Raw genomic sequence first — 72,089 nt, forward strand, 5'->3', positions numbered from 1 at the left:
CGAATAATATTTATATAGCGATGGTACGAGCGAAACTAGGCTTACTTATCGCCGAAGGTTTCTGTGTCGAACAGTGTCATATTCAATCACCATGTGTAGCACAGTATAAATCGCTGAATGGGCTTAATAAATAATGATTAATGTAGTTAGTTTTTCGGTTGTCTGTAGTATTTACCCATTTGTTATGATAGGACCAAGAAGCCAACCATACAGAGTCTGAAATTTGCTGAGCACCAGTGTTCTATGTGTTATTATTTAAGTGGGTTGACGCCAACCGTAGTAACTAAGTAAGTAGACTAGAGATACATCGTAATGCTCACATCACCTGTTACGATGTATTCCTACAATTTAATACAAGTACCTGATATATTATGCAGGCGTGTTGCCTGTAGTGGAAATATAGCAATAGCAGGTCTGATTAAGAACACATGATGCGTGGGTTTATGGTCGTGCAACTACGTTCGGGGTTTCTTGGATGCCCGTTATGCATTTCATTCCGCCACAGGCCGAGAGAGAGCTATGATGAAACAGCGTCCAAATATATAAGAACGCCAAGTCTTTGAAATGCTGAAGTTTCATGCATTTCAAATCATACGATCATAAAAAAGTCTCATTTAGCAGCCTGAATGGTTAATGTCATTAATGTCTACCTATGGAGTCTTCCGATTCGCATACGCGGACCTTTTTTGCACCCACCCAGCCTTTTGGTAAAAACAATCGTTTCCAAGCCTGATGTTTACGAAGCTATCGTACGCGATACAATAGGCATGGGGCATTTTTTTCGACGTTCCTGCATGACAGGATCAACACCTTCTACCTAACGCCTTGGCCACTCACGGAAGAAGTTATTAATGCAATAGCTAGCGATATTATGGAATTCGAACGTCATCGACTTTTCGTTCGATACTACTTGATGTGAGCTGCACCGAGACCTCGGTGTAGTAAGGTGTTCGGTTCTAGAAGATTCACTTGTTGTAACGTACTCTCGATACTGCGTATGTTGAGCGGACTTATGTCCTTTATTACAGGTTGACATTGATACATTAAGAATAGATGACCGTGTGTGGATACAAATTATCATTTTGTCCTGCGGTTTGAAGGGGACAAACTCCAGAAGGCCTTGATCAGGCTGGACAAATCACTTGACACAGAAATGTCATCCGCATCTCTGCAATTAGCTACATTTAGTAAGTGTGAATGCATTGTCACTGATGTCCGCCTTGTGGACACATATATAGATATCTGTATACACGGGGCGAGAATGTTTTGACAGTTCGACTGTGGTCACTTGATATTCTTTCTACAAGGGGAAATGGGAGTAAACGAACAGAACGAGTTTTTTTGCGCTTCGCTTAGTCCTTAAGGAGCAAAGGCACGGTGGATTCATATTTCATTGACGCAACATATCCAGTAGCTAAAAATCAATCAATGGGAAGAAGCACGGTATATAGTATTTTACATCGAAGATCTGAACGATCATGCCGATGGGCTTGATCCTTGGATTACCCCATAGTAAATTCTCACGGTTCAGATCCGAGCTTCTTCAAAATAGAAAGAGTAAAACTAATGATTTTGTCGCATCGTTTTGCCATACACTTGGTACCGTATCGTCTGGTACGTTATTGGATCAATCTTCGTCAAAAATCGCTGGGCAGCTTTACGCCGATTATAATAACTGTTCCACTTCCGAGTACTGCTGTTGCACAAGAACATAAATTGAAGGTTTGATGGTGTTACGCTGTAGTCGTCCTGTTCCGCGCTGGTCAACGTTAACTTCTGTGTCGTCTTATCATGTGCTATACTACCTGGGTGGTTAGACGGTAAGCATGTGTCGCTTCTTCGAACCAGAACGAACTACTGTAATTAACACTTTCGGTTTAATTCTGGTTTCCCTAGCACGCTACTGCAGCGTTGTATAATAGGCTATATAGCTTGTTTGCTAATAGCGAGATATTTCAGCCGCTGCCATTTACCCTTGACGGCCTCGCGGTTTAATTTCTGTGTTCCTATCTGTGTGTCTATTCAGCTGTACGCGCGTCAGATGTACTAAATGAATGACGACTGGTCCTCTAAATTCTAGTCAGCCCAATTGGAATTCAGGAGCCGAGTGACGCGCACAACCATGAGGAAATGAGAGTTTGAAGCTTGGCACACGTATGGCTAACTAGCTATCTAGTTGGGGAAAGCCCGGAACACAGAAAACAGTGTCCTTTCGCCCCTCTCTTAACGCTGGCATTTAATTCCACGCTGAAGCCGCCGTTAGATTCGTATATTTACCATGTAGCTCGATGGACGGAGATGTGAAGCTACGCGTAGCTCGAAGCAAGAGAGGACCGACGGGCCACGCGTCGGTCATTACCCTGTGTGCATGAAACGGCGCTTTGTAACGCGCTGTTTAAATGTTTCGAGTCGTACGTCCGGAACCGCCGCTGAGCGTTCCATTAGACGCTTCGTTTCCAATACAAAATGATGTGTTTACGCTCGGATTCGAATACCGCGTATCTCTTACATTTTCCTGCTAAACTCGCTACCATTTACGCCGTCACCTGAACGCGGCGTTAACTACTGGAACCGACAGTATTACCATTCAGAGCCGCTTCTTGTGATCTGTTTATTGGAAAATACTGCCAATTGGAAAAACGATTTTATAACTAAATTTACGACTATACGTCATGGTAGGGAACAATAAGACTCAGAATGATCTTTTCTTTTAGGAGTCATGGATACTGCGGCTAACAGTGAACCGGCCACTTTATTGCGAAAAACGGCCAGCATGTGGCAGTGAATCGTGGCACACGCTTACGATAGGTCAAATTGTGACCGCGAAGTTCAATTGGTTACTGACCTCCTGAAGTATTTGTGTGTCCCGATGCGTCACTTATCAACATATCTTTTGTGACTCGTAGTTTTCTATTTTAGTGACGTTTTAATAAATATTACTGCAGTTTTGATTGCATGTGCCCCGGAGGGACCTGCCACCCTACACTAAGCACGGTAAAGCGGCATCGTCCAATATATTTTTCTTGCGAGAGCATCTTCGCTATCTAGTGTCTAGAAATAGACAAGGCATCATAACCCGTTACTACGTTGGATATGTTACATCGCGTTAGAAACAACAATTGAATGATTCTACCCAATTTATGGCTATTAAAACGCACGCTAATAGTACTATGATACTCGAAACTAGCAGGTATACCCAAATTGGCCTACAAGCGTGCAATTTAAGTTTCCAGCTATAGTTTTTTAATAGATGTTGCAACAAGTATCTAGTAGCTTATTGATACATAAGACACGGCTTGATGTATTGTACGGAAGCTATGTTCTGACACGTAGTCTGTGGGGACGTATCACCGCTATCTATCGAGCTGAACATGGGTGCCTAATTTAAAATTAAAAAAAAACTAATCCTGGCGCTTGACAAGTATCGATGAGACGTTTTAAGGTGACTTGAATATTCAGGAGTAGAATGTTATCGATGCATCATACATCCTCATCGTTTCAGGATCCCACCTTGAACAGGAATTTGCTGATCTACCAAACACATAATTAACGTATCTTTCTGATTTTTCGTTCGCGTCGAATATGCCGGCGTTTGTTTGCCTTTTGCCACCCTGGTATTGCCCGTCTTATTTCATTCCCTTATAGAGTCTATTTCTTGTCATCTCCAATCCAAAAGTTTATTTCGGGACAGGTCTTGGAGTACGGAATAGCTAGCAGACAGACGCACACGTTCTGTTGCCGATCAACGACTAGGTCAATCACTTACTAGACGACTTTTTTAGCGCGCAAGCACAGGGTCCCCTTGAACAAAGGGCATCTTTGAAATGTAAATATCTTCCAGAAAACTTCTGGAATTATGATCTCATTATGTGAACCGACATAGCTGTGTCGATTCATGTGTAGCAGTATGCGTCGCGGTGTTTTGTGTAGTTCGAACATAAAATAGAACAAATAGTATCATTTTTGCTCCAGAGAGAGGTATGTTTTAAATCAATCACAAGAACACGGGCCTTTTTGCTCAGCAGACACCGTTATCAGGTTACAGGTAGAGATGACGTATCGAAAAGCACGAAAAAGACAATAGGCGCGTACGTGGATACGTTCTATTATTTGTTTTGTTCACCTTACCCCGGTCTTCTTAGTTTTATCAATGGAAACGAAACATATTTTGCGATCATCAATAGGTCTTCGGCAAGCTGGACTCGGAAGTAATAAACACTTGGCCTATTCATATTTACTAAATTGGCTGGGTACAGAAAAAGATTACTTGTGCCTAAATATGTGTAAATTGCTATATATTAATGCATGTTATGTATGGCTAGTACTGATTCTCATTGATGTATGTGTATCTTGGACGACCAAACTGGAGAGCCTACTGGCATGTTCCCAAGCAATTTTTTGGGTTTCAGACTACGAGCGTGAGCAAAGTCTAGGTTATTTTAGGTTACTTATACGAAATCAAGTAAAAGCGTTCCGCTATAATTACATGCAACGACTTGAACAAAACTATGTTTTCAAATTCAACCTAGGCATAGGTTGTCTGAAGCGATACTTCAACGTGAATTGCGTAGTAAGTTAAGCCTTAACAAAATGAGACCGATAAATATAAAGTAAAGGGCGACTAGTTAAGCTAGAGACCATTTTTCTGGATCATAAACTTATCTAAGTTAGACATCCGATCGCTTGATCAGAGAAACAAAATGCTGATGGCCCTTTGTAAGTTCTGAAATCGATTAAAGCACTGTGACAATTAACAAACAAAGACAGCTTATTGATTCTCTTGCAAAATCGCGCCTCTGTTGCGCGATGCGCAGTTGGTCACACTTTCGAAGAAGTAAATTATATTGCAGAGACATCTAGACCCCATTTTTCGAGTTATCAGCCATTGTTTGTGCATTTCTTTTTGTCCGATACGTCCCTATCAACAGTTCGGCGAGTGCCAAGCCGTTGGTATACTTCTATGCTTCAGATATGCGGCATTCAAAAGAACTTTAGATTAGAAGAAGAATTAGATTTGAGAAATTATCGAGATTAGTCACCGAAGAAATAACAAGGAATAAACTGTAGTCTAGTGATAATAATGACAGCTCTCACCGTTATCGATACGAGTTTCAAAACTAGGGTCGTACATTGTCAAGCGGTTGTATTATGAAAACGGAATTGGCCGTCTGTTGGGTGGTGTCGAAGCAATGGTAAGACATGTTAGAAACACGCTTTAGTTATGCAGAACGTTTATTTATTATTGATACGATTGGCTACTGTTTGTTTGTGCGAAGAAAAAAGCTCGTTTTCTCTTATAAGTTAAAAGGTACTGAGATATCTAACGACACTTTATTGTATTTAGCCGAACATTATATACCTGGAACGATATTTAGAAATAGCATACTCAATGGGGATATTGTGACCACACAAAACTATTTAGGGGTAATGCGAGCAGTTCTTACTTCCTCTGTAGCCGAGGTCATATCCTCGTGTCGCTTAAAATTAGCAGAGACTGTGCGGCTTTATAATTTATTGTACTTTGTTGTGCACAGCAGATCGATCCGTCTAATGGGAGACTGCTAACACCGTTGTTGTTGACAAATTAGAAAAATATACAACACGAGCCACCTAACAAAAGCTTGTTGCTACGCGTATGATGCGAATACCGATGAACGTAGTAAACAATTCAGGTGTTACTGCCCCAAACAAACCTGATCAATACTGTTAACACAAATTGATTTACATAACTTCGAATTAACCTCGTTCAGTGTCCGTAGGAGAGTTTAACCTAGGTTAGTAATAAAATCAATCATTCATTCCTTCATTCACTTTTGAATGAAACGGCACCCATTAATTGAATAGGCTGCCAATCAGCTTAACAACCGGCCTGACAACGAGCAAATTGAATATTGTCCTACTTCCGTGCCCTTGTATTGGCGTACTATCGATATTGTCGTTGGGATTCCTTTATGCCATTTTTCGCTCCGTCTCGTTGAACTCTCTAGCCAACTAAGATCGTAGTGTATCCCTTTGTTATTCCATTCCATCAGGACATCACACGTTTGAATGTCAGTTTCTACTTATTGTTGTTATTGCGTATCGACTAGTTGTTGGGTGGAAACGTGTCAACACTGCACGCAGTTCCGATCGCATATACCCACCTAATGCATATGCAGGCGCACGTATACGGGTCCATGGAAGGTGGCTGAAACAGCCGAGATAGGTTTGGGACAAATGTACGTATTCGCCTACACCTTCTATATATATGTTGGCTGTAGCAGTGTCATACCTGAATAACGCAATGTCCCTTAACGGCGGACCCGAACATACAGCTTAAAGGATTTTTTGGTGATAGCCTACCATAAAGGAACATATTTGACAACAGAAAAGATGCTCAAGGATGCTATTTCATAGTGCGCCCAGGCCTATTGTCATTCTAAGTATTTTTACCATAATTATGCTCTACTATCCCAAGCAGCGTCCTTCTTGCTGAAGGCATCATAAAATACGACGTAGCCCACCTCTCCGAGCAGCAGAGCGCAGAATAACGCACTCCCAAGGGAAACGGCTCTCACAGTTGTTCCATCTCTTTAAAGCTTTTTTTTTGTAACCGCAGAATCCAAGGTTGCAGAAGTTGTAGCTCGAAGGAAACTGGGTGTGCGAAAAAGTTTTCTCCTCTGTCGTATCACTGCCAAAAACATGACACTCTTCTGTGAGTCTCTTTGTTCGCATGTGGCTAGGCATTGAACCGGTCTTTCAGCGGACCGGTTCTGAAGTGGACTTTCAGCGAGGTCGTTCAGAGGGCAAAGGCGCTCCGCGGCAGTCGGCTAGCTAGACATGGTAAGACAGCACCTCGATAGCGCGGCAAGAGGCTACAAAACGTATGATTTATATGCATACAAGAAGAGCCAGTGAAGGAACCACCGAGCTATCGGTACGGCGATTTGAACCATTCCTCCGTCAACTCGTCTAGGTTAGCCTGTTGATGGTTTCCGCTGCCGGTCGGCAGATATGCAAAGATAGCAGGAAGCGGCGATGGGCACAGGGGTAACAGGAGAAGCAAACAGTATGCTTGATATGCACTCTTTGCCGTAGCGGCTTTGTATCGTACGCTGCTAGTATTCGATGCTGTTGATGTCTGGTAACGGTGGAAAAAGGGACGTACCGCTACGTAAAACGTCACGTGACTATTGCATGGACTCTTCTAGACGTGCCGCATCGTGGCCGTGTCATATGGAGGACTTAATGCAACGTGCAGATCTTATACACTAATCCGGGCAAGAGATATAGAATATGTGATGTCACAGTGGAGTGAAAGAAGTTGGGCAGCGAAAAATGGGCCAATTACCTGATCAACCATGCTAGTGGTATAGTGTTCAATAGTTAGCATATTTCATAACTAGTAGCCTGTAAACACTGACATTATAGAAATGAATATCCTACGGAAATGACTACAGATTTTTAATGTATAGCCATGTTCAAGAGCCTGTGGTAAGACGGTTAGGGGGACCATCTTTCTAACTTAGTTGCTGAATTAGTTACTTAATAATTAACCGATAACTCGGTAATTCTTGAAATCAAACACTGAACTACATGTGAGCATTCGTTATTTCATGTTTTGCTTTTTGAAACAATTGATCGAAGAAAACATCACTCAATTTTTCCTTAAGAAGTTGACGCTCCTTGAGGCCAACTGATTGGCAACAACATAGGACCCTGTTTTTGGCACCCGTTCCCGATTTCAGTGCCCAATTAACTTTCGTCAAGTATCTGTGTACTGGGCGCGCCGTAGCTACTGCGCTACAATAAAAACAATATTCATTCAAAACATTTAGTGGCTGTGCAATAGAAATCTGTTTTGCTTGCTTTGTAAGCAATAGGTAAAATCTATCGGATAGTGTCCCTATACGCAAAAGCCAGCTATCCCATGATCGACTTTTACTGATCTTTGCTCGTGCACTCGGTTATCGGGCTTCTTCGACATTGCGTTCAATTCCAATACGTTTATTCCCTACCGTTTGCTTCGAGCGAGTTCACCATTGATGTGTTTATACAGAATAATTAAAGAGTTATCAAGAAGAATTCTAAGCTAATGTAAATTGTAAACTACCAGTAGAAAGTTATTCTCATGTTTTATAAAGATCGTTTTAAACTTTTTACCATGGTCGTGTAATTTGCATAGACATACAAAATCTAAGGGTAACCTCAAAATCTTTGCATTGGCTTGCCGTAGGTGATTCCAACAATCCCATTGGCAATGCCTCTTTGCATTTTTACGGCTCGAAGCGGTAATAAAGCTTGTGTGCGCGGACTAGCGGTACTTATTAGTTACATTTGGCCAAGCTTGTGTTATTTTTTCATATGTCATAGCTGGTCATGGAATAACTGCTCAGCATTTGGCAGGTGCGTTGTGGGGTGTAAGCAAGAAGATAATAGAAAGGATCGACAGCTCTGAGAGTTAAACAAAGAAAAATTGCTGGAAAAGCGTTGTTCGGGAGAGATGAGCTCGGTTTTTTCTCAAGGTGTCTTGCAACTGTATGTTGTGATAATATGATGTGGTAATGTGTCTCCTGCTATATCAACAGTCAGTCAGTCAGTACTTGTATGTATATTATATGTTTAATATATTCGTATCGGACGCCGTAATATAGCTGGTATCTCGTTGTGCTAAAAATAAAGTCGTCGCCGAATAAAAAACGGCACTCCATTTGATTGGAAACTTGAAAATATTTACCTTGGAATAGGTTTATGTCCTGCAATGGCAAGACAAAGGCAGTGTGCCAAATTCAATAGCTGACCATGGATTTTTGAGAATAGAGACCCAAGGAATCAAGGTATTGTTTTATTCGAACAAACGTGCCTTTCAGGTTTTTGTTAGTTTAGTGGTTCTGGCGTTCCGTCATTTAGGATCCAGTGCAGTCTTCAGTATGTAACTAAATATTGGATGCGAACTCTCACGCCGTATGCAAGCCTCGATATTAAAGCCAATATCTATATATAATAGCAATTTTCTAAACAGGAGCATATTGAGTGGCTTTTACATCTGTCAGTTGCAGCTCTCTGGAGCTATCGCAGAATTAAGCATAGCAAGGGCTCCAAGCTAAAAGTATTCTAGCGAAGGATAAAAGTAAGCAGAGGAAAAGTGGCGAACTTTTCCCAGCCACTATGCGCAAACATAGTCAGCGTGGGCATGACAACATTCTGCAAAAAACAGTGTACGTTTTTGGGGGCAAAAGTCTTAACGAAGACGGGAGGCGTATCCAGAATCATTCTACTAAGTCCATTTGCAAAGAAATAGATATACACCGACTAGTTCTCAATAATGAAGTAGGTAGCTGCCTTTGCTCTAGCCAAAGATATATGGAGAGATGCTTATAAATTGAAGTCACCTGAAATATATATATATATATATATATATATATATATATAGATGGTAATTCGGTGGTAAATTCGTTACGTAGGCCTGTACGTTTGTAGCCAACAAAAATGGAAGCTTTGTCATAGGCCCAACTCTCCGGTGACGCAATAATCATGAACGTTTGCTGTTATGTGTCAATCCCTAGGATGTATGGCATTTTTTATTATATCGTGAATGCATCAAACATCTTTTTATAATTCATATAAGCTAAAAGTTTTGTTAGCTGCACAAATTTACTACACAATAATTTGTACAATAATTTATAGAAACGTGTTATCAATGCGTTCTTTTAATAAATCACAAAGAAAGTCTCTACAGACTTGTACGAACGCCACTGCATACAGGACCATACTGAACGTTTTATAAGAAGTTATCTTTTAAAATTAATGTTCCTAAGTTACGTGGTCCATTCGAACTGGTTACACCGTAACTACAACTTAGCTTATTTACTTCAAACTGGTTGGGGCTGTGTTTGGTAGGTGTAAGAGTGATAATACATCGGCAACTTGAAACACGGGAAAAGCCTTGCCATGCACTAACCTAGACTAATTCTTTATATTGAGGCAAAGTTTGTTGGTCTATAAAAACTGACAAGTGTTTGAGGTTTGAGGAATATGGCTGTTTCAAGTAAGTACTTTTTTTCCATTCAGCACCTAGTTGGACATGAGGTGACTATTCTCAAGTGTTACTTGCTCTCAGCTGGGCCTGGTCATTTTGTGGTTTCGTTTGACCCAAATGGAGGCGTTCGTTAATGAAGGAAAATTCAGCTTAATTCTACTATTCAGGTTAGTTCAGTACAATGAACTAAACAAATAGTAACTAACTAGATGTTTTGTTTGAGACACGAAAATTTGGAACTCTATTAATTTGGCGGAGTTTGTTGGCAGTGGAGACATCGGCTGGTGCCGAGTGGCCGAAACAGTGAGAAAGGCCTACTACGTGCTTAGAAATCCAAAGACTGCCGTGATTTGGAAGCTGTATAGTTAGAGGTAGCGAAGAAAAGTAAAAATAGAATTGTCGGATTTCGACGATGCTCGAGCGGAATCACGCCGTCCGAATTCACATAGAGTTCTCAGTGAAAACTGTTGACAAACAAACACAACGATGCATTGTGTATAAAGCATATGTACGGTCTGATCAACTGATAACTGCTGCGATTGTTCCTCATCTACTTATGAACAACAAATTCAATAGCTCAACTATGCAGTCTTTGTCGTTTGGAGCATTTTCCGATCCATCTGGAAGTCGAACGTAAAGAAAAGCCCATCTGCATGCCTATCTATAAGCCTTTGCTTGACGACTATGAATTTATCGCTTACTATTTATGTCCATTGACCGGCTACCCAAGCGATCGATAAATCCTATCCGAGTATAATGGTACAGATGAATACGAATAGTTGATGGCATCTGGTAAATAACGACACTATATTCTACTCACTATTAACGCAAGAACAGTCTGCTTACACAAATCATACTTAAGATACTGTGCCTTAGGAGACAGAGTTGGTAGTAAGGGAAATCAGTTCACAGTTGATCCACTGCTGTTCGAATTGATTGGTTTGTCTTCCTCTGCTACCAAATTCATCTGGTCGGCCCACAGGTGGCCTATTCTCTCAGTGTCTCATAGAAGTGTCGCATAGAGTCCTTCTTTCCGTCTGTCTGTCTGTCTGTCTTTAGTACCTTTTTTTTTTCTTTTATTGTGTACATGTGTTCATGAAATTGTTAGCCTACTACCTACCTAGTTAATTATACAGGTTGTCCGTATTATTTACGCGGCGATAACCTGTTCCGCTAGCGTGCGCCTTCCAGAGTACATCACATCCGAAGTTGTCACATTCCATTTGGATCCTTTCTTCAGCGCTCACTCCCTCTGACCGTCTTCTCTCTGCGTGTCGACCGTCTCTATTTCGCTTTCCACTCTTGCTGTACATCTAGGCGTGTCTAATGTCCTTCTTCCTACATCAATCGGGGGCTCTTCTTTGTTACCCACTTTGTCCTGACGTTGCCATCTGGGTTCCCTCGCTGCTACAACCAACAGCGGCATAGCGATTCCACGGTGGGCAGCGTTCGCCGACCCTCAGCCAACATACGACTTTCTGGACCAGTAGCTTGTTCCTCTCGAATTTTAGCCATGTTTCTTATGTTTTCTTCATTTACTGCACTTGTCTTCTGTTTTGTTCTGTTCGCCTATATATGCTTAGATACCGCAAATAATGTGCTATGCTATACGTCTTTCACTGTCTGCTTTTTTTTTGTTCCCTGAGTTATTGAAGTGCTGTCCTCATGAAGGATACGGATCCACTACTTCAGCTCGTCGTTTGATGTAACTCCTGTAGTCGCTGCCGCTCGTGCTGCAGCGGACGCTTTCCTTCCAGATCCGCGTCAGCGGTTCCGGAGACGCTGAATTGAGCTCAACATGAAGACGAGCTGACGGCCGGCAGGCAGACGCTTGAAAGCTTACTTCTTTAGTTAATCGGCTGGTTCAGCGTTGTTAGCGTTACTTGTCGCTCACCGGAAACCAACTTCCGTTTCTCTTCTAAACGAGTCGCCCGGTTAACGCAAGCGACCGCTACTGACGAACTAAGTGTAGCTAGCCCAACACCACGCCATCTCCCGTGCCGACTTTGCGCCATTTCAACCACATTGAGTTGAAGCATCTATGCGGTTAAATGTATAGGACAAATTTGACGGTTGGTTACTGCAAAATTGATGTTCGCTTCCGGGAGGTTCGGACCGAGTTTAAGCGTAATGTATATATGGTCCATATAACGAGAATAGCCCTGGCTAACATAACACTTAGTCTTTTCTGCATGTTTCTGTCGTAGCAGTCTAATGAAAACCTCTACACAATTGCTAGAGCCACGCATTGAGTAAGATTAGTAAACAAAAAGGTGGTCGAACTGATCAAAGGCGTGATCCCAGACACAGCGGCGCAATGGCCCAAAAGCACGATAATGAGTAGCTTCGTATATCTCTTCAAGGAAATGCTTGTTGCATATTTGTTAGCTGCTGTTGCTGCTGTCAGGTAACAATAAATACCGCCTTGTTTTAAAAAAGTAGTAATAGGGATTTTATAGGGTTAACTGAAAGCAGCCTATCGAAAAGTTATTTGTCGACAGCCTTGCCTTTTCAGAGGGTGGGATCCGGCACTGCCTTGTCGTAGGATTCAATGTAGCGTTAGGCTGTATGCCAATAAAATCCCAATGGATCTGAATAAGAGTGAAATTGTACGACCTGTTATAAACATCTGATAGAATGGTAGAGAATAGGATAGAGCTCGTTTATTTTCAGGACTTAAGTTTTATTTAGCAATGTATTTAGAAATTCAGGGCACTGTTTGTACTCTCTACAATGAAATTTCGTCATGAAAAGTTCTGTTATATCATCAATATAAACGTTTAAGCAGACTTACATAGACGTCTACATAGAACTTGGAAACTCCTCTTACAGCATAGCTTATACTAAATCAAGTACACTACAAAAGTTAGCATTGCAGAGATGTGCCTACTAGAAAATCACTGGCCCAAACCATGTGCCATATTATCTTCAAGCAGATTATCGAGCTCTTAGGTCGTTAAGGATTAATCAGAATAGACAGACATCAAATTACCGGCGAAATAACCTTGAGATATTGAGAAGTAATCCCAGAAGTGTCACCATTTATAAGATCAATGAAAAGCTTATTTGACCGCTCTCTCGTTGAAGTAATAAATGTTTGAAGGTCTGCGTTAGGTAATAACATAAAACATAACTTGCAAACTTTTTATGATCTTTCAAACGCGGCACTTCTCATTAAAAATTTAATGAACGATTCTTACAACCGGAGCATTCGGCCTTTTAAATGACAATAGGGCAATAAGGCTATTGAATTGCCAATGTCATCATTCACAAGATGCAGCGTCTCACGCACAGAGACTAAAGATGTTTGAATGCACAAAGAATGCTACGTGAACGTATCTCGCGAATACTGTAGGTAGCAAATACTTTACGTCTACGGGTTGTTATAGTGGTCACTTAACCCATATAATTGGGATATAATCAAGTAGATAAAGGAATCCTTGAGCTTTAGGTGTATAGTAGCTGGTATAATTCGAATCGTGTACCACCCGTTTTATTAAACCTAATACATTTCATAGCGTCAAAGTAAAGGGTCTGATCTTTGCGCAAAACAGATTTGCATGCAGATTAATAATATCTTTTGCAAGGGCTGGAATACACAGGCAACTATATTTATAAAGGCTTTGGAACTTTGGTGAACAGTTTTGTACCTAGCAGAAAATAAAGGATATATATATATATATTGTTTATGTTGTTTTTTTATTTATGGCGCACAAGGTAGTATACGGTGAGATTAAGATATATCTTTTAAGGGGCCCGGTTCAGTGCCAACATGTTTCGTGTAAATCTTTATCCTACTTAGATGTTTTATGTCAGTTCTTATATTCTGCAAATGATTCATCTCGGTCAAATAATGTAACACAGCTCTTGTATACGACAAACGTCTGCTGAATGTCTAATTGGCCGAAAATGAAAATCTCCGTTATTATGAATGTATGCACGTAAAACTTGCACAATCGGTACAACTCTAATGCATAAATATCCGCGCGCGAGATAAGCCTTTTTGTCATACCGTTGTTGCCTCATTTTTGGCGACTGTTGCCTTCTGTCACTGCTTGTGCTGCCCCTACGCATCATCCTGTATCCTATACTTCCGTTTCTCGTACGGACACATACACACAATGGAGGCTTTAAACACACGCACAGCCACATGCTCACGTCTCCTTTTTTTCCGTGGTTGTTCTTTTAGCAAGCTTCTTCGCTTGTTCTGTCCCGCAGCCTGCTTTTCCTTTCTCGTGACCGTTCTGCCTTGGCATTGGAAGTGTGTGCAGGACGTGGTGATCGCGTGACTTATGTCACTAACAAGGAAACAGCCTTCCATTGCGACCGGATATGGGAAAAGGCGCTAGAGAAAATGTGCATATACCGCGGGTGATGACGCCTTTGCTAGAGTTTGTCCTGTTGCTACTGCCGCTGCTTCAGTAAGATCTTGTGTGCTTAAAGAAGATAGCAGCAAAGCGGCACAAGCAACTTACGGAGCATTCTCCAAGGGGATTTCTTTACCGCCATTCTCCATGTAGCGGTTTGCACCGTTCAGCCAACGGACCAGACGTACACACAAAGTCCCCTTCAAGGCAAGCCGCAGAACGGCTTTCCCTAAGCCCAACAGCTCTAACAGCCGGGTCTAAGGTTCTTGAAGCAGCTACCGAAAAACCGTTCGTTTCAGAGTAAACGACGGCTCAGGAGATTTCTCTTGTTCCATATGCTTCCACCTAGAAGTTCTTCCAACAGCGAGCTGAACGCTGGACTTCTTTCGACCCTTCTTAGTCTCTTCTTTCTGTTCTTATCCTATACACGTGTAATAATTTAACACTCTTACTATCCACGTAGCATGACCGACTGATTGACTGACTGACAGACATGTACCTTTACCAATGAGTAGAATGTCTTTTTGTGTATGTACATAACAGTTGCGCTGTATACCTATGTTGCTATCGCTTCTGTTGCTAGGACAAGCATACATTTTTGGCATATCATATAAGATATATATGGCCTTTGGCAAAACATTTCGAAATAGATTTTTTTTACTATTCACTGGCTTGCATGTACTGTATGCGGACACATTTATGTGCGATTTAGAAGACAAATTACTGTGTCGACTTTGTCACTTCGATAGTAGCAACACACAAATATAATAAGCATTTATTTTTATTTATATAGCCTATTTGATTCCGAATAAAATTAACTAATTAGTGAGATAGAAAAAGGCGATATCAAAAGGATACTTCAGTGAAAATAGCCGACGAGCTGGTCAGTTAAGCCATGCAAGGAAATACCACTACGACCCCGCGGCAGCAATTGTTCTTAAGTGTCGTTTCGAATCATCCAAACATAGGCACTAGTGTAGGCTAGTGAAGGTACCTCATCCTGATAACTTGGAACATTACCCGCAGTGTCGACCATTGACCAGATGACCATTGAGGTTCGTTAAAGAAAGGTCCAAGCTTTAGAGCTAGCCGGCTGGAATGGAAATAACCTCAAAGGGGACTCTCCGTGAAACTTCTTCTTGAGTGGCTCTTGCATCTTCGAAAACGTGGTTGGGTCGTCATAGTGGCGGATGGATCTCAACCAACTATCCGGATTCTACCGAAGCGTGGTAGCGAGGTCACTACACTGGATGAAGGGAAAGCAGATAACGTAGCTGAAGACGGAGGGCGAAAGGAAAACAAAAAAAACAGAGCGTGAAAGAAAGAAAGGAAAAGATAAGGATTCAGCAGTAAGCGCATGCCCAAAAACCAAAAAGGGATGGACAGGGTATTGGTGGGCCAGTTGGGAAGAGACCAAAATATTTGGAAATTGACTGGCTGCCAATAACCGGGGAACGATGAGGAGTCACTGTCGGCGTTTTGTGGGGCAAGCGCTGAAGTCCGGAGATCTCTTGGATTTTTTTGGTGAAAGGGGCAGGCAAAGGCGGTCCGGCCCCAACAAACGCTTTAAGAACCACGGAGTCATAGATCGCGTTATAGAGCCAGAGAAAAGCAGCTTGATGTCAATAATGGGGAACTCTGTGGGGTGTTTTTTTCTGTCTGTTCGTTTGCGTTAGTCGGAAAAGCACTATCGCCAAGCCAAGGTGCTCGAGCCATGAGAAGGGACAGTGAATAAATGCAGAGAAAGAGACAGAGGTAAAAAAGGAGGTGAGTGGAAGAAAGGGAGATGGACAAATGGAAAACAGCAGCAACACGTTCAAGTGCGATATAGTGCCTGCTTTCTTGACTAGCGACGCTTGCCATGGTGTAGTCTTTGTAAAAGAGAGGCCCATCATCGACGATCTGTGCGAATGAGAGGGATCGTTTCAAATTATTGCTTTCTGAACAAGAGCATAGAAACTGGGCAATATCAACATGGATATAGATGCTTCCGTTACTACCTTTGTCCTTTTTACTGCTGCTGTTGCCACTCTTGTGTCACTCTCCTTCCAAACGCAGCTGTACAGCGTTTGATCAACAACAGTCCCTCCGGTACACAACTGTCTCGTCGTTATATACCACTTCCATCGGTCGAGATCGTATCAGTGGCGAACGGAACGAGGGGTCTGTCAGGGCCACTGGACAGGCGTGTGAGTTCACATACTACCAGCACGGAAATTAGTCCAGAAGCTACAAAGGAGAGTACGCGAAGAAAGCAGGGCATAAACAGTACTGTCCTATAAACAAATACCTAAGTGCGACACGCATTCACGTAAAATGGTGCAATGCTAAAACACCTATTACATTCCCGACGTTGTGTATGAATGAAACGACCAAGTTATAGCGCTATAGTAACAATCTCTCAAAAATAAAGAAGACAAGGACAACACAAAAACGATGAAGATTCTTGCAAACGTCATTGTTTATTATAATTTTCATTCAATGTTGTTGTGTTTTGTTTGTTGTTGTAACAGAAGCAAGAAGTATATGTATGGGAACGAGACTCACCGCGGTGTTAACGAAATTAAAATCATCATCACTATTAGAATAATCATAAAAGTCTTTCATCGTTATGCTCCTCTTTTTCGACATTTTTAGCATTATTGTCATCATCGGAGAAATGAAAACATTCTATTGTATATATATATATATATATATATATATATATATATCTATCTATCCAACGCGTCCTCCGAACACTGCTATTGTTCTTGTGGTCGACGTATTATCCCGAATAAGAAAAGCATAATGAATCTCATTTCAAATCTGCTGGTCGTCTGCATACTCAAGTAATTACGCGTCATGGGGACGTGCCAGACAGCCATACACCTGTTTGATGGTACCCTAAATGCAACGATGACGAATGGATGACATTAGGAGAAGATGCTGTTTCGGATTTCGGCAGCGAGCACCATTGCTAAATATAGACTGTTTGGCCCTGTTCTTACGCTGGTCTTCGGTTTGTCAAGTTTGCGCCTTCCCCGAGGGCGCTACGCACGTCCATAGACACTATGGCCCGAATGGGTCTGTAGAAGTAATGAAGGGCGGACAACCCAATTCGTCGTCGAACAATATGAATAAAAACAAATAATCAGCTTGACAAGGGAAGGAATATGACTAGCAAAATAAAAAACGAAGGAAATTATCGTCGTCTAAAAAAAACAAGCAATCTACAAATGAAGTTGCCTCTTCATCTCTTTAATAGCAGCCTCACTGACTCTAGCCAGCAGCGGATCTACTATCGCCGCCATGAGGTCCATGAGATGAAAAAAATATGTCGTCGACTTCGTCGTTCCTCATACATGCCCAAAATGATCACTTAGTGCGTACGTGCCTGGAAGAATACAGTTTGGCATGGTCTGGGCACCAATGACTCCCCTCACCTACCGTCTGTTCCCTTGTAGAGATATGAATTATCTCTATAGATCAGATTTGTGTACCAGCGTACGTTTGGTTTCTATCTCTCGTAACAGGTGAATGTGTTATTCCGGTTTCTCATTTATTATCTTGTTGTATCATAGGACTTTCGTGCATGTATAATCGCTCATTTGCCTGCTGCTGTCTTCCTGCTATCTCTCAGTTCATCTTGTTTTGTAACTTCTCCAGCCTTTTCTTTTTCACGTCGCCAGCGTCATCGCCATTATGTTACTATATTTATCATTATTAAGATCATTGTGGCTTCATTTTTAGCCATCATCCCATCCTAACCTGCACTCTTGGTATTTACTCCAGTCGTCATCTTATCTCTCTCCTTTCCCTTGTTATTTCATCATCTTATTCTCTAAACCGATTCCTTTTTTCTTCACATATATCTGCCCACCATATCGCTTCTTACCTACATCACTATAAGTAACTGGATGGATCATAGTACAGTTTACATACCACACGCGCCCAGCGCCTGCCCCGCTATTTCAAACTCCGTGAGTTTTCTTCCCCCGAACTATGTCTCCCGTTTCGGGTCTTCTCTTAATGCAGCGTTAACAGCCTGTTGCCCACATATGGTTTAACCGTACCTAATATTCTAGCTAGCGTTCTTACCACAAGTTCCCTTCTAACATGGTTATCGCTCCATACAGAAATATTTCATCGTCCCAACAACTGAGCAAGTTGCAAGCAAGCTACAGTCACTGGTCACGGCCAGGAGCACTGTCGTTACGGAACTAGCTGCAGCCGGCAGGAGTGCACCCGTCGTAATGTAGGTGTGGGTACTCTTGAGCCGTTTATATTCACGTGGATGAAACCCCCGGCTGTATGAGTGTAGAATAACATGGCCTTTTTCGATTGGTTTTCCTTCGCTTTCAACAGCCAGTGAGCTTTTTCCGATCGCCAACACTACTACTACTACTACTACGAACGAAACTCTTCGTCGAAGTTCCTCAAGCGGTCTCACACAGTTTTCCGACTCTCCTAGCATCACCACACAGGAGGAACTGCAGTTGCAACCAGGAGTGCAGCTACCAAAAGCATTTCCGAGTGAGTTTTTATCCTAGGCTCGACGCTGTCAATAGCTTTTCCGCGTACCACAGCATAGTCTATAAGCTGTACTCTTTTACCACCCATAAGTCAGCTCTCGGAACCCCGACTACGACTCGCTCTGTTTCTCTCCTCTGCGGACCCTTCATAGCTTCATTCGCGTTTCACATCGATGTCGTCGTCGGTGCAGTCCTGCAGGCCACTTCTGGTCTACTATGCGATCGACAGGATGCACGATATATATTTACGAATGACGGCGATAGCAAGTCGTCATGATGTAAGCGTGGCAGCCGCTGCATCTTTGGCAATCGTGACAACGGTGGTTGTGATAACGAGGTCGGAGGGCAGCAGATTAGCATTTTGCAACTGCTGCAGCGGGCAACTTGTTAAGGCTATGCACTCCGGCTCGACCCGACTCGCCCCATTGGAGCTTGCTCTTGCCTATATGCCTTCTTGTTTGCTTAATATGAAAATACGGAACTGCTGTAAAAATTGATGGCTTCTGTCTTTGCGACTGCCTTTATGAGTTGATTCGTGGCTGCTGCGGAAAGATCTAGTGGCGTTTTTGCTATGAGCGACTTAACTAATGACATATTTCCGCGCATCATTTGCAGCAGAAGATGCAATGCGACTTACCTGCCAGGTAGTCCAGTTGCTATCATCGCCATTTTCTAGCTCGTTCGTATCGTCTGCAATGGCAGTTGGACGTCGACCACAGTTTCTTCATCAGTTTGTCCTTTTGACCTAAGCCCTTTCTCTTCCACCGTCAACCTGCCTTTTTGATGATCACTGTTTGGTTTGTTGAAACCATGATGAAACCTTTCGTTGCACGTGTTCAACAATAGATTTGTTGATATTTGAATTTTAATAGATTTATGAATAAAATAAAATCTACAAATAGCAATGATGCCGGCTACCTATTCGAGTCAGACGCCCTATTTCCTTGTTCAAATCTGGCACTGGATTTAAATTGAAGAATTGCTGGGGTTGATCAAGAAACCATTATAGGTATCGGTCATTAGTTTACCGGTAGCTCATACAATGAGCGGTCGATGCCGACTCGTGATATTACATACAAGAGATTTACATTTTTGCCATCCTAAATCTATGCTTCTCCGATGCTTGTTAAGAATACTCCCACAGCGAGTCTATGTATATAATATTCATTTGGATGTAGTAGCATCAGATTCGTGGTGTGTAGCCCATCGAGCTATCTTGAGTTATTTCTCAGGGAGCATATGTGTACGTAGGGTTGGGTTAAGTCTTCCTATATGAGTTTGTGGGAATGCTCGTTAGTACAGCACGGTAATGTCCATAATACAATTACATAGCAGAGTAATTACTGGCCCAGCGGCTCTAATTATTTAGACAACAGTTTTGCATATGGCAATGAACTTGAGTCGAATAACGGCAACGACTTTGTTGGTGCACACGCTTGCTTGATATAATAATAATATATATATATATATATATCAAGTCTATGGCTCAGTAGTGTCCGTGGTCAGCTGGTTCCGGGAAAAGCAACGGCGTTCGCATTGAATCGATCGGCATGTCACTCGAGTAGATACGCTGCTGAAGACTTTGCTGATGCTGGAAATGTTTTGAGTGGATGCACTGATCGCCGATCAGGTGCTGCAGTCTAGAAGCGTTGCCAAGGAAGGCAGAGCTTGTCTCCGGAAAGAGTGGGTCCTCGTCTGCGCTGGCGATAGGACCGAACAAGAAAAAGAAGAACAAGAGAATTGTGTATTTTTATAATCGTTTCTACCACATCATTTATGATACAAACAAGTTTCCCATTCGAAATGACCAAACCAACTAGATCTGTATAGTGCGCCGCTAGTCGACCCAAAAATTCTGGGCAGGGTAAAACAATGCAAGCAAAACCGACAATAGATATCTAGTGCGGGACGAAATAAAAAAAAACATGCGGTCATGTCAAAGCCATGTTAAGTGGAGCGGGAAAGTTGATGGAAAGTTGGGTCTCAAAAATCGATATGTTCTTCTAGTTTCCGTGACATTAATGGCGAGTCAGCAGCAAATAGCAGAGGCAGATCGAGCAGAAAATATAAAATGCCGTCCTTATCACTGAGAAGTGAGCGCTCCTTGGCGTGAACACAAAAGCTATAGGGGGGTAAGAACCAATTCTTCTTTCTCCTTTCGTTAGTAGACCACTAAAGGCAGATTTTCCTTTTCTGCTTTCGACGTCTCTGTCATTGCCCTTGCTTTACCAGCCGCCACCGAGACTGCTGCTATTGCTGCAGGAGAAGCAGCTTCAGTAAAAGTGTAATAAGAATCACAACAGAGCAGGTGATAGTAGCGCTAGTCTTACAAGCTACGAGCTCCGCCAAACAACCGAACGTAGCGAGACTCTTCAGACGCCGTAGGGCTGAGCTCGAAGAGCACCTTAGCGAAAGGGAGTGTAGTAACACTGCCACTGGTATCCTTTTTGCAGCGGTACGGTAACAGCAACGCCAGCGGCCGTAAAAGAAAAGAATCGAAAGGGGAACGAAACAAATGAGATGGAGAGGAGAAGCGAAGAGAAAAAAGAATGAAAAAATAAAGAGAAAAACGAATGAGCACTAAGAATGCGCAGAAAATATGTTACTAACGGAAATGGTGTAAAACAGCGGAATATAGCAGACGAAAATGCGTGACAACAGCAACAGACAAAAAGATTGCGCGCAAAAATACCTCGAATTCGAGCACACAGACATGTACTGGCTCACAAGCTTCTACAGATATGGTAGCGCACACAGGTGGGCGCACGGACAGACTTACGCGTCCACACACACACACACACACACACACACACACTAATTCGCACTGACAGACATGGGCTGAGTGAGGACTTCAGTTTTTTTTTGGATTTTATGTACGATTGCACACTTCTAGAAAAACTGAAGGGCACTCAACACCATTGGCGAGCATGAAGAGCACAAAGCCACGTCATATAGTGAATGAGACATTTTATTCCGGACAATAAAAGAAACGAAATACGAGCAGCCCAACGGAAAAGACCTTGGCCTATGGGCCCTTCAGAGAGGCCAGTCATCGCATATTGGTGGCTGAGGACCTAGAAGAGCAGCTGGCGTACGGTCAGACAAAAATGCGCGAACTAGAGCGGTGGTCCTTTTAGCTGTCGCTGAACAAGAAACAGGTTGTCTAGGTAGGAACAGTAAATACGAATCGAGAAAACTAAAAGCCAGCTCTTAGCTCATACTAGCGGTTGTTCAGAGCAAATGCATTCGCACGCGCTAGCAAGGAAGACACGTCGTAAGAAAAGAAGGATGAAAGACGGGGACCTGAAGACGAGTCAAGAGTTGTCGGCGTTTGACATCGGGCAGTTTATACAGGCTATAGTGCAGTCCCTATTATTTTAGCGTATGTATATAGGACAACATAGAGAAAATAGAAAAAAATAATCGACTCGTTTATGGTATTGGCAGGCATGCAACTGCTCAGCCTAGTCTAGAAGCTGAATGATCCGTATCAGGAATGAGTGGGGGAAATCGACAAGCTAGGAAATCGCCTGCTGCTATCCCTTGACAAATAAAAGGGACGAAGCAAAGCATAGGAATAACAAGTAACCCCGTCTAAAGACTCACAGGTGTCCACTAGCACCATCATCTTTAAGTCGCTCGCAATCCGCGGTGAGGTGGTCGGGTGAGCTGAGGCGGCCTAGACGGCATTGGCAAACTGTGACAGCAATGGCCACAAGGGCACAAGCTCCGGCCAAAGTCGCACACGCCACGTAAATCGTATGCAACCGCTCGGAACTGGGCCGTCGATTGTCATCTGGGTTATAGACACGACGTTCGGCGATCGCTTGTGGATAAGCAATCTCTGTAAGAAATAAGTAACAGTGCAGCGCGCTTAATTGGATTGACTCCTAGTTTATATTAGTATTTGTGTTGCAAACCTTTTTGCTTACTGTTAAAAAAGAACGAAACCCATAGAGGGCAAGGATTTTGCTAAGCCCTTTGTGCGTTTATTACGCTACGATGTTTTAGTTCCATGTGTATTCCATTCTCAGAAATGAGGACACGCGGAAACGGGCAAGGACCATTTGGTTGAATATGTTTCCAACTCGACTGGGACGACATCGGAGAATAACAACACAGTAATTGCGCCTTGCGATTTCTACAGTATATAAAAGAAAAAAAAATGTCGTCTTCATATGATCGAAACCCATCCGTACAGCGCTTTATTTGTTGATTTTTTGACGTTCGTCAAATAAACGCGAAATTAGAATCCAGGAATTACGCTGATCTTTGGTCCACATCCAGTCTTGGTTCATGTAAGTGATCTATGTCGGTATTAACTATACAATACTATCATCATTAGCCGTCTGCTTTTCCAATAACTCCGCTTTATCGTTTCATGAACAGAGGGGGGCAGACCCTGTGCACCCGTAAACAGTTCGGTGACTAGCTTTCATGCCATTCGACGGTAAAAAAAATATACATTACGGATGTTATGCTATAATAGTCGTGGACCAGCCGGACAGTAAATAGGAATGGATAACGTAACTGACTATGAGTAAAGATGATGGCATTGGAAGGAGTGAATGTAGCAAATCGAAGGGAATAGTAATACTGATTCAATATTTTGGCAAAATAATAACTATATGAATACGAAAGTTTTTAATCGATGCAAATGAATCTTTCTTTTAATATTCATCACGGGAGGCAGAAAGGAGAATGCTTTTTCCGATCCTTTTTGCTAGGTATACATATGGCTTTATCCGTAAGTCTCATATTGTAAGTTGATACAAATCATCACCCATTCTGAACCACACGAATGCCCATCAGGTACACGCATGTCCTTATATGATATAGCGCACTTGAACGTGACCAGATTAAGGAGGCTAAAACGATCGACCACGTAGACAAGGACGCCAGTCAACTACTCTCTGTCAACGTTGTCAGATAAACATACTGTTATATTTATATCTAAGGAAGATTTTTTAATCAACAACCGTACCTAGCATTAAGTCCTTTTTTTTTTTTTTTATAGAACCTCGACTTGCAATTCTTTTCTGTACTCCTTCGTTAACTATTATTTAGGAAATTCAACCGACGACCACTTCGCAACGCCAGTGATCTAATGACACAAATCATTTTTGTAACTGTTTCATGTACAAAAAAGCTTCATCGTTCCAGGTTTTTATTCGTTTCGTTTCGATGTTAGCACTCTACTCGAATGAGCTTCGTTACTCAGGTGGTGGTGCATACTCCTCCGTCATAGTACAATTGGTCTTATGTGGTAGTCGATAAATGCTAGTTTTCGGCAGTCCCTTTAATTCCTTCGTTCTCGACCCGCCTCGTGTCGTCACGTATTCATTTTTTTTACCTTCGCAGTTGTCGCCAGCGAAACCAGGCGGACACGAGCAGTAAAAAGTATCCATGCTGGGCCAGCATGAACCACCATGCTGGCATGGGTTCGGGTAACATGGGTCGAGCTCGTCGCGGGTCGCGCAACCGGAGCCACGGCATACACAGGTGTAGTTGTTGCCCCGGTCGATGCAGGTGGCTGGAGCCGCGCACGGATTCGGCTCGCAAAGATCCACCTGCCAAACGTTCAGAGAGAGAGAAATAGCAATTAACTGACCACGTTTTAGGTTTTGGATAATACTTGACTGGAACGTTCGCAAGTGTCTACGTTTTTCGTTTAAGTTTTTTGCTTTTGGGCGACGAAAATAATCTGCGCGGCTGATCCATAAACAGAAACGTGATCTTGTTGTTAAGTCAATTGAAGGTGGAGGCGCGCCGATGTTTTGGACAGCCAGTACGTTCCATAATACCTACTTTAATTTCGCATCGGCGTCCTGTATAGCCAGGCCCACAGTGACACTTGTAGCCCGCGATCAGATCCTCGCAGGCACCGTTGTTAACGCATGGCGATGAATCGCACTCGTCATATTCAAACTCGCACAGCTCGCCGCCATAACCCGGCAGGCAGTAACACTTGAATTCGCCAACGCCGTCTTCACACATCCCATGAACGCACGGTTTTGATTCACATTCATCGATGTTTACTTCACAGTTCGGTCCCTCAAATCCTGGTGGCAGATAGTGCCGTGAGTAATAAAAAGACACGAAAAAACAACAAAAAAAAACCACACACGGTCACGATCAGCTCGATACAAGAATAAATTTTGATCCATTTTAGCTTGTACCTACGATGACCACAGCTTCACACTAGAGGACATAGATAATGAAAGATTATCGATTGGCGGCGTAAATGTATCTTCTTGTTCCGTCTAGATCAATACGCAAATAGCGCATAACAGGAGAATCTAAGTATGCATGATTAGTTCGCCTTGGCTGTACAAAGAACAGATTAAGCATTGACAACAGCCAGTAGAAACAGCGGGGATGCCAATAGCAACGAAACTACGTATTACAAACGACAACAACCCTATAATTATTATAAGTGGTTTATTCAAGCTCTGTATGGAAGTAGCTGAACATAATCGTATCAGCGGGAATACACGGGCTTTTCCGATCCAAAGAAAGAACCGAATCCGATCCAGCATGAAATTAAAGTGAAGACAAAGACAAAGGAAAATATAATCGAATACGAAGCTAGAGCAGGCTTACAGCAGACCGATTCGTCACTAGCTACACCATATGTGTAGCTGGTTGCTGTATAGAGCGGAGAATAGACCGAATAAGGGCCTTGATGTGCTTGGCGTGGCCTGGCAAAAGGGAAATCCAGTCATAGAAAGTCAGAGTCAATTGTTGAGAAGAGTAGTCGAGGAAAAGTCGCGAAGGGCAGATCAGAGTTGCAGGACGAGAACATGTGACAGACAGAGGAGATAACGCAGGCTAAAACTCTGGATAGAACGGCGAATTCATAGAATGGATGCAATGATGGCGGTGCTACAGTAGGAACTGGCAGATGCAGTTTCATCTCAGGTGCCCCCGGTTTTCCTCGTGCAGTCGAAACTGGCCCGACTTTGCCCCGAGCGCTGCCTGCTAGGCAGAGACGGCAAGTGCATGCGGATGAGGCATCTCGTCCTACTTAGTGCCTTGAGCAGGCTATGGCGCGTGGTTCTACAGCAGTATAGTGTGGTAACGCTGCCAGCTCAACGGATAACCGATAATAGTCTATTGGACGCTATTCTATAGCGGCATGACGGGAAGACGACATATCCAACTACTGCCGCTGTAAGTACTGCCGTTGCCACCGTTGGTGCAATGCGCTTGATGCGTCCTGGCTTACACGATCCGCCTGCGTCTAATATAATATCACAGCATTTGCCTACGTCGCTCAGACCAACAGTTGGCTCGACCTCTCTTTGTGTTGCCTAACGGAACACATCGCCCGAGCTGAAAATCGTATTGAATTGCGTAGAATAGAAACTACGCGACGAACTATTAACGTACTCGAAAACTGGTACGACAGTGTGGTAACACTTGTATACATAGGACTCTGACTAGTGCAACTTGACAGTATGTAACTTGGCAAGCCAGCTGCCGTCCATTAAGTCAGGGGATTTGTATACGAGTTTATATGTTAAAAGACAAGCGACGCAATTATCCGTTGCGAATACCTACTCGAGCTGTTACTAATGGATTGAAGCAAGTCAACCTGCGTCTGTCGAATTTTCTCCTCGATCGCGTTTCCGCTAGCATTACTTAAGCGCCTGAAACATTGACGCATGTACGTACGTTCGTAATATGCACAATAGACGTTAGGAATAGCAATAGAGACGGAATGATACGTCACCTCAAGAGTGTCTTGCAGTACATATCATACACGTACATCATTATATGTTTGATTTATTCTACATTTTATAGCCACATATCTGACGGAGATGCAACGTACAACTAGGACGTGCAATAGACTAACCTTTTTGACACTGGCACGTATATTCTGGTAAACCAGTAGAGGCGTTGGCTGGCGTCGACGTGCAGGTAGCATTATTCTTGCATGGATGATGCATTTCGCAAAAGTCAGCGTTTTGTTCACAGTTGGCGCCGCGAAAAGCATGTGGACAAAGACACTGGTACAAGCTACCGTGTAAGCCTTCGCTAATGTCAACGCAGAATCCGTTGTTTCGGCAGGGCGATGTTGAGCATGCGTCAAGTTCGTCGCATGTTCGACCTTTAACGCCCGGACAGCAATGACACGTGTATGTACCCTGAAATAGAGATATAAGTACTCTGCGTTGAAAGCATACCTTTGTCATGTTACATTCTTGCTTCGGCAGCATTAACACAAATTACCCCCATAATGATAAGCTCACTCTTGTGCGATGCCTATTTGACCTATTTTCGATTCAAGACGGTTCTATTTCGTCTAGGTAGAATAATTACGCAAGGAGTAATCTATTATTTTTTGCTCGTATCGGTGAATCAAATGGCCTTTTGCATGATATCGTTGCTAGGTGATATTGATTAGTAGGCAGAATAAATTTTCTGTTGTCGTCGCTGGTGAAAACATAGGGAATGTCTCGAATGATGGGCTTTTTTCTTAATTCTAATTCTGGAAAGGAGAACAACAATTCGTGTTTCGATGACTCAAAGCTAAATTGTCACAACGGTTTGTTTGCTTGGCCAATCGTCTTGCCGCCGAAACGGGTTTACTTCGAAGACCAATTTCATCTATGGCTAATGTTAGGCATATTGTCCCAGGGAAACCTAAAAATGTAATCCTCTATCATTTCTCTGCTTTTCATAAATCGTTTGACTGAGTCAAACAGTACAGCGACGGCCGGGAAAAGCAAAGGACGTAGAGAACTGAAACGAAACTTTTGAGGAAGTCGTAGAGAGTCGTTCTGAAAGAAGAAGTCGTAAACTAAGAGGCTAAAAGACAAGCGAACGAGCAGATATTTTCTGGCGTGTCGTGTGCTTCTCTCCCGTCTGCTGAGTGCGTAGGAAGGGCGTCCCAGACAAGGAAATCAAGACAAATATTAAAGGTGCACGTAGGGGATTTGTACGAATTCTCACACCGTTAGCGCGTAAATTCCGCACTTCGTAGCGTTTCGTTCCTCCCAAAAAATACAATTTCACGTCACGACTACACGCCTAGATAGTACACGCTGCGTCGACAAGAAAATCGCTTTCAGAGAAGACGAGATCGCCGCAATCGTAGGCACTAAAAGCGACCGAAGCTATTGGAAGGCAATGCGCGACGCGGATCGGTGGCATCAAGGAGTACAAAATTCCTAGCCACTACTTTTGCATGAGTATATCTGTATGAAGACACGGAGAAGCGTTGCACCTTCACCATCGCTGATGTTGATTACCACGATGATAATGATGATGATGCAGTTGAATTTGGGCCGATTTGCGCTACATTCTCTCCTGCAAAGCAGCGAGAATGGTAGCATTAGTGATAGCAGCATATTCAATGTCCTTGTCGACGTTGCAGTTGCAACTTGTAGTCGCCCGCAGTCGTTATTTGTTATGGCCACTGTCAGAACTCCCGTTGCCTCGGCTTGCACCGTTCTACCTTCGCGTTCTTGTTTTTCTGAAGCGGCGGCGAACGAGTAGCGACGTTGCCATCAACATTGTTAGTGACATCGTAAACACAAAGAGAGAAAGAAGGAGACCCTAAGACAGTCCACCAGATCGCGTCTATACCCTCCACAAATGCCTGCTGTTACTCATCCTCTGCTTCGTTCCGGATGCTGCCTCACTTCATTGACGAACAAAAGGTAGCCGTTGTCCAGGATACCTAGCATTAGATTTTCGATCTATCGTTGCTTTTATTGAGGCGATCTGCCAAGTCTTTCGCTAACGGGATCATTCCTGCCAGTTTTGTTGTGCTTTAAATACCCCCCACCCTCCTCTCCGAAGTAAGCGCCTTTCGTGTCCTTTTTCCAGTTTCCGTTTACACGACTTTGCGACACCAGCTCAGCCGGCTCGACCGTTGGAGTAGAAAAGCCCCCGGCGGCGGCTGCGAAGGTGATACCGAGAAGAGCGGTTGACGAAAAGCACGCTTCTTCCTTCGACATTGCATTAGCTTCCAATATGTCTCCAGGTGTACAAGTTCGGCCACATTGCACGCTGACCTGCTCAGTTACAGAGCAGAGTCAACAGCGCGGAACGGCTTTTCCATCAGATCGAAAAGCAGACAGAATAAGTACAAGTGACCTAGCAGACTACACGCCTGTAAATTTACGTGGATAAGTATTTTCGCTTCATGAACATGTACAACCTAGCCAAACAGAGACAGTTCAGCGAATCCTGAATAGCTTAAAGCGGTTCCATGTATGTCCGTGGCATAAAATGCGTGGAAGCATATGGACGGCTTCTTTAATTACTATTACTAGTAATATGTATCTAACAATCACAGCAGAGCTAAAAGAGAAGGATGTTGGAGGATGGTAAACGGTGAGGCGCAAACAGGGGGCAACGGGAGATAGCGCAGAGCAACTAACCGCTGGATGCAACTGGGTGTGCAGATGCATAGTCGCCGCACTTACAGAACCTAAGCGTATTTACTTGAATGCGGGCTTCTATTTGAAACTTTCTTGTTTTGTTACTTCGCTTGCTTTTTCCCAAACGTAAACCAGGTGCAAATGAAAGAACCGGTAGAAAAGTGAATGGCCGTAAAGTAGAGAATGTCACAGGGTTTACGTACATAAACCCATGGAGTCACGAGATGCCCAAGCCCCGCTTCGCCTCTATGCATTTACTGCAGATATTGCTATTATTTCTGTCTATACAAACTGAACCTCAAAAAGTTATCCTGCTGGCATATTACCATATGGATATGGGGACGACAGGATAAAATAAATCTGTATATTGGACCGCCAGGCCTCCCAAACTGAGGTGCAGTTTTGCTCGATACTACAGACAAATAATCATATATTGAATATGTATAATTTTTGTTATAATAGGGGTATATTCATATGCACCTAATTTTATGTGCCTAAGTATGTGGATGTACACTTGTACTTGCGTCCTATCTATGCAGGCAAGTAGGTTTATTTATTTTTACATATATAGAAAAGCACAATGTTCGGATAAGCCAAAGTGCACAAAAGATGGCGCCCATAGCCATATAGAGCCGGATACGTGCGCAATAACTGGTCAATGTGCTGTTGGCGGACGTAGGATGGAAATATGAGGCTGTGGAACGGGAGGAGTTAGATATTTCAGCCGGCCGGCATCGGTATGAACAGCAGCAGTCGTAGCAGAAAAAGGCTTCTTTTCGGTAAGAACAGTGCCGTGAAACAGGGGTTTTGCGTGTCATCGGCATCCAGTGACCTTAACTGAGAGACGTTAGGTGTAACGGTATTCTGCACCTACACTTTTCCGTTCTCGCTTTTCCTCTCACCAACTGAATACTTTCCCCCATGTTAGGGTCCCTTGGGGGTCATCAAAGAAGAGCCCAAGGAGAAATACATAACGAAAATATTATTCCTGCCCCAGCGCTAGCAGCAGCTGATTCTATTCTTTCTCAACCCCAATCGCGAAACGGCATCAGTTCGACTACTTGCACTTCATACATTTCCAATCTGTCTTTGAGAGCGCGAGAAGGAAGCTGCACAGATATTACAGTTCTATTTGAATATGTATGTATACGTTCATCTCGAATGGAACTAGAGGCCACAGGAGGCTACTGGAATGGGAAAACGGAGGGACATTCACCCGGGAGTAGGAAAATCTATGAGATGGTTGAAGGCCAGTAGAAAACTCCGCTATACGAAGAAACCAGGCTTTAGCTAGCACTCATCTACGATGGCAGGAGACCCATTTTTGACTGACTGAAGACACTGCGCAGGACAGACCGTGCAGCACTAAACGAAAGTTTCCTTTGCGACTTTTTGTCTTCGATCAACGAAACGACATATAGGAAGAGTTCCTCGACGTTGGGCTTTACTAACGAATGATTATATTGCATTTAATAAATATGTATTAATTATGTAGGATTGATTCGATGGAGACTTAATTCGTACTCGCACACCACTACATTTTGCACTTCGAAGGACAATCAAAAAAAGCTAAGAACCTAGTCTTCCAAAGATGCTCAAAGCAATTCTGTTACAACCATTTCCCCTGAGAACAGGTAAACTAGCAGATCTGCATTAAGCAAGTGAACGCGGCAATTCATTTAAATCCGCTTTCTGAAATGTCTCAGTAACGCGATTAGGCAAGGGGTACAACTGGAAAGGGATGTTTATTTTACAAAGCCTAAATTTGAATATAACATCGGTCGCTAGAGGCTGCTGTTGTTGATCATGCAGCTACCAACGCGTAAGCAGCTTTTTTGTGTGGACAACAGAAAATGGAAAACGGCCTAGGAACATTCCTAATCGGCTAACAGGAACTAGATGGAAACAGAGGAAGATAAGAATAGGCTAGTGTAAAAATGAGCTTCGGCAACTGATACCATGGCCGTTTGTATTTCGAGGAGCCGATGAAGGCTGATCCTTACGTAAAGATAGGCCAGTGAAACCGGGCTATACAACAACTATTTCCTACAGCTACCGTTGTAATGACTATCTAGCATATTGCATGCGGTCAATGCCAATTTACGCTAAGCAACCTTCTCTTCAAGGTAGAAGGAAGAAGACGTTTGATTTTTATATGCGTTGCTTTCGGCGTCAGCTAGCCTAAAATCTTCCTTGTCTAATTCTATTAGTTTTTAATGCAAAATTTCATGACCAGTTGTATATAATAAATCACCGAAATGACAACGAATGTGACGCATCGCTGTTCTCTGGTGCCTCAAATTCATGTTGCCCTAACCGGAAGTCTATAGATACACGATGATTAAACAAACTGTAGATTTTATTTGAATTTACGTATGATTTTGCCTTCTGCAAGCCGCAGCGTTATCAACGTGATCTAAAGGTGCTGCAGTGTATCTTTGCTTCTTTATTTTCATGAACGGTACACCATCCAACAGCGTTGTACAGGTTTCCCTTTGAACGTCACTGCGTAGTATATAAAACGTAATCCCCCCTGCCGTTACAGCAGGTGCCCGCTCAGTGCTCTCACGTATCGCATGAAGGCGTCCGCAGTGTCGCCACCTCAAATATGACAAAATGGGTCTGAGCGCTATGTTCAAAAATGGTATTTTCTAGATACAAAGTACTACTGCAGGCGAGGATTTTGGTTTTCCTGGTACGCGTCAGACGTAGCAATATAACTATGGCCTGAATGTTTACCTCCTAATATGACATAGGTGGTATCGAAGATAGTCTGCTGCGACTCTTTAGGGAGTTTGGCGCGTAGTGCGAACCGAATAAAAACCTTACGGCAAAGCATAGCCCCAGGGGCGTAGTCGAGGTCAATCAGGCGTTTCGAATGTCACTTGACTGATTACGTCCCTTAAATCTAATTTAAAGATGATCACATTGGCCCTGCTGGGAAGGACACGGTTCTACCTGAGATGAGAAGGTTGATTAGGATGTTCCTGAAGGAGTTTTGTTGTGGCTCGATTATATTGATCATTGCTCGTCTCTCGACTTTGTGAATCTCGGTATACCATTATCCGCGAAAGTTTTGAAGAGGTTGAAATCTCACGAAGGCATTTAAAAAACTAGAACAGTGCCATAAACTGTTGATATAAACTAGAACATAAAAAACATTTCATCAAATTTTAGCGATCTGGTTTTGTAATACATAAAGTCTAAAGTATGATTTTTTAAATACAACCCGCCAAAATATTTTGCCCTACGGCAGGAGTGACCTTGTCTTATGATTAATTGACCATGTTTAGCCTGTATCTATTTGAAAATATGAATTTGGCACTTTATTCTAAAATGCTGAATTTTGGATTGGTTGGTAGAGTTTGACCGTGTCAATGTCAAATGTAAAATACTTCATATAGGTAGTATCACCATTAAAGGACAGCACTTGTGCTCATCGAACTTAGCAACGAGATGTTTTAAATGGTGAAAAAAATTCAATTAATAACAGTTCGTTCTTTTGATCTCTAATATAGCTCGGAGATGTCTGAATAGAACAAACATTAAAAAAAAAATTATGACAATGCCCTCAATAATGCAATGGTGCTAAACAAATATCAAGCTTAAATGCTATAGTAAAAGTTCAAATTTTTCTTACTTTATGCATTGCATCTATTTACACATTGATTTCAGATAAAGCAAAATAGTGTTTCGGCTACGATACGGCAGCGTATCGCAATACGCTGCCGTATTTTTGTCCATGTTGACACTGATCTTCCCACAACAGTCCACACGAATAGACCTCCTATGTCACTTTTTATTTGCAAATGTATTTAACCAGCTAGACTTGCTACTACGCTTTGTTGTAACTCCATCTACGGTACCTGAACCTCATTAGCATTTAGGTAACTCATTGACACTGAGCAAATTGTTCCGCTCACCTCACCAGGGGCTAAGGCGCACACACCACGTTCCGAGCAAAGATCTTCTGAGTCTCGACGAGACTCACATTCCGAATCATAAACAGATATACGAATGTGCCAGACGCGCAAAACGCTTGAAGATTGCACAGCCACTGTGAAGACACGCAAAAAAGAGTCGTGTTAGATACGTTAAAACAATCAATACAACCTTGCCGCTCTAAAAATAAATAGATAACATTTATAGATCATTGATATGTTTACCACTTATGGGAAGAATAGACAATTGAGACAATTTTGTTCACGTTCAGCCGAACAGTGCGAAGGTAATTAACTGAAAATTAATAGTACTTGAGAGAAAATGGGCCATTGTCATGATGTCTAGTTAAACACATGTTGGTCTGCGTAGTTTCGACGCGTTTACGCATATATAATCATTAGCTTCAGTCAGCTGCTAGCGATTGTCGATCGCAGAATGAGCGGTATCATTTTATGAGTTCATATAGTACGAACACAGGTTGTTCCATAAGCCTACCAGTCTAAGGACTGATATTTTGCAAGACTTGTGCATAGGCTTCTCCTTTAATCAGCTCGAAATATTATTATAAGAGGAAAGACAAACGTTTGAAAATACATTGTTCGCCTCACGTGTGTAACTACATTTACGCTAGTGATCAGTTCAGATGAGAGGGTCCTCAAGCGGTAAATGTCGACCATTAGTCAAATAACGTATTGAACGAGTCTCTCCTAAAAATATTTGACTGCCTAAGACGGATGTGACTTCGTCAAAGATCTATCCCTTATACGTGCTTTATGCATATACAAATTTACTTAACCTGATTTCATAATGAATATTCCTTCTTAGACTCGTTTTATTAGCTCAAAAACGGCTCATTAGGGCTTCAACTATTAAGTCCTTCAATATTACATCGCCATGTGACATCTAACAACTTTTTCGGTTAGCAGTTTGTTCCTGTTATTCAAAATTCAATAGCATTATCAACGGGCTACTTGAAAGTATTCAGGTGGCTTAAGTTCATGATAGCCAATAGCAGAAAAAAATCTATCTATAGTAGAAACTCCTCTCTCGATTAACTGGACATTCGCGTCAGTGGTCACCATAACGTTGTTTACACTAGAGTATGCAGTAGACAGGGGGGGGGGGGGTTCGTTCAATGTTGAGCTCAGTATAATCCACTAAAGATTTGTCCTCAGTGCCGTTTTCCTTATCCTACGTATTCGAAAACTATGCAAACAATAACAATCCGGTAACCGAACATGATGAACGGTAATGTGCTAAGCAACATTCATGCAGGTTACCGTGCCCATTAGTACTTTCTATTTTTAGACAAAAGATTATGGCTTTGGCACCGTAATGTTGATGCCCATAGGATCTGCACAGCGTTTATATTTATATAAATCTCTTGTACCGGCCTCTGCGATATATCGGCAAGCCCTCTTTTCTGTCTGCTGAGTAGGGCGAAAGCGACTCGTTGTAGCAGACGTACAATTCCGCCTTCAGGTTCTAAAACCGGCTTCAATGATTCAAAGGGATGATACAGGATCAAACATGGCTTCCATAAACGAACTGGTCGGACCAGAACAGAAGACCCTGAACGGACCCGACCGAAACAAGCAACAGGCAAAATTAGACACGAACACGCTATAACGATCGGAGTCGCGGACGGTTTGTCGAGTGACAGCCCCGCTTGGCGCTAGCTTCAGCCATCCTCTTCTGTCTGTTTCCAGTATTACCGATAGCAACGACTGAAGTAATAACTCGTTACTACTAGCTGTGCTACCACTTCTGTTCCTTGACCTTTCTTTATTTACTGGCTGGCTATGGGATCTGTCCTATCCTGGTTTGCCAGCCTGTCTGTTTTGTCGCCCCACTCCCTGCCTGCCTGCGTGCGTGCCTTATGCCTGCCTAGCACCACGGGCAGTACTCGACGCCCGTTGTTGCCCCGAAGCTGTTTTGGCTGCAGTACGCCGTCAAGCAACGTCGGGACGAACGGACATAGTTGCACAGAGAAACAGAACAGAAACAGAAAGTGAGGGCTTGATCGCAGGAGGCTGCAGGGTAGCGCTTAATTACGCAATCAAAGCATTACCAATCTGTTAACAACAACAACTCGGTTGAACGAATCGAATTTGGACGACCGCAAGCGGTGCCAATTCTTGTTGATGGTCAGTTTTTTTCACAGCTTCCAGATACGTGATACAGAAAACGAGGGAAAGACAGGAACTGGACGTCTTTGCTTGTTCCCTGTAACAATAACCTAGTTTTTATGATATACACATGGTCTGCGTAATCACAATCATATGAAAGTATAACGACGATGTCGGCTCTCATAATACCAATACTCAACTAACTGAAATCAGTGTTTTAAGCATTAGCACTAGACGAGTGCTATTTTACTATAACTCGATGCGTTAATAGTACGGTAGACATACAGGGCAACCAGCATCGTTGTAAGCTTGTGGGCAGATCTAATTTGTAAAATTGCACGAAGAGTGATGGTGAGTTCTTTAGAGATTGAACAGGGGCGCTCAAGCAAATTATAATTTAGTATATTAAACACTTCGAATATTAGCTTAATGGCGTATGGACGCTTTATAATCTATGTATATATATATATATATATATATATATATATATATATATATATATATTTCCAGACAGCTATTTCGGTTTGTAGGGCCAGTAACAATTAATTACAGTTCCGATTCGAACGGACCATTTTACCGCTATGCCATCATCGATACGTACGTTTACAACGTCTTGCTAGACTCATAAGATCGGAAAAATGTAGGTGATGGCAGAATGTAGGTGTAGGCACTTAATGCCTCTTCTACAATCTATTTTATTATAGCGGAAAAGCCACTAGACGGAATGCAACAATACAGAACTCTAAATATAATGATTATAATGTTCCTTTTGATTTAATCATACGTATCGTATAGTATATGTCACTGACGGAACTCTGACTAGAACTTTGGCGCCCAGGAGTTCGGCCGTCCAAGTTATTGCACCCACAATATTAAAAGTATGCCTATATAGTGGAACCACTGCTTGTGCTAATAAATTATGTAGGATCATTGATGCGCTCAGGCTTCCACGAGACGGCAGAGAAAAAAGCTTAAGCATGTAATTATAGGGCATAGCAAGCCGTGGTATTAGGTGAGAAAGCTGTCGGTTCGACCGGTTGCGCCGTCCCTAATCGTTTTGTTTATTCCCGTTGTAGGCCGGTCCACCGTTCGTCTGCGTCACTTGTAGTAAGCAGCCCAGGCGAATCTAGATCGTAGGGTTTTTGCTGTTTGCTGTTTGCTTACCATAAATAATCTCCCCATTTGTCCTGCGATTCCAAACAGTTAACAATAAATGATGTGCTAACAGACTAACAAACAGGATCAACACTAGTAAAAAGTAGTAGTGGATCATTCCTATCCCGTAGTTGTAAAAAACGTCCCAAAATAGAAGGACGGCCAGATCCTGTAATCGTCCACTCGTCTATTCTTTTCCATCATTTCAAATGGGGTTAGAAAGAAACACAGTAAAAGATCAATCGACTATCGAGATATGCTGTCAATATAATATTTTAACATGAACGAATTATCATAACCATTAAGGACAGGCCTCTCGTTAGAGTAACCAAAATAAGGCCAACGGCGCTGCACTAAATCTGCTCCGCATAATGGCAATTAAACAGCGCGTATCTTATGCCTGAGTGTATCTTCAAATGCTTCGCTTAGAATCAACGTCTTGCTTATTTTCTATGTCCTCTTCTGGAACGAGCGTAGATCTTATACACAACAGTTGACTAAAGGTGGTACGAACGCGCTGTGGAAAATGCACGCACGCTTTTTGCGTGTAGAATATGTCTGTTCTTAGCGTGGCGTTCGGAGCTAATCGGGTACAACAATGCGATCTTACCGTATGCCTAATAAATAAATAACCATTAAGTGGGTGTCTAAAAAATATCATACGATCAGTGATATCCGCTTGCTAATTTTACGGACACAGCCGTTACTATTCGGCGGAATTTCTAGAATTGAAAATTTAACACTGCCCGGAGAAGGTGTCTCTTTAGCTGCTGGCAAGACCGATTTTACGTGACGAGTGATTTCTACCTATAGTTTTATAGTGAAAACTTTCACTCCCATGTCGTTCTAGTACGCGTGAAATATAGATCCGAGCAACAAGCAATCTACGCATAACAAAATCTAGTACGTCAGAGAAGTAACTTGGGCATGACAAATCTAAGTAGCGTCTACTTGAGCTTCCTTCATAAGTTGCTATTGACTACGTGTGTGGTTTTAATCGACGCCGCCATCTAACGTGTCCCTCAATTGGCATACGGGCTTAAGGTTCGAATTTCGAACTTAGAGCTAGCTCACTGTATGAACGGAAAATTCGTACGACCTCTTACATATCGGTATTTAGTTAGTTTTTTTTTAGTATCCCGTGTAATAACTTCACGAATTTAATTCTGACCCACCTAAACAGGGGTACGTACTTAATGCACTCGACTGTTTTTCTATTTAATATTGCTAGTACTTAGACGTGTCGCCGTGTTACAAGAGGTATGATTATATAAAGAAACAAACAACAACACTAAAAAATATTTTTTTTTCTATTTATTATTGCGTACCATTTTTCTACAACAATGAAATGTGGTAGAAAAATGGTCGCGCAATAAAGATAGCTAGATAAATGGTCGTAGAAGCATTCCGAACGCTGAGGTCGGAAGCCTTTTCTGTTTGTAAGTTCTGAATGGCTTGAATTATCATGCGATTACTACCGAATGGAACTTAATTTTTTCACATATATAATGTTTGCCCTGATTGAGTAGTTTAATTGATGTAGACTGGAGATAATTATGGCTAAATATTGTTCCGCCGAATTATAACGAACGATCATTGGTTCGATTAATCAAATATCTGAACACAGATATCCGCATATGGTTCAAACAGCGCCAGTGAAAAGTAACTATATGTTTACTTACTTTTAGAATAAGACGGAATATAACGAACTCGAACGAAAATTCGCATGGGAAATCATGGTTCTATATAAAACCACCAGCCAAGTGCAATTATTTGCTGAGCATTGAGATTTTCTGAGCCACAGTGTACTTCAGCACTGGTGCGACCTCACGTCTCGAGATAGGACAGTAACGGTTTCATCATGCTTCGTTATTTGAACTATGACAGAAAGTTTACCTATAGGTTCTGGATAACAGACAGGGATGTAAACTGTAAACTTTTTCTAACTGTTATTACTTCAGATGGTATATTTATCACGATTGACTAGTTTTACCCGCAAAGAATTGCAGTCCGCTCTGAGTCAGAAGGTTGGCCTGAATGACAAACTGTTCAGCTCTGGTAGCATTCCAAACGATGGATCCATGTGGAGGCTCGACGCATTCGGTAAGCGCTTCCTCCTCTGATCGATGGAGCGTCACTACAGTCCCTTCATCCAACTCGTCGACGAACAGTCTGAAAACATGAGCACAGAATGATCGATTGTTCTAATTGTCGCCAGCTAAACTCTCCATTTATCCGCTCATTATCAAGCGGTATCCGAGCAAGCCTCAAGTCGTCTTCGTTTACCAATGCCTCCCAGATAAATATAACATACGCCATGGAAAAATTCGATTCTTAACCCAGTACAACCCAGCAAAATGTAACTTGGCAATTTTCCCATTATGTCCTTCTTAGTTATGGACGGAAGATACATAAATCCAAGAGATTCCACTAACAGCTTCAATAGCGACCCATATGGGTCTGAATCTGCGTACGCAGCACTGGCTGTTCACTATGGTAGACGAACTGTGGAATAACTGATACATCAATTCCGCCGCCAAACAAGGTCTTTCGATTAGAGGCAACTACTAAATAGGCCTATATATATTTGTGTCAATATCAAGGTAATAATAGATAAGACGTAGCAACTACGGGTAATCTTGTGGCCAGAATCAGCTATCGCAGGCACAACGAACAGCGAGGCATGCTGCCTTAGGTACCCACTGTTTATATGGTGATTTGGTCGATCATGACGCAGCGAAAGCATCGAATATTTTTTTTCCACTTCCGTGCTCTTTGCTTATTTAGCTTTCCATAACCATACAACCTTAATACAAACGCACCGTGAATAGTTCAAAATTACAATGGGACAAATCAGCGGAAAATAATGAGCGTCCATGTTCCCGCCGCACTAATCTCTTATTGTGCCCCATTAACATAGGGAGCTTTATTATTGTGACAGATTAGCAGCACCTACCTCTAAGTCTAGCCAATTTTGTCCTTCTATACATTCGTCCATCCATCTGCAAGACGTATATTATACCTCTTCTGCGCCCCTCGCAACTCGGCAACGTACGACCATATCTGTTCATCCCCAGTTCGCGGTGCTCCCCTCTCTAAACTTCCCTAATTAATCCCAGATATCGGCGAGTCACAGCAGTGGATATATATATATATATATATATATATATATATATAGGAGAATGCAAAGGAAGGCTTACAATTGAAGTGTAACTGAGATTCGGTACGCTGCTAGTTAGTCATCGGCAAGAGAAACAGGTAATTGGAAATAGTAATCATTATTTTTACTCAATATGTTGATTACTTTGTAGCGGCGCTTAGATCACACATTACCCATCGTAACCTAATTTTCTGCGAATAATTCTGCGTAGAGTTCCCTGCTGCTACTGGTCGTTTGACACAGCCTTCACATAGAAATCCGCTCATTTCATCAAACACTGATGCGAACCCACTGGCGCTCGATGTAGCAAGTGACTTATGTCACGGCTGAAGCTTCTGGCCCATACAACAGCTACCTATACAAGCGACGTATGCTAAATCTAGCATGATAACAGATACAACTCTCCAGCAAATATGGCGGTTCCCAGTTGTTAAATGAGGTGGTGGCAGAATCAATAAAGAAAACAATGACATTTATGAGCTTAACCCCGAAGAAAGGCTGTCAGAACGTGTTACCTTGATGCATCACTGCCACGCACCCATATTGTTGCAATCCTTATTTTCAAGGTTGGCCTAAATCCTGTCTAACTATTTTTGCGCATACATCAACTAACATCAGTGCTTCTACTTCACCTTCAACTAAAAACCTAATTTTTCCTAATTGCAAGTTTCCTAGGCTTCAAGCAGTACAACAGACTTGACCAGTAGTTACTGGCGGTCACAGTTACATCAAACTTGCTTTGCGTCGATTTGGCATCTGTTCTGAATCCTTACAACCAGTGTTTTTTTTTTCTACCCTGACGATTCACCTACCAAGCAGAGCTACGCCTGTCATAGAAACATTATACGTGCATTCGTAGCGAAAGTTGACGATAATGCACACAGATTCCCATATTTCTTCGGTTCCCATGCTACAGTCAGGCATTGTCTTTCCTGCCGAGATAGGCTATTTCCTTGCAGACCTTGCACTGCCCCCCAAATCTCAATTGCCAATAATTTCGGGCTGTCGTGTTACCATAGAGGAGCTCAAGGGAGCGCTGCAGATATTCATTTCGACAAGATGCGGATATCTTATAGCAACACCAGTAGTCATTTGCGGAGAAACCGCAAAACTGCTTGTGGGCGCTACTTCATCGTCTGTAACCCGCCTCGTTATCAGCTGAAACTAATGAAAACCTTTGTTCTTCGCCCGTGAGCTTTCCAACTCAACCTGTAAGCCCATTCGTCTTCATCCTCTTCTGAACTCATCGTATCGCTGCCCGTATAATTTGTATGGACCTCCACACCCTTCACTGAAGCCTGGCTTTGCTGGAACTGAAAGATAAATCCTGAGATATAGGAAGCGTTCTTTATCTACTTGCTAACATCACTACTGGCATTGTGTAGGACTGAACCATCATGGCCATGATATAATAAAAAGAAGCTGCAAGCATGTCTTATCGATTCCTATACATACTAACTAGAAACAGAAACATAACCAAGACCTGACAGCAGCTAGGCGTGCTACAGACATTTTCTGTCCGACATGTAACCCTGATATGGCAAATCCAACAAGCAATGACGCTCATAAACAAAATCGCAGTGTTTAAAGCTCCTATTGTTTTTCAGCTATGCTCTATACAGTATGCATACTTGGTTTTAGCCTTTGCAAGGCGTAAGACATGTAAAATATGATATTATTTATTAAGGGAGACAGACAGTAGTTGTACATAAAAATCAATCGACGGATGACGGCCATGAAGACTAAGCATTAAAAATCTACGAGTCCAGACATCTGGATGCATGTACATATCACATTAGGCATTAAGGGCCGCTTCAAATAACATTTGCTGGATAATTCACGAGGCTGCCCTGCGAAAAGGCTGGCACCTCATGATTCTCCTGCAGCAGTGATCGGAGCAGCGGGATTCATTGCCATATCGTAATGTACTTCATAGAGCTCAGTATGCGGTGCTATCAAGTGGAGCCGATGTTATGTTAGTGTACGCAGATCACAAGCGGGATGGTACACAGAGTGGATAGAAGCGTTCCATTGGGAGCAGCGGCAACAAAAGTGGAAGTACGGGTCGAGTTCGAATCTCGTAAGTAGCAGATGTCGATTTGGCAAGAATTACAGAGCGCGCTCATATGCTTGATGGCACATATCACCGGCCGTCCAGTCGAACCCGACGATCCCTCGACGCCTCTCCTCCACTAATAGTACTCCGCGTGGCGATGTCTGCGAAGTAGCTTTCAACCCAGACCTCCACCCATCGTCTTTGTATCGACGGGCTCATGCCATCGCTACTACCGCTGACACACCAACCCCGAAAGGAGATAGGATGACGTTTAGAGGATGTCTACGTCATGCGTTCAAACAGGCACAGAAACGACTGTAGTGTTCGTTCGAGAACTGTTTTCGATCTATATCGACCTCCGCTAGGCCTTCTGCTCTCTGTTCTCGCAACCGATAGTGGAAAGCCAGTGAAAGAATAAGCACGTACGTCCACAAGCTCCATTTGCTCATTTGCCAGCATCGCCTCACCTTGCCCTCCCCGTTTCACTGCCTCCGCTCTACTTCTACCTAAATAAACAAAAGGAAATCATTCAGTGCATGGCGCCGGAGCAAAGGCAAACCGCTGCACAGGGCCGTACGGGCGGATCGCAGGCTGCATGTACGCTGACGGATAGAGAAGTCGAAATGGAATCACGACAAGGCACCAGTTGTAACGGTAGAAGCTGTGGAGGTAGCTGTAACCTAACTGTGACGGAACGCCGATACGTGGTTTTTAGGGCAGGGAGATTTGATGAATCTTATGCTTATAGCGATGCTGACAGTGTGTTTGTAGTGGTAACATTTATTGCGAAGGTGTGCGATACGCAATGAAAGAGGGAGCCACAAGCAGTTTATAGCATCTTGATGACGGATAAAAGCTTTATTATGTCAGAAACTCATGTTAAAATTGCTTTTTTGCTTCTATGTAAATCGGGAAAACTGTATCGAATGAGTGGCTTTGCATAGACTGGAAACCGTCTCGTATTGACATGACAACCCGTAATACGCTTCTATATAGGGTTTACTTGACCTTTTCTTGTACCAATAGCGGCAGTGATAGCCCAACCGTGATGTAATGCAAAATATAGATGATGAGAAAAAGCTAGAGAAGTGGTTACCGCCATTTTGAAAAATCCTCAAATCGTCCTTACATTTTTAACACGTCATTCGATTCTAATTGTCGGTTCCTTGCAGGATTTTGATGGAGTTCCCTTAGGAATAGACGGACTCGCTACGTAAAAAAGTGCCTCATTGAGAGAAGTGTGGCGAAACAAAATAAGGCCACCTCAATGTTATGCCTGACCTGTACTCATTAGCTAGCTAAGCTCCTATATATTCTTATCTTTGTCACTGCTTTTATGATGGCCAGCAGAACTGCCTAATCGGTAAGCTGGATGTACTTCATATGCAAATATCATTCTCACGCATTCGTACGATGTCACGACAAGCCAATGAAAGCAAAAAAACCTCGTCTGACCGCTACGACTTCCGCTGTAGTCGAACCCCCGAAATCAGAATCATCACCGTCATAAATACTAACGCGATTATTATACAACAGAAATGTGACCGCAAAACTATGGGAAGCAAACGACAATCTCGACCGATACGGCGCCTGCTTTTCGGCAGTGTTTAGAGAACAGTTAAACTAGTTGTTTTAGTTTTTACACCCATGAAAATATATATTGATTCCGCAATCTTTAATGGGGAACCTTAGTCAACGTGTCAACCCAATTTGGATGTGACCATCTAACCATTTTCATTTCAGGTGTTCACCACTATTCTACGCGAACGTTTTTACAATTATAATATTATAGTTTTCACCTAGCACAGGCGAAAGGAGAGGAATTGCGGGAAGTTTTTGCGGAGGTCTTAAGTCAAAGATGGTGCGCTCGAAACTGAGCCTGGACACTGATTCTCGGCGTCACTCGGTCGACTCGACCGAATAGCGTGGTATGAGGCCGAACCAATGTTACTTCGTTGTTTAAGCAATGCCAGCAGCAAAACGCATCAGCGACAAGAGTGACAGTACATACATATACCCTGAGCGACGGTAGAGGCAAAAGGACCTAAAGAAGCAGGACAGTGCGTTGCAGATCTTTTTTCATAGCGAAGCAAAAGCGGTTACAGTCACTAGAAGGTGAAGAGAGTAGGCCCTCAGGGGAAGAACAGCGATGACGAAATTAACCCAGTCTACTTTTTCTTTTGCCTCCTGTTTTTCACGTGCACTTGAAGCCCGCAACAGCGTTAGAGGCAGCAGTCAAAGCAGCCGTTGCCTTTTGCAGATGGTAGCAGCGGCCTCTGTGATAGCGGTCTTCTGTGATAGCGCGTAGTTTTTATAGCCAGCTGTGGTGTTTTTGTGCAACAACAGATACCGGCCGTTCAGAGGGACAATTTCTGGACACAAAAAGAGAAGGAACGGCCTGCACTAACGGCCTGACACGACATATGAATGCGCCTGCGTCTCAGTGCTCTGAACAGAGCGACAGAAGTCAGGACAGCTGGTTCCCTTGCCTCTCATTGTATCGTAAGTAGGATTCTTCCCGGATCGAATTGTTTTCCCTTTCAATTGTTGTTGTTGTTGTTTTGCTAATAGCGATCTGACGTTATACAGCTGAAAGTTTGCCATTTTGGCTAAGTTCTCCTTTACTTCTATGAATATACGTATATATTTAGCTGTATTTTGGACAGTTTTTATACACACACAGGGACTCACGTTTACGTGCTACGGCATATGGTTCGCTTTGGATAATTGCCACTGAATTTATTCGTGATAGCAGGATAAGGGAAGACTCGTAAGCTACATAAGTTCAATGTCAATCACACCGTAGCAGAAGCTGGAAGCGAGTGCACGAACGTAGCTTTCGACAATGAGAGATGAGGTGTGAAGTAAGAAGGTGTTCGCAGAGGGAAATAATTGACAATTTACCACCGTTGCCAAAACGTAAATTTGCTCGTGTGCATTAGCTGTAATAATAACCGCATAAGGAACTGAGATTAGAGAAAGAACACGTTTTGTGCTTACTACAAAAGATGGCGTCGCATTTTATGTTGCCCAGTCGCGTAATAGACCGACAGCAAACGCCCCGGGAAGTGAGTTAGGTATCAATGAACACTTCGCAATTGCGTGGAATCTAGTTTACTCAGATTAGCTCCCAAATCGCGTACATCCGCAACAATCTTTACCTAACTCTTGAAAACTTGCATCTGGCATATTGGTTATAAACGACGGATTGTGTATTCGAGTAGGCAAAAAGTGTCTATATATGAAACTGGTAAAAGACAAATAAAAACTAGAAAAAAATGAAACACGAATGAATTATAACAAATGGGAAAATCAAAGGGAATCAATCAACCTGTAGCCTCCCAAACATATTCAGAAGCCAATTTTTGGATCGTGGATAGTTGTCATGTTATGGCAAACTACGGCGGATCAAGCATTTGTGATTTTTGAAGTGTCCTGAGTCTCTGCAGGCAGCAGAGACTGCCGAACATACCCATGCTACAACTAGAAATTAAGCCTTTGCGAAATACGCGTTTCTATCGAGGACACAGGCAAAGTGAAGCCGACTCTGCGTATGCGTTATGTCAACTGCACGAGTATGTACTCCGTGTTTGATAGTAAAAGTACAGGACACAACAACAACAACAACAGACATGCTACTTCAGTAAACACTGGCTCATAACGATGTTAAAGCGTCTCTTTTGAAACGTCGCTAATTTCGCGCAGGACAATCGGTCGCTAGTATCAGGTTTTTGGTGTAGACTATAAAATACAGGCATCTAACAGACTTAAATATATTTCAATTAATGTGGTTGCCGATACGCGTTTCGTGTCTACCTGGTTCTATCATGTTCTGCTTTCGCGTTCAAGCTTATAATTATCTATGGCAGTAAAGGTTATTATCAGTTTTCTCTCCTGCTACAGTCTTTCAAACTGTTTGTAGCAATATTATAGCAAGTTTCATGGAAGGACGTCAAGTTGCTTTCGAACACCGACCCTCAACGATCTATGGACGACAGCTTCTTCTATGGGACGGAAGGCACGAATGTTTCTGACATAATTTAAAAAAGTAGTTCATTAATTATTATTGTTATACTTCGATATATGTCATAATAGCATATATCGATACTGTAATAGGTAATAGTAAGTAGGAAAGCCGAGCCAGGCAAGACATAATCATTATAATACTTGTCAGCATTTGCTGAACGATTTCAAACAATTGAGATGATACAGGAGACACAATTTTTGAGTGGCTACGAAAAATAGTAGTGGCAATGGAAGATAGGCCGCTGCATCATGCAGCCTGGAGCAATTTATGTTTCTGTAAAAAATAGAGGCGTTGTTAAACCGCATAAGATATATTGAGATGCTGTACAAATTTTGGTATCGCGTTCAATGCGGGTCTCACTTAAAAGTGGTCGTGAGACCGGTGACGAATCGAGCGTCGTGAACCTGCAATCGTAAGTGACCTTATCAAGATTTCGTTCGGATCATAAATGAGAATTGGTAATTAAGGCCCTATTCTATTCTCCTCGATATGAATCAAAATATAATGGATACATAACGCAGCGTTCATTGATCTCACTGCTTCAGCTATTTATAATTACAACGACCTATGAATAGGTGGTCTAAAATTTTTGGGCTAACTTGACCTACCGCGCCGATTATTCGGCCCAGGTTAGGGATGTGACGTAATACTTAATTGCTTAGTTTCTTTGCCATCTTAGTGGTTTTACCAGTGTAAATATTACACTCACACGGGAATTTTTAATGATATTTTTAGATTTAAATTAAACACACTCAGCTTTTGTCGCAAGTATTAGTGCGGCGAACTTCCGCATGTTTACGAAGGAAACATATTGCCGTATGTTGCACTTCCCTGGCGATGCTCGTGAAGGAGACTAGTAAGTTTCAATGATTTCTTCTGCGCTATGGCAGCCTTTGCCCCCATCACCTATGCAAACCACCCACACCGTTTGCCTCTTTCCCTGCCTCAGTTGTTTAGCAGGTCTTTTGGTTCCACCGTTTTGGACGGCGTCGCCGTCAATCTCACCGCTGTCGACACTGCGGGTTCCGCCGCTATCAGTTAAGAGATTTGAAGCTGCAGAAATCCAAGCTCGTACAGTTGAGTGCCATGCCGCTATCGTAATTCGCGCAACGACATCTGAATTCTCACTCTTTTTAGGAAGTTGGTAGCGTGCTCTCTCTCTCTCTGTTTTGGGCCCCCTTTCTAGCTCTGCTCACGCCTGAGAGCTTTAGTGGCGCATACGTCGACCTTTTCCTTTGATCCTGGGGAGATGTAGTCACTAATGCAGGGCCCCAAGCTTTGATAGCAGTGAGACATAGATATGATTTTAAATTGATAGAGGCTGGCCTCCACAGTAAAGAGGCAAAGGAGGTGCAAGATGTGAGGCAGTCAGGTACGAACTCTTTGTATTTCGTTTGCGAATACGATATCAAAGCTGAAATATATATATATTGCAATCTTGTACTAAGGAAGCACAAAAAAGCCGATGCGAAAGTATTGAATTTTCAAATAAAGCTAGATACGTATTTGATACACAAGTAGTATATAAAGCATATTGAACAAGTGGAATGATAAGAGTTGTCGTACATATATATATACTTGGAGTAAACGCTAGCGAAGTAAGCAAATGATGTCAACGAATCAAATAAGTAGTACAGGAGGCGCTGGGTGACTGCCAGTGCAATCGTCATTGCTTCTGCTGCCGCCGCCGCCCCCGCCGCCGCCCCCGCCGCCTTCCCTACAGTTAGAACGGATGCTCGGCTGGATAAAAACATGGAAGAGGATACTGTATCTAATTAGATTTTTATGATGCTAACAGTACATAGGAGAGACAGGCAGTAGATAAAGAGGTTCGACATAAAACCGAGAGGCAGAGTGACAGTAAAGGACGGTACGGCGATAGCAGGAAGCGACAACGTAGTCCGAATGCGTTCCTACTTGTTCATAAATTAGGCGCTTGTTCCGCAGTTGTTTTGCAGTATTTGCACTTACGCGTTACCGTCTGGTTATTTAAAAGTTCTAATGTTATAAAAGAGAGCCAAATCGTCAAATGAAGTCCACCCTAGGGAAAACATACTGTTTTACACAAAAAAAAAAAAACCAAGGTGCTGTTGACAAACAGCGAATGAGACATTTACGGTAGAAAGCTGCTTCTTGGACACAGTCTACAGAGTCGACTCCATTATTTTTCATAAAAACGCGGGGTCACAATATAACATAGGTAGTACTAGATAAATTACCTCTTTGATAAAGACAGCTAGGGTCTATAACGTGGCCTTTAATATTTGCCATAAATCGCGCGTGACGTATAAGACTGTTCAGTGATGACGCAGCTTGTCATGTGGTGATGATAAGGTCAAGCGGTACAATACATATATCCATTGTTTATATTCGCATTTTTTTCGGCATCTTATCATCCTTGTAGGCTATGCCAATCTTAGCCTGTAAACGTTCCTACCTGTAAGGTAAATTCTGTAGGCTTTTGAAAGAGATCGCCTGCTTGGCCCAAATAGGTTGAGATAGTGAGAGACCGCGTGGCCGCTTTTTTTTTGGACTACTTCAAGCTGAATGGATCAGATGCTACCGAAAACTACTTTTAAACGCTTATGGAGAGGTATGTTATTGTTTGTGCAAGTTAAGAAGCCCCAAAGCTTCTCGGGCTCGTACGGATCGCCAGAATTTAAGCTCTCAGTCATGCAAATTTAGAACTACAGTGTTCCCTTGACCTTGTTAAAAGCATTTGTTGTAACAATTTTCGTAATATACTTAGATCATTGTTTTCTTGCTATTATACGCCTAGACTCATTTACCGGATCTGGTCTCCAACTTGGGCGTCAAGGACGAGATGGGATGTTGTATTTGATGAAACAGAAAGCCCCGAAGAAATCGAACAGCTCAACTGCAAAGAAGAGAACAGAGTCAATTTCGAGTGGTTGACTATTAGAATAATAACAATAATGATACGGTTATGATCCATAATAATATTTTTAATTAGTCTATTTTTCGTGGATATTAACTTGCCAGGTCAGTGAGTTATTGTCTTCTCGACATAATTTATATCCAATCACGAAATGTATTATTAACAACGTCGTCATATTAGAAAAGGCTTGATCAGACCGTCTGACCTTTGGAAAGCAATTTTGCAAGGTTCACCTAGATGTGAAGATGGATGACCTCCAACGCGACCGAATAAGGGCTCGGAGAATCGGCACATACTTCTATCATTTTTCTAAATCTTGATGGCAAATCCTTTCGTTTTACATATGCTTGTATTAAAAAGCAATAATCAATATCTGTTTATTAATTTTGCTTGCAGAATTACTTTAGATTGTCAGTGGATTACAGGGAAACGTGTTTCGACGGAACTTTACCCACCGCGGCTCAATTCGACGGAAGCGTATAATTACAATGCTATTGGGTTTTGTATTGCACTCCCATACGCCAACAGGGCTCAGTGATTGGATATATAAAACAAAGCTAAGCCGTTTTAGCCAAGGCAATGTACTCGCTTGGTTAAATAATACCAACTCTAACGAAAGCTAATTTCTCCAGCAACATCCTCGATTGTCTGATGCCGAAAAGAAACTCGACCCAGCCTGGCAATTTCGTTAACAATCATAGTGAATCAATTCAACCCAACATTTTGAAAGTTATAACTGTCTGGGGTCAACGAATTGAGGTATATACATGCGTCGCGGATGCCTAACCGAAATCTCCATCTCTATTTTGGTCTGCTTAGCCCATTAAAAATTACCCCTAACAGGAATCGAGTGCCACACTTTACTATACTATATAATATTGTCTTACAAAAGATAACGAAGGAGAGAAGGCCCGAATCTCACAGATTGAGCGTAGATGAGGAAAACCTCGGTAATTTTATTGTTATATTTTGACACCTATAAATGCACAATATGAACATAAATATATAAAGGTAAACGTAAATTTCTACCTGTAAATGTGAAGCACGTTATTGATAGGTTCGCGTGTGTAGTTTTGTCTGCAAGTGTCTAGCAATTCGTCTTGAGAGATGCACGTCGTTGGGTTTTTGGTATATTTCAAGGCCACTTTGGTACGATAAGGCTATCAGGCCAGCAAAAGAATGCTTTATTGGCAGAATAGTTTTTTATGAAAATGTACTTATGCATAGATCTAACGTAAAGCAGTACACATATTTTGGCTGAGAGTATATTAAAAAAAATGTATCCATTATAATATCCTAATGAGACCATTTCTGTAGGCGTAGATTTAGGCATATGCAACTGCCTAGACACAGGCAGGCCGTACTTCTACAAAATTACTTAATACGCTGTTACGCTTTAGACTAATCTATTGATAAGCCGTTAATCAACACTATTCAACGGCAGGTTCTAGCGCAGTCTAAATTCACTACGGGTAGAACAAAGATAATCCAAAGTAATCCAAATTTCCTGACAACTATATATATATATTAGTTGTCGCTCAATCAAAAATGCGATCTGTCGCTAGAATCAAAGCAGCAAACGCTAATGGGGAAAAAAACAAGACAACAACACGTGACCAATAACAGCAATGTGTACTGATTATGTAAGCCTAGTAGGCCAAGCATCAGTCAATTAGCAAACAGACCTGTGGCCAGCTGCCAAAAGGGAGGTTAAAAAGTTGTTGAATAGTTCAATCAGTCCCGCCAAGGCTAAAAAGGGTCGGCTTGTCACCAAACCGCTACTCAGCCATCTAGTCATAGCTGACCGGCTAATGATAATCGGGACGGTTCCCGTGATCCTGTCGTGATATTTCGGACGTTGCTATACCGTTAAAAAGATCCAAAAAACGCGGTAAAGCCGACGTACCGTACGCAGCCACCTTCTGGAAAATTGGCTCCATTTGGCGCAGCATGACTAGCCTCAAACGTGACAAGCCGGCTATCTGTCTGACCGGATGTCCTTTGACCGGTGAAGCTGTTTCTGGTCTTCCTTTCTGTCAACTAAACCAGGATATCAAACGGAGATGTTAGTCAGAGTGTTTCTCGTCTGACAGACAACTGAGGTATATATTAAGATACAGTTTAATCAGAAGCATTCGTTGTCTTGCCCGTCATCGCCCATTCTAGTCAAATATAAATTTGATTCTTTGTCCAACATCCCCACAGTTGCTTTCGCTGTTACGACGTTTTACGTCAGTTGTCTGTACATTACAGGATACATACTCATTGGTATAATATAACTAATCATAGGTCACTGACAGATCAAGTGCAAGATGTGTCATTCAACTTATCATATCCTTTCAGGTCACCGTTGTCATACGGAGGAAAGTGACAGTAGAGTATGTTATGAAGAGGTATTTCAACAGACCAGAGTTCGTTAGGTGAAGCTGGTGTTGGAAGGGGAGAGGTTTATTGGCTATAACGATTGCCGACAAAGAAGGCTGCTTGGTGGGATAGAGAATACCACTGCAGCTTCACCTCTCGTTTGTCTGTATTCCGCCGACGGCGTCGCCACTGCCATTCACCACCTCAACATTTGTTATATCTGCAGATGGCTGAGATTGGTTGGCTCAGAGAGAGTTGACTGTTAGTTCCGCTTCACTACAATACAAAAGTGGGAAAGCTGGCTTACCGATCTACCACGCTGCCACGCAAGAGACGCTGGAACAGCCGAGACAGTCTCTAGCGGTCGCTAATGGAGGTCCTGCAAGCCAAATAGGAAAGCAAGCAAACGCAGCTCGCTTCGTTTAGTCTGTACCGAATATTCGCTGCTAACGTGCGAGGGTGGTGGACGACCAAGAAGGATGAGAAGGTGCCTCAGAGGCCTGGGACCTCTTAGTTGTAGAAAAAAGGTCTAGGGCCGACTGAGGGACTGGCCCAAGTATGGGAGGCAGATTTCCCCTCCGGCAATGAGGATCGCCTGTGACAGCAGAGCGATACCAGCCAGCAAAACGGGGGACAGCCGCGATGGCGACGGCGACAACGACAGCGGCGTTAATTACAGCGCTCCGCCGTACTGGCAGCAGTAGCTGGGTGGCGTAGTAGCTTAGAAATAGCTAACGTTAATGTTGGCTTTTCTCCTGCTTGCCCTCTTGATCTCCCCGGCCGCTTGTCTGTCTATGCTTCTGCTGCGCCCGACTTGGGTAAAGGAACGACCGACGCTCGATGGTCGAGGTTAGAAAAAAGCCTTAGACGACACTTTCGCCTGTCGGACCATCCGGTCCCTAGAGTAAAAGTCACTTCCCGCGAAGCCATACTGGCCTATGGCCTTTTCAAGGCCTCAGACTTTCTGTTCATACACGCACATATAAGGGAAGCTCAAAGTCGAGCCGCCTGCGGAGGCTACATGATACCTGCATGTAGTGACAGTGTTTGCTGTTCCTCCTGCCTCTTTTTGTTGTTCTGGCCCTCTGACCTGATTTGAACTAAGCAGTCGAACCTAGTGATGCGTCTTAGGGACTTAACATCATTGCCGCAGGTAAGCAGTAGTGAAGGAAAGGGTGCAAAAATTGCTCAACATACTTTCTCGTTATTTTATATTGAGCGTAGCCTTATGCATAGCTTCATTTACGTGCTTGGATTATGTAGGAAGCACCTAAGCATCCTCGAGAATACTTCAATTTGACAGAGTTTAAAGGCTGAAGAATAGAATGTGTGATAGTGACGCCTACAGAAACCTTAGATTATACAGTTTTACAGCGAACTTTCGCTTTCTTTGAGAGAGAGTGAGCACCCCTTAAGCTGGAGCTTGGTCAACAGAGACAGGAAGCGGGATCCTTGTTAAACGTAACCCTAGTCTTTATAGTGCAGTAAAGTATCCCCAAAATATCTGCGTAGGTAGCTCAGATCCGAACTATAGCTACGCCGCACGTCGTATGAGTGACGTTTACAATAGACAAAAGGGTAAGGTGAAGGTTCAAATCTGAATGGACTATTTTCTCCGACAGCTTCTTATGCAAATAGCAACGAGTACTAATGTGTGGTTGCTTACCAGTTCTTATGGGAATCCGGAAAAAAAAGACTAGAAGAAAAGCAGAGAGTAGTCCAAAAGGAATACCACCATCATGCAAAGCTGTAAAAGGGCCTCTATGTAACACTGGATCACAACGTTGGCATGTTTATGTACCCGTACGTGGCCAGTGAACTGACAAAAGAGGCATGGGCTTAGAGGGGAGTCCAGCGGTTTCGCCTGTGCATCCAAATACATACTCGAAGGAAAACTCAAGATCTATCCGCAGGCGCGTGTCAGCATTCTGTGGGTCGGTGTACGATGCTTGTTAAACAAAAAAAGGTAAGTGAACGCAAGCTGAACCAATTAGCAATTCAGCTGATTATAATGAACCATTACGGGGCGTCATTGCTGCTTAGATCGGCAGGGGTCTTTGATCCTCCTATCACCTCTTGCCGAAACTTACAGCGCTTTAGGATGATCTTTCCGCTGTGTCCCCTAGGTTGTTGCGGCTAGCGTGACAGTTCTGCAGACCACTTCAATTCTTCACAGACAGACGGGTTAACCGGCCACTCACCCATTGGCCTGCCAGGCGCCACGGTACGCTTGTTGCTACTACTTCTGTCGTTGGATGCTTGCCTCTCACGGCTATAAAACAACTATTACACCAGCCTAGCGCTGGCACAGGGTTGACCCTAAGGCTAGTCGAGTCCTGTACTTTTCCTAAGCTGATTTCTGCTACTCCGCATTACAACGACGTCAAATAGCTAGCGACCATAGCGTAGCACCACTGCTTCCCTGATTCTGTTACTACACCATTGGAAGTACGGTGTCAGTCGCATGCTTATCTTTGACGGGTCTTTCCTCGACCCTAATCCGAAACTATCCATTCATCCAAGGAATTCGCATCATAGTCGTGGCAGTGTTGGTGAAGGGTTACTTACCACTAGCGATGCGCAGGCGTCTACGATAGTTCTGCTGAACCGATGGTATGCGGGTGGGAACATGAAAGCAGGACTAGGGGGCAGCCCGTTTATAGTAAAAGGGAAAGAAGGTTCGTGATGCAGCCGGAAGTGCTGCGGGCTGTTGACATCCGGCGGGGCGCGCGTAGGCAAATTCGAATTTGCTAATGCACTCACACAAAATTGAGTCGTTTCTGCTATTGCGGCTGTCGCTGCTATCGTCAGGCCTTAGCACACCATCGCTCAAACGCGAACAATGGCCGTAGCAGCGGTTGCTGAAATTGCCGTCCCGCGCCAGTGTCGCGTTCCGAGTGATGCCTTCGGCTTTGCCCACTAATGGCTACGTTGCGTTCTACCCATAAACGGATGCCAATCGATCGTAGAGCTGCAAGTGAACTCGAGATGATGTGACAGCTGCAGTGCAGGATATATGTCATCCAGATAAAGGAGAGTGAATTTAATACTTGGATATTCTATGTTGCCTAGTTTACACCATATAAACAGCTCTACGCGTCGGCGGAACCAAACGGCGTAGCCATAACGCTAAAGCCAATCATTCAATGACCCAAGGATCTCTCTTGGACTGGGCGACAGCTTATCACAATTATTGACATATGGTACCATAAAGATGAAATTGAATGCTTAATATTTAAACAACACGCTCGATTTAGAATTATCTAGCCGAACAGAATTGAATTTGTAAAGACTTAGATACCAGCACACTTCTGATATGCAATTTGGTTCTCACTAGGGTTCACTTTGTCGTCGGCCGGAATCTGGTGCAGTCATTTTATTCGTGTAAAAAACTGCGCCCATGAGAAAAATTGCTTCGAGGGTGACGGTTGTGTTTTCAACAAATGACAGTCGTATAACTGGCGTTCCTTCAGGCTGGAGGATTTTTGACGGAACCTACCACTATATGAAAGCGTGCAAGAAAGAAGAGAGACCCGCTAAAAGATATATCTTGCTGCCAGAAGCTTCTTACTCTTTGTTCGAACTATCTTTTCGCCTTCGATGCACCGCGTACAGGCGCTGCCATTAGATCCCAGCCCTTCTGGTCCTCCCTCTTAGCCCTGTTGCTGTTGCTGCCAAGAAGATTTACAGATCTGTTTAAATCCGCCCCTCAGCTCATCGATTGGACCTCTGTACTAGGGTCCATCGGCTGCACGACTTCTCTAATCCTGAATCACTGTTGATTCCATTTCGTTGCTTTGACGGCAGGCCTTTGCACTTCAACCTTTGCCAGTGACCTAGTACTACGACCAGCAGCCAGCCAAATATCGAACTAATGAAACAGGAAGTCTCCATCGCAAACATCCGCTGACGCCCACCGCAGCTCAACGCCATTAAATAACATCAGCGTGCACAGCGCGTCGTATTGTAAACGCTTTTCTTGACTATAAGCAATGACACAACGCAACCCCTTCAATGTAAAGTTAGAAATGCGTTACAATACTGACACGGGGCACGTGACACAGACCACTATACGCTTCTTCCTATTTCCAACGCCATTCATCTTACCCAGTCAGAGTAGCATACATTAATTGCCGACTCTAACAAACACCCGACAAAAACCCACAAAATACTGTAGAGTTGCGATGCTGCTGCGATCGTCGGCTAATGGCCAACAGACGAAACTTTACCGCAGTGACACGGCTGGACTTACTCGCAGCCAAGCAGCAGTACATATACAATCCACAGGAAAAGCACAAAGCTTCCTTTTCCTTTCATTAGATGTAGATATTTAGATGTGGATGAGGATAGATCATCCTCCTAAAAGAAATCTCCTAAGAGACTGATCATTTAGAGCTGAGCTCATTAGAGGCAAGGAAAAAGCTCTAAAGAGAAAACAACCTTCTGCCCAAAACTAGCGCTCTCCTGGCGGACAGCTGCAGGAGAGGTGGAGATAGCAGAAGGGTCAGATGCACGCTCGTCATTAATCGGTGAATAGGCTGTCCGTTCCATGGATGTTCTATACACGCTCTTCTTGTTAGGACCGAGTCGGAGTCCGATTATGTCTTTGACGTTTCAGCTTGGACTATTCCCTCGCCTAGGCGAGAGAGAAGTACATCTCGTTGCCAGCTGCGAATGCACGGAACTATAGCTTTCGCCGGCGTTAATCTGATTATCTTCTTTTTCCTTAACGGGTGTGTTTGCAGGCGTCACTGAAAAATTCGTAAGAGCAAAGCCGGAATCGGTAGCTTGTGTCGGGAAGACTTACAAATTTACCACAACGTGATAAGTAGCAATGAAAAATGTATTTTTGATCATCCGTCTGCTAGGTGTACAGCTAGAAGAGTTGAACTTATAGAAAAAAAAACAACACTGTTAAACTTAGGGGAAACAAAACGTTGAAGCCTTCTTGAGAAAATTGGAAAACTCAAGCTTCTGGGTTACTTCTTGAATCACATATATTATACATTCAGACATATATCAGTACACGCCTTACTTCCTAACGTGGACGCCTTTAAAATACCCGTGTCAGCTCGCAAAGCAACGGAAGTGGGGAAGAGCTACAATGAATATACACTGCCGAAGTTCATGTGTCGATTTCTGAACCCGTAGAAAACGACACTAAAAAAGATTCGACACCCAAAGAGGAGCCCAAAAAGAACAGGGTGTCAAATTATGAAGGTCTGTGGCGGGGTCTCATGAGCGCTCCTAACGGCCCACGCTTCTGAAACTTCACGTTAATATTAAAGACGTGGTTGACACGGCACAAACCTCATGGTTGGGACTAGAAGCTATCGTCGGAAAAAAACCCAAGAGGCCTTGTTTTTCTTATCATTTATTGGCCTCGATTGCTGCCCCTTCCTACACTATTGACCGCAGAATTCAGTTGTTGTTTAGCGGACCGATCTGCTGCTAGCAGCATATCAACTAGCACAGCTGATTTTGGCAGTTTTTCCAAATTAATATTCAGTTGTTCTATACCACACGCGAATCTGGTTTCTACATGCGATCTGGTTCTGTAAAAAGGCGGAAATAAAGTAGAATAATGGACCGGCACACGTCCGATATTCAATTGTATGAGCAATATCGAGATGTGATCGAGAATATATTTTGGGTAGAAAAATCTAGCAGCTGCATCTTGTACGCGGAGACCTAATATGACCGACTTTCCAATAGAACGTTGCGATGGGTCCGATTTTTACGATAAGGAACAATCTCGAGGGCAATGCACGTACCGCCAGGTTTTTGTGCAGGTTTGCTCCAAATTATATTATTAATGACTATTGACGTTTGAATGAAAGGAAAGAATGGTTCGTGCACTTTCATGCAGGAACACACAGGTCGAAATAAAAAAAAAATTGCCGAGACGTTATCAAGCAGTTGTTATTAAGCTGCTGAATGTTAGAGCCGTTAGTGTAACGGCAATCGACACGTCGTCATTCCTGTTAACATACAGCCTCTTTCGAGCAAAGGGGCAGATAAGCATCGTACTTCTATGATCGTGGTCGCTTCTATTTCTACAGATACTTTACTTTTCCCGTGATCACGCAGTACCACAGCGCAAGGTACAGGTGAACTGGATAACACGCTATTGACTGCACAGCCCAGAAATCGCTCTACGTTTCAATACGCTGACGTTAGTCTTGCCCCGACTGCAATACCCGATACTGTACCAAGGAGGTGCTATATGCAGCTAATGCATGCTACGTAGGCGGGGTAGCCTTAACTAAAATATGTAGATACGGTGTCCTTGAAACGTTGCTATCCCTTTAATTGGTCCTTACGGGTTAGTGGGGCGAATGCGCGGTACAGCTCGACACCCCGTAAAGACCCCCGATGCGCCTTTGACTTGAAGAAAAGTCAGAGATTTCGTTGAGCTTGAAGTCAGAGAAGCCTCGAGAGAAATGAGAAACGGTAAATGGTGAATAACAGTGAGATACAGAAGAAGAGAAAGTTTGCCTCGCCTGTCTAGAATGACCGAAGTACAGTGGGCGTGACGCATCGACGACTTGAACTTTATCCAAAGACAACACAATGTTTCACATCACCGTACATTATGGAGCGTCTTTGGGTGTCCTATGTTCCATAAACAGTGACCATAATGTTAAAAACGCGCACGTTCTTTGCGTGTATGGCTACTTGTGTGTCACCACGGATTCGAAAGGACGAGTATCGACAAAATCAAGCAGCGACTCTGTTTTATGGCTCACTTTTGGCATGCCTGGGGATTACACTGAGAAAGTTAATATAGAGGCAGCAGCCAGACCACTCAAATCAAAAAGCGATTTGCATTTTCGGAGTTCTTTTTTCCCCTAGACGTCGCGCCTGCTGCAGGATCTTCTTGTTCGTTTCCCTCCGACCAACCGTTACCGTTAGAATTTGATCAACGGTTCCCGAGGTTCACCATGGAGCCTTGGGAGCTAAGAAAGAATTTCGACTTCGATAATCCATATTCGCATAAATTGTGATCTTACGCGTCATACTACCGTTGGGTGCTCTGCTCAGCTTGGCCCTCTCAAACGACACAAGTAGCCTTTAAAAAAGAGACCCTTTGCGCGATCTTCGATAGACTTCTCTTGGAAGGCAGTGTGCGGTTGATCTTCTCTTCTCCGAGATACCCTAGTCAAAAGTAGAGAGGAATTTAACTATTTCTAGCTGCAGCTAGTTAGCCAACCTTTGAGCCGTGCCACTCCTTGTCACTTACCCGCAAAAAACATCACATTAGTGAATCAACCCTACAGCAACGACTACGTAGTGAACAGAAATCTACTACTCCTAGAGCTGGCAGGTGACCAGTGCGTGATTCGTCTCCCTCCTAGCTATTATGCAAGGTGGAGTCATTTCTCGTAGCAGGTCGCGAGAAACGGACGGGCCGCCCGATCGCTTGGAGTGTTACAAAGCACTACCTGCCTTTGGTTGCTTGATTTACAAGCAGGTTTCTGGGTCGCCAGTATTGGGTGTATTCGCATCGCAGTTTCGCATCGAGTTGGTAAAAGGTAACTGTCAAACTCGGGAGTACTATAGCAGAACAAACGATTTATTCAGCAAGAATGCCACGAAACAAACGACAAAGCTATTTTTCGAAAGGTGTAAACATCACCTAAAACAACTCGGATAGACTCATTCCAAAAAAGGCTAATACTCTATATTCTGCTTACACTCACATGCCGTAAACCTAGAAGTTCGGAAAGCAGGCTGGTCATTAAATTGGAAGGAGTGAAGCCAGCTAAAGGAAACTAGTTCATGTAAATATGTATATAAGAAGCTGCTATTCTATTATGTACTTATAATGTACCCCTTTCTGGGTAATTCGTTATACTTACATTATCGGTAGCCAGCGTTAGGTTAAGCTTATTTTTATCCTTGGACCTCCACAGTTTGAATCCAGCAGACAATCGAATCTTCGAAGTGCATCCGGGACCAACCTCATCGTCATCTTCATTCGTTACCAACAACTGCTTGTTTTCAACATGCAAGGTTGAAATCGTAGAGGAATTTGGCATCACCATGATGGTTGTAGCGATCATAGAGTCTGTTGTTGTGCTAGAGCGAGCCGCACTCGAGTCGGGTCCAGTCGTTTTTGGAGAAACGTGTGAGTCGTCGCTGGTCAAATGGGCTGAGCCTACTGTTGTTACACCAGCAGCCGAACTGATCTCGGCAGTCGCTGCCGTCGTGATCGCCAGTTTGTCCTCCTTATCAATTACAGCCTTTTTGGTAAATAAGGTTTTCTTCTCGGAAAACTTGCTCGCCTTCTTAGCGTACATGGATATCTTGTCTTTCATAGGTTTTGTAGCCTCCGTAGTAGTCTGGATAACTGGATTTATACTCGACGTTGACGACGTTGTCGATAGAACTCCCGCCCCGGCCGCTGTTCCCCCTTCCGCCACTCTCGTGTTGTCCTTTTCTAGCGTAGTTGTGGGAGCCTCGGTATGGGTAGAGTCCAACTGCGACTGTAATGAAGAAGGCGATATTTTAAAGTCTGATCTTCCCTCCGACTGTTCGACAACCTCCTCAATTTGTCGAGCCGACTGTTGCACGAGCTTCTCTGTATTTACATAGCTTCTCTCTGCTGCTGCGGCGACGGCTTCTGTCTCCGGCACGGGAGCAGAGGTTGGATTCGTTAGTAGTACTGAGCCGTCAATGCGGCCAGCCGTTATCATGGCACAGCTCATTGCCAAGAGGCAGGCCGCTACAAGCACTACGGAGCTCATGAATTGCCTCATATCGAGTCCACGAAATAACCACATAGTTCGCTTAGATCAGTCCATCTTATGAACACATAATCCTCAGTCTTCGACTAGGTGCCGCTACACACCAGTAGTTAGCACAATGTTACACAACGAGACTCAACCAAACCTGAAAAAAACACGTTGTCTAATTCGCGTCCTTAGTTCATGTAACTCTCTGCACTACAGAAAGCTTCCTCTCCAATTTTTGCTTTGGCTCCTTCCGACGTAAAAAACGTCCCAAAACGGAGAGTTCACATACGTGCCTAACCACAGAATCCTGGAGAAGTCCCGACCACGACTGCAGAATTACACGAGAACCCGGTGAAATAGGAAGAAGCCCTATGCTACATGATCTATCTCGCCGTTTTAAATGCGGCGTGTCTCCTCGTATCCTGCACCAAAATAATAGCAGTGTCCTTGTATTCCTTCGTCTTTTCAAGGATGTGTCGATAGCACCTTCTTACGCTAATAGGCCGAGTTACAGCAGCATCAGAGGAGCACAAGCACGTAAGCACACGGAGGAATTTATCGCTAGAGGCCGTGGCGTGTCCGTCGGGCGCGAAGGGCGCACTTCGGAGTGAGTGTATAGAGAGAAGGCGGGTAGCGATGGTGGTCTAGGAGGAGTTGGTGTCTTGTGTCAAACAGTAGGGGAGAGGTTCGGAGGGAGGATGGAAATGAGGAATTCCCTTTCCCATCCGACTCCACATAGCATAGCACGACACTACTGCTACAACTTCCACCACATCCTTGATAATACCCCCTTTTTGCCCGCTATAGAATAAGGTAAGCACGAATGGCACGCAGGAAAAATCTTTCCCTTGAACGGACGCATCACTGGAAGGCCTTTAAACGGGCGGTTCCATCGATGTGAAGATTAGAGATATGCGTGTATGATCAGTGTTGCACACATACACTTTGATGTATGAAGAATTAAACGAACATATGAGACTAGGAGATAGGCGCCGACAAACTACTCGACTGATAACATGAATGTCGTCTAACAGTCGTCAAGGTTACATTGGTTCGTACCAAAAAAACGTGTTTAACACTGTACAACAGTTGATATTAGAATGGTAACCGGCAACCAGCTTGAATATAATACTAATTACTAAGAAGTTTCAAGGCTGTGTCTTCCGATAAGCAATAGTAAATCACTCAAGTAGACATCCACTTGGTGATTTTAGAAGCGGTTTATTCCAAAGGATACCTATTCATGGGTCCATTGTATGATAAAACGAGGCACTATTCGATGCAAATTAGATTCAATCGCTAACTGGCCTGTCTGAAGTTTCATTGCATTAGCCATTTGCGCTTGACTGATTATACATGGACACTATTGCAGTTCGTAGATGTAATGTTACCCTATATTATGCGAAAATTGTCTTAGCTTGAGACATCTATTTTAATAGACTTCTACCTTAGCAAAGATAATTTTCTTCTCGTCCGAAAACTGTCTGACTAAGACACATTCGTTATGGTATCGTGATTTTTTTTGGTCTGCGACAATTGCCATAGTAAAACAGCTAGAAAATCATATATTGTGAGAAAGTACACGTTTCCAGATCGCATATACTTTCGGTCGAGTAAACGCGCCCTAAGGATATACAGAGTACACGTTTCGGATTTCATGCCATAGATTTATTGTATGGCTTGTCGCATCAGTAGTCTGAAATAGGAGCCAATTTTCCGCATAAGCGCTGTCGTACGCTGCCCGAATTAACAGCGAAGAAGGGGAAATAGATTAGCTGCAAACTTTCAGGCCTGCATCGTATAATTTTCGTCTTCTCGTCGAATAACCGTCGTCTCAGCCGTGCGCAGTGTCCTATTGAAGGGATATTACAAACGTTGTTATACCGATTGCTCACTTCTTTGTTTTATCTTATTTTGTAGTATCGCCTTTTCTGTTCATTCATGTCGTTGCTGTAGACGCCGGCTCTACTAGTTGTCCAGCCTACTTTATTCGGATGACTTGCAAGGCTTCGTTTCGTCATAATACCGTAAAGTACTTCACTTCAGGCGACCGTTGATATATGGAGTATGCCTGCTTTTCAATGGTATAAAAACCACGCGCCCACACTAATCGTGGGAATTAATTTTTTTCAAGTCTGGAGAATTTCTTTCTTCTTTCAGTAAATTGGCGCTAGGCTTCGAACTGTTATAATTCATAAATATGGTTATTAATAACAATGTCCCCATTTTGGGGGAGAACTATTATTTATTTATTTATTTGTTAAAATATCGTACACATCAACGATCAGTTACTCAAACCCCAACTAGAACTGCGTCCATCAGAGAGGTAAAGGCTATTCACTATGAGTAACGCATTTCACTATGAAGGAAAACATCGAGGGCCAGATACCGCCCTTCCAAATGCACCATCTTGTCCCAATAGCTTTCGGGCCACTGTTATTAATGGCCTGTCTTCTGATACTTGCATACACCCTTTTTGCATGCCAAATTCTATGTGTTTTCTGTTTCCATAAGCGATTGCTAACCTCAAGCTAAAATGATAATCTGCATTGAGGTAGCGCCCGCACATTTTTCTTGTGTATTGATGTAAGTCTATGAAAGTAAACCGCTATGGCGTAACACTGTAGACAATTAAATTGAGCCCTTCTGAAGCCTTCTAGCCTAATATGCACCTCTTAACATGCGCTTAGCGGGTGAGGATCCGTCGTATCCTGTCGTAACAGATGCGCTACCTAGGTTTGGAATGCCTTTGAGCATTCATAGCGGCAGCCGTGTAAAACAGGTGAGGCATATAACAATGCAGCTACTGCACAACAAGGCCAACCCGCCTTCCCAAAGCCGCTCATCATAGTCGTGCTATAACGAAGAAATCAGTCAAAGTCGGCCATCCATTTGTACCACTTCAGTTGATTGCTCAGTAACTGATGTCAAGTATGAAATGCTTTGCAGGTACTTATATGGGCCCTTTGACCGTGCCGGCGCAATCTTGCAGATTGCCCTCAGTCATTCGTTATTATTTCCTACAGGTTTTCTGGCAAAGATGTTGTTCCAATATTCGTAACGACATTTTACAAATATTGCACTATTACCTCTTGGATCCGGTTACTTTAATTTGCCACATGGGAGTGTAGATAGCGTCATTCTAGTGTTGAACTCCAAGAGTTTAGCGTTTACCTTTTATGGGATCGGCAATGTCAGTGATAGCAACAGCATCAGTCTACGGGCAATTGTAGCTTCCTCTAGACAGCGGTAGGTCTCTTACCCCATTAATAAGAGCTACCGGTCTGCCGTTGACCTCGCCAGAGGTATTTTAGGAATTTTCCAGATCTATTTTGTTGAGCCTAGGTTTAAAGTTACAATAGTCAATGCTGTAAATCTTCTATCTAGCTTAGTTAGTTTGAATAATGTATTGCAGTAGCCAACTCACTGTCCAATCTGGGTCTCGCCGACACTGAGAACGTTCGCAATTCCATTGACCTCTTTGACATCATCCGTCACGAAGGCACTTCAATTGTGCGGCTTCCTTAGTGAAGTCAAAGGCAGAGAGACATATGTTCGGTCGTAAAAGTTTTCCAGTGCAATTTTAGCCGAAAAACCGACCGTTCGGTAGATCCAAGCGAACAGAACGAGGAGACAATAGTGAAAATCGTATTAGTTCTCCTTGTGGCAGCTCTGGACTTCGGTCTTGACAGAACCTAGAAAAATAGTCGCTTGAAACGCTTTGGAATTTAACCCCTTTCCTAATACTACCCTGTCGTCCTCTTCCTTCTTTGCTTCGCCCTCCGCTACCCAGTAGCCTTGACACCACGAAAACTTACGAAATTTTTGTCCAAAGCCATTTTTACTGATTGCGTTGCGACATATACAAGAGGGTATCGGCGCAAGAGGGCTGATCTAAAGAACAGGGTACTTTCATTCAAAAAAGGAACAGCCTTTCGAACGACCCGAGTATTACGGCGTAGAGACGACCAGTCGATTTAACTTATCGTTTATATGCCATCTGTGAACGAACAAGTGGATTCACATGCATAGAAAAGTAGATGCAAAATATATCCATAGAATGTAGAAAGTGACACCTAGACATGTCTAGGCCTCGGGACTTCTCTTTGGAACTTACTTAAAATTATTTGCAGTTGGATTGTACTAGAAACTTATTGTAATCCCACAAGGTCTAACAGCGTACAAGTTCACACTACACAACCAAAATGAGATCGTTTATTACCTGTAGAGCAATACTGGTCCAATATCTTTTGAGGCCCTTTTTGTTTGTAGATACATAATGTTGTTCAAACGGTAGAAACAATCCAGGACATTTATTACGCATACGTCGAGGATTCCACAGCTGAGAGACGTAGGCTTATCTCGTAATTATGCACCTCTAGAAGTGGCCTAAGACAATTTTCGACAGAGTCTATCTTGTATTGTTTGGTAATGTTTTGAGCTTGTATAAAAAGCGTGAAACATTTTATTTGCCATCAGACAGACGTACCTCTCGGCCCCGAACTAACTAAAGCTAGAATTTAGTTATTTAAATAAAACTATCATAGCGCACCACATAGGTACAACAAGTAAGAAACCCCTCAACTGCTTATGAAATCTGATTGTCAGCATAGGATACACTGGAAAAAAATAAACTATTTACACATCACTTTGATATGACGACTTTGATGACGATATGAAGAGATTTCCTACAGTTGAATTTTTTCAAAACAAATGCTTTGAGCCCTAGTTGTCAACTATAGCTTTTACACCAGTGCAAACAACCATAGCAAACTCGAATTTTCGTATAGTACTATTTTAGGTTTCAATCTAATGCAATGCGGACCTTTCGCAAAAAATTCCCACAAAAGCAAGTAGCTTTAAAAAAAAACAACGTACCGCAATTGCGTTAGAGTCTATAAGCACAAGCATAAATGTATTAAGACAACGCTCAGTTTTTGAGTGTAACGCCGACCCACACAGGTAGGGGTACTGGGTCGATAGATGATTATGAGACTTAAAAGTAAAAAAAAAAATACAATAAAATTCAAAAACCCTGTTAACGCTTGAAATGTATCAAGACGAAAGGTTTATCTTAGATCTTATTCTGAGATCTAGCTTTCTTTAAAACTAGTGGTATTAGTAAGTTAACAATGCAAGTAACATGAGCCGACAATTGTGCGATGTGTGACATATTTAATACACAAGTAAATCGGATCTTCGTAACACGTTAGAATAAACAAATAGTCACAGATAGCTAGTAGACATGGCAGAGCTTATATTTAAATTTTATTCAATTGACTATAGTATAGTAATAAACCTTTTGCATCTGTCCTGCGGTAAAAATGCATTCGTACTAAAACACTGCAAAGAATTTAGTTAGCCTTGAGCTAAACGGCGCGTCCTTGCAGGTGCCTGTTTTCCAAAGCGAAAATATTACAAATTTATATCTTCACCAATAACGTTTTGCAAAAGCAAGCAAGTTAAACCTGTAGGCAGACGAAGAACAAATCTTCTAAGTTTAATCGTAGATCAAGTATCAAATAAGAGCGAGTCGGCTTGCCTCGAGCAACAAGACTCAGCGAGTGGGTAGGGCCAATTGAATCCCTCTTATCGGTCAAAGTTTGAAGTTGTCTGCTCAAACAGTTTCTCCTTCTTCAACAACGTTTTTTGCGAATACGTAAGACAATGGATTACGCGTTTTCGTTTCTGTTATCGGTAAATATCAAGGCCTAGATATCAGTCTAATATACCGGAAGTTCTTCGTATTACATGCTGTCGTTCCAGTGTTGTATATATAACAAAACTTCACCGTGTCAAACTATACTTGACGGGTCCGCCCCATTTTCGTCCTCGGCACCAGTTGCTCTCGGCCTAAACCAAATTCTTCATCTTAGTTTGGTTTGAAAAGCCCTACAAGCTAGTCAGAATAGTTGGGCTGTCGTAAAATATAGGCGTATAGATCAGGTGTCGCAAGAGAACACCGATGACGAAAGGTTGCAGAGCGCTGTATATCAAGTAAGCTTCTCAAGTAAGCCTCCCCACCCCGACTCTTCCAACAAGGCGTACAAGAAGCACATACTTCGACTGCTGCTGTTTGACTGAACGTATCTACTCAACGCTACCTATAAACGGTCGCGCCCCTTTGCCAGTGACAGCCATATAGCGTTGCGAGTCGCCACCGCCGGTGGCGCTTTTGACGCGGTAGTATTGCTGCTGCTGTTCCTGCTGTCAGGAGGTTGTCTCGCTCACATTTGGGCAAAGTGCCAGGTTCGCTAGTTGCTCCAGGTTGTAAGCTGCGGGAGTGGTGGATGGTTCTTTTGGAGGCGGGAGTAAACTCAACGATAGCCGAGCTAGCTCGTCATCCGAAAAGTCACAGAAGGGACGAGAGAACGTTCATTCGATGCCCCCTTGGTAGCACTGCCACGCCCCGAGCCTCTTCGCTCCCTTTCTTTCCCGGCAACAACCCCCTGCCAAAGCCCAACCACACCGGCGGGCGTTTGGTTGGTTAGCTGGGCTCTGTCAGGCGGTAAGGTGCTGGTCGCTACACCTTTTGTCGCCGCGCCGCTATAGTGACGTTCGTCCGTTTTCAGGCCATTTGGCCAGAGCAGCGGGGTGGCTTTTGGCGACAACTTTTCCTTTTGGCTCGTCTAATGCGCGACGATGCTCTGAACAGAGCGGGTCCAGGGTACAGTTAGGAAAGGGGCGTTGCTTGGAGATTCGAGGGGGATATCAAGCTAGCAAAAGCTTCGCCAGCTAGGATGCTGCGTAGATGACGCTAGAGGTAAGGCGCTTCGGCGGTAACGGGCTGTGAGCGCCATAATTCAGCAGAATCACCCCGGCTGGTCAGACACAACCAGTTCTTTGTCGCCTCCCATGCCCCGTAGCTGGGCCCGTGATTTCCCTCTCTCTTTGTATGTCTTTTTCTCTTGCGTTCAGAATACTTTTCTCTTTTCAGCTAAGTTTAGCTATAGCCGCCTCTGCTTCTACAGTCGTACAGTCATGGCAAATACAGAGAAGTGTCGTACTACTACCATATAACCTTACAAGTATCATAGTTTGCAGGCGCTCCTTGTTTCTGCAACATTTTGTCGTTGTCATCATTGTCTGCCTCTTCGCGCAGATAGGCCTCTCACCACCCTTCTAGAATTTATTTCCTGTCATTCTTATAGCAATCTATATGAACAAGCAAACGGCACATTTCGGTCGTGTCCCCCACATTAGAATGCAAGAAGACGAGAAGTAACGTCTCTGAGATGAAAGCCCTAGCTTCAGGCTCAGAGCACAGAAACCCATTCTTTATACTGAAGCCCATCCCTGAGCCCGCAGAATACGGAGTTATATCGACCACCCCACCAAAGAAGCCTTTCCCAGCAACTAACGACGAGGTGAAAATGGATAGGCTTCAATAGTTATGCCGGTTGCCGGTCCTATATTATCCGGTTGTATGTCACATCTAGCCGTAGCTAGATAAGCCCCCGGCTAAAGAGCAAACGACATCTTAGCACTGTTGTGCACAGCCTCCCATTGAACGAATTGTACGGCAGTAATAATAGCATCAGGAATAACATCCCTAAGTGATCCCGTCTTCTTATCATTCTGACCTCTTCCGCCAAGCGGGATTAACGCAGTCTCTATGCTGGGGTCACCTTGCTTTTTCAAACTACGAAACAAAACGCGCTACTTCCCTGTACCTGAACGTAAAAGGCGATCCGGGTAGTATCATCAAACTAATCGTCATAAGCACGTTAAGAGAACAACGCTTTTACTCGTGTAACAAAACGATAACAGATAGTGCGGCCACTCGGAGGTCAAAATTTACTTATGTTTTTCCGTAAAGGCAACCTTGAAGTCGCTGTGATCCGATGGCGTGACACGCTAGATAAGGTAGGTTTTTATCCTGGTACACGATAACAGCAAATGCTCGTATCTGCCACTATATTCACATTCACCATTGACTGCACATAAAGAGGGTTCACTATTGGTGTTACTGGTTTACAACGATGCTTCTGTAATACCCTTAAATGTATTAAATACAAGCACTAGAAATGCAGAGTTTTTTTTAGGAAGTTTCCATATACATATACAACTTGTCTATTACAAATAAAGAAAAAAAATTATAAATAACAAGCTATTGTCGTGTCTTAATTCATTCCTAACTTGAGCTACCTATCGCTACGGTTGACATCAGCTAGATAACTCGAAAAAAGCGTGCATAATGCTCCAAATGATCAATAGTCTGCTTCACTAAGTTTAGATTATCCTTATGTCTGCATCCAACCGCTGTTGGCGGTCTTTATTGAGCTTCGATACGACCCGGATCAGTATTAACTTGGTTGAGTGCGCTTGCAATTAGGCGTGGCTTCAGGTCGATCGCTCGACGACCTGCGGCAGGTAGACAGGCAAAGCCGTCAGGTAGGTACCTCTAAGCTCGAAAAAGCTACAAATTAGAGCAGGGTGCTGATAAAAGAAAAAAACGCCTTTGTAGTGAATTTGCAATTTTTAAAACGTTAATTTTATAGGAACACCGAGCACCTATCGAACGTCCCTAGTGAAAGCGACGGCAAGTAACTTCGCTTTAATAGTAGTTTTATTCATTGCTTATTGCACTGAGTGTGTCTAGATCGAACGGTGAGGTCAAGTATAAAACATTAAAAAGGACAATTTATTGTCCGTAACAGTGGAAATCGTATAAAAGACGATCCATCACAACATGTTTAACCTACGCAGTTTTCCCAATAATAAGAGCAATTCTTTGAAGATACGTGGACTAGCTCAGGGGACCTCAAGGACGTCATCCTTGGTATGGATTAAGGCGGGATTGTGTAACCGGAAAGTATTGATTGCTGAATTAGTTATTTCGGTGAAGGAACGTTGGCGTTAAATAGCACGTCCAAAGGGGGGCCTATCAATTAATGCATCCCGATTTGATCGATGAGAATATAGGGCTAATAACGTCAACGTTAAGGTTGATATAGTGGTATTAGAGTCGCAAATGCCTAGTTATTGAGATACGAATTTCTCAAGTTTTCAGTTAATCTGAAAATTAAAAATCTACTATTTTGATTTGCTTGAAAGTTATACATTATTGAACGTTTTGTAGCTTAAGGCAATAGAATGCTATTAAGTTCTACACATCTGTGAAATTATCTACATTTTGGGCTGGGATCAAATGCATAAGGTGTATTTGAACTTTGAAGTTCGACGCTGTAACTGTTTTCACGTTTAGCACGCCACGTGCAGTTCCATAAGATGTCCTAAAAATATAAGGCAGTCTTCACGGTACCTTAACGCGTATACGGTGCTAGTCATAATTTTTTTTTGTCAGAAACAAGTAACGCCGAAATGTTTGTATTTAGGTAATTGACTCTTAGCTCAGCTGTTGGAAAAATCAGATATCGGTAAACCCCATACAAAATCAGCCCGAAAAACACGATTGCTATGTTATTCTGATTAGAAATGTAAATGCAAGTATTGTTGTGTTACTTTTTTTAGTATCTTTCTTTCATGGACAGCGCTGAAAGCCCTGGTATATAATCGCAGTATCTGCACCTACATAGTTCTATTATGCGTAATGGTTTTCAAACGTATTGTATATTATACCTCATTTCAAATATTACTTTAAAAAAGGTTTATAGCTCTAGAAGAAGCAGAAGTGGCCAGAATAAGTTATTCAGATCACGACCAAAGGAGGGGCGGCACCTTATCCCATCTTCGTGATTTTAACATTCCAATATCCGTTTGTACGCGTATTTGTTTAATAAGGCTCGTTAAATCTTTTAAGTAGCTTCTCGAATCGTGGCGTATGATTCCATTCGAACTATGCTTAGCCCTCGCTGACTAAGATTAGTTCTGAGGGTTCGCTTCCAGCATATAATATCCAGCCATTTTAAGCACCGCATAGTAACGAGCGTCTATATATGGTCGTCTGAAAATCTACGATTAAGCCCTATGATTAATTAGAGTTTCAATCTCATACGTAATAAAAGCCTGGGACAATATAGTTCGCGACATGTAATGGTGCCAAGGGAAAGGCGCCGAGTTTCTCGTGCGACTCTGAAGTCTACAATGAATAGACCAGTCTTACAGTGCTAAAAGTATCTTGCCGTACGGTATGTGGGTCATCATAACCCTAAATATTGTTTCATTTATTTTGGATGGCCCCCAGATAGACAGAAACAATATTATTTTATTGTTGTTTTCGCACCACTAAAACAAACATTTTCGCAAAATGATTGGCTCTTCGCTAAATCGATCTTTTGTGACGAGCAGTGGATATAACTATATCGAAATTTGTCCTCAGAGCCACGCTGCCAGCCGCTTTTTTGACCACTCCTCGCCTACTGGTGAAAACAACCACTACATAGGTCCGCTACCGCATCGTACGTCTATTCTGGTTGCTATAGAGACGTAGTGCCCAACATATCTTAAGGACTGGCGATATAGCAGTTAATGGGGCGATGTCATTCACCCTCTCTGAAGACGTATTAGCACCCGAGACGGCGTCTATTGCACACCGGATCGATGTGCTTGAAACTTCATGTCCCTGAGTTCCGTCCAACGCAAGCTGTCTTCGATCTGCTAGCTTGCTTCGAGCCTGAGTCATACAGCAATTTGTACAAAAACTGAAATACGAACTAGCCAGCAATAGCGAATATAAAAGCAAAGCTACGGATCTCAACAAATGGCTGTACATTTGGTTTCTTATATTGGGTGACCTAAACGTTTTTAAAGAGGGAAAGGCAATGGGAAGCTCTCTTAAATTTCACACCAGTATGCCCGAATTTTAGTGCATAAGTCAGGTAGCGTTCCTTTCATAACCGTATAAGCACTGTTTAGAAATGCCGTTGACGGCGGGGAAGCACGAAGGCTTTGCAAATGAGTAATTATTGATAACACAGGCTTGTTAACACCGGTCAGCAAGGGCAAATTACAAAGTACGAAAGAACGCTACATCCCGCCTACTCCTTTACGTTTCTTTCGTGCTCACCCTGTTCCTTTTTATGAAGGCATCGTCAACTGAAGACGGGACCGTTGGAGCTTGACTTCGGCGAGACCTCTCGTTCTAGTCCTCGAATAATTCCACACAGAATTTTTTGAAACCCGATTTTGGCTTCCAATACATTTGGCGTGGTTGTAGAAGAGTTCTAAAGTGACGAAGGGAGACAAGAAAGGGAAAAAAAGGAAACTATCTGAGAGAGAAGGAATGAGGGATACGTTCGAGTCGACAGACTTTCCCGTAGGTGGTGGTCGACGTTGGCAGTTAGCTTGAAGGGCCAGGATGGAAACGGACAGAGGTCATGAAGTGAAGCACAAAGCTTCAGTGTGTTGCATAGTTTAGTTCGGGATGCGCCTGTGGTCTAGGAATTCAAGGATCGGTCGCTGGCTGAACGTGTACTACACTGTTAGCGTCAGTGTCGTTGTTTCTATGACGATTTAGTGGATGCATGTCGGGTCGGGTCAATTGCGATCAGCAGCTAAAGCGGCACACGGAACGAGGCAGAGCAGGTTCTTCAAAGAATTGTGTCATTTGCAACCTCCCAGTTTCTCGAACCGGCGAAGCATCTAGCAGAGCCGCCATATGCTCGTGGACTGTCGCTGCCAACCACTGCACGATGATCTGACCGATCTCGTTGCTGTTATCCTGCGCCATTCTGTGCCTCCGCATTTTCATCGTTCTACCATATTTCTCTTAACACCGCTGCTGCTTTGCAACTTCCTCGACTGCTGTCGTTGCTGAATTACATCACATTTCGCTTCCTCTCTTCGCTTTAGGATTTCGAAGGTTTCCCCCTGGTCCCCTAGTGCCCATCTCGACTTGGTCAAACCGCCTCCGGTCCCGCTCTCTCTCTTTCTCTATATGTATATATATTTTTTTTACAAAGCAAAAAACCTCCGTAGCACAATCAGTACAATCGTTTTCTTTTCGCCCAGCATCATAGCGCGCTGGCGCTCTCGGTCGGACGATGTCAAAACTCTGTTTTTATCCGTGTATGTAGAGCACTTAGTTGTCAGGAATTTTATACAAGGAGAGCTCACGCATGAGGCATTATACCGGATATACTTTATAATGCGCTTCCCTTATTCTCTATTGTATATATATTTTCTAGTATGTAGTAGACGCATCTATGGAAGGGCGCTCCTTCTCGTAGGGTGTGTCCATGCGATGTGACGTATAACGAAGGATTAGCCTAGCATATTCTAATGGTTACAGAATATGGGACAAGCTGCTCGAGGCACCATTTGAAAAGCGTTTGTGTTTTTGTGTGTGTAAATTCTTTATTTGTGGATACACATGAAGTTTGTTATAGAGGCATGAATAAGTCGTACTATTAACAAAAAAGAGTTTT

General features: G+C 43.0%; 1 protein-coding gene across 2 annotated transcripts; it reads right to left on the reverse strand.

Moving 5' to 3' along the window:
• Positions 1–16,822: 16,822 nt before the first annotated feature.
• Positions 16,823–60,355, reverse strand: LOC111269451 (uncharacterized). Of its 2 annotated transcripts, none has more exons than XM_022849055.2 (9): positions 58,885–60,355; positions 48,549–48,637; positions 38,510–38,688; positions 33,214–33,347; positions 26,755–27,046; positions 24,705–24,958; positions 24,250–24,466; positions 22,503–22,740; positions 16,823–20,596 (listed from the first exon to the last, which is right to left on the reverse strand). In XM_022849055.2, exons 1-9 carry the CDS (start codon positions 59,806–59,808, stop codon positions 20,383–20,385), a joined length of 2,541 nt encoding a protein of 846 aa, XP_022704790.1. In that variant the 5' UTR covers positions 59,809–60,355; the 3' UTR covers positions 16,823–20,382. The 2 variants fall into 2 exon arrangements, with proteins under 2 accessions (XP_022704790.1, XP_022704792.1); XM_022849057.2 differs by having other exon boundaries at positions 20,447–20,591.
• Positions 60,356–72,089: the final 11,734 nt, after the last annotated feature.

The sequence above is a fragment of the Varroa jacobsoni genome, unplaced genomic scaffold (genome assembly GCF_002532875.2).
Source record: "Varroa jacobsoni isolate VJ856 unplaced genomic scaffold, vjacob_1.0 scaffold_1386, whole genome shotgun sequence".
In the NCBI taxonomy this organism is placed as follows: domain Eukaryota; kingdom Metazoa; phylum Arthropoda; class Arachnida; order Mesostigmata; family Varroidae; genus Varroa; species Varroa jacobsoni.

Bases quoted from the DNA above. Each gene is read 5' to 3' on its own strand.
- LOC111269451 (XM_022849055.2), bottom strand. From the start codon at position 59,808: ATGTGGTTATTTCGTGGACTCGATATGAGGCAATTCATGAGCTCCGTA. The intron at 33,348-38,509 runs GTAAAACTAGTC...GTGTCTTCACAG, and splicing joins CGGACTGCAATTCTTTGCGG to TGGCTGTGCAATCTTCAAGC. The intron at 20,597-22,502 runs GTGAGTCTTTAG...TCCTATCGCCAG, and splicing joins GATGGTGCTAGTGGACACCT to CGCAGACGAGGACCCACTCT.